Raw genomic sequence first — 70,933 nt, 5'->3', positions numbered from 1 at the left:
TTATGGAATAGCCATTCGCTTGGCATAATGGTGCACGAATACACATTCGGAGAATGTTAAGATAACTCTCAATCTGCCTCATGAACCTAGGCAGAGAGGGGAGCATCCAGGATTTGGGCAGGTAGGCAAGTTGGGTGGGTCAAGGCCCACACCTGATCACAGGGCGGGGCGGGGGCGGGGGGATGCCAGGTGGTGGGGGCATGCCAAGCATGCAAAAGGGAAGTAGCAGAAAGATGGCCTAAGCTGGCCGATCCCCCAGGTCATCTGCAGGCCTCGCTAAGCCAGGCGGTGAGGGCTCAGGCTAGAGCCCGGCTCAGGCAGGCAGGGTAGAGGCCTGGCCCCGGGGCCCTTGGAGGGCTCCACTAGGGGCTGCCAATCACTTGGGGCCTCCCTGAGCAGCTGCTGGGTCTCAAGATGTGTCTGCCAGCTAGATTCAAGCACTCCCGGAGGCGGCCAGGGAGGTGGTCCTTCCTCTCCTCCAGGTGGTCCAGACAGGCGTTGACCTGGTCCAACATGCAGTTGATGGCGGCATACGCTGCCTGTCCGGCTATGTCGCCGTCCTGGTCTTCGGCACACATATCCACAGCCCTGTTCCACGTGGCAGCAGACAGGGCGGCCTCGTGCACACGCAGGACTCACGTGATGTTGGAGTGAGGCCGCGAGGGGTGCTCAGTCTGCCTTTTTCTGCTGACCCTCTGTTTTGGTCTCTCCTGCACACTGACACCAAAATGGTAGATTAGAAAAGCAGATTGGATCTTAATGGAGTTTACCACGTCCAACCCAAGTGTCCTTGCTATGGGCCACTTAACTTTTTCTCTTTATCTTTTGCAGTTTATATCATTAACTCTCTTCTCCCATGAGGCCAGAATGTGCGTTCTTCCCTGAGAAGGCCATATTCTTTCACATTCCTGCTCCTGTGCACTTGCTCCTCCTTAATCCTTTAAACTGCCTCCTCTCTTGCCCATGTTCCGCGTCAACTCTCTTGCAACACACATTTCAGCCTGGTGCATCTTTTCTTCACAGACGGGCCTGATACGGTCAACCAAATCTTCAGCACATTTTTGCCAATTCCTCTTATCAGGGCACCACCCGCATTGTGCCTTCTGGTAAAACCAATGAGTGGACAAGGGAGTTTATGACCTTCTCATGGGGAATATCGAATATCACGGGGGCTCTCCTAATGAAAGGTGCTATTTCAGTGTCCCCTTATGTGCTATAGAATCTTCATATGTGTTGCGCTCTATATTGAGCTATATGATACCAGGAGAAAATGAGCAACTAAGCTGATGAATTGGAAACTGGTGGTAAAAGTTTTAAGAACAAGACATATAGATGAAGACATGCGCAAGTTAATAAGTCAACAAAGACATTAGCATAGATGAAGGTAATAATTGCGGAACAAAACAGCCGGCAAACTGGCCAATACGTTGTAAGATGTGGATTAGGCTACATGAAGGTAAGTCGAGAAAAAATCAGAGAAAGTAGATCAGTGTCGGCAGAGCTAGCATGGGAAAGTCTCCGGAAAGGACGTTGTATTTGACAAGAGACACGCACGGTGATAAGGTAACAAACAGTCCTAGTTGTCGTTTCATGAAAGCTTAGTGCGTGTTAAGTCACTGGTCTAAATGCTTTTCATGAACTCACTGAGGGTCATGGCAGCCTGAAGACACAGTTCTTATTAGGATCCTCACTCTACTGATTAGGAAACTGAGGCACAAAACAGTGAAGGATGTTCAGCTGGTAGGAGGAATAATTGTGATAGGAATGCCAAGAGCATACCTCAAGCCCATGGACTGTACACAGTAGGTAAGAAGATATGGTTTTCTTCAGACAGACCATGAATGTGGAGTGAAGTATAACTGAGACAAGAATGAAAGGCAGGACTTTCCTGGTGGTCCAGTGGTTAAAACTCAGTGCTTTCGCTGCTGTGGGCCCAGCATCGGTCCCTGGTCAGAAAACTAAGAACCCATAAACTGTGCGAGACACGAGAAAAATAAAATAAAAAGAATGAATGGTGACCACAGATCGAGGAGACACTGGTGATCGGAAAGATAGGACCTGTGTGGTAGTGGTCATTGTGTGCCAGGGATTGAAAGGGTGCAGCATGTATCCATCTGCTGACGCCAGTCAGAGGGACAAGCCTAGTAACACATGGGAAAGACTCGGCAGATCCTGGGGCAGGATTCACATCAACGGCCCCAGTCCTGCTTGTCTTCCCTCCCCACGTGGATTAATCATCCTTTACTGGTTCCTGGACAAGGCCTGCAACAGCTCTCCTGCCCTCTGGATCTTTGTCAGAGTCTCACCTAACAAGCCCAGTTCAAGAAGAGCTCACCTGTAGGCTTTCTCGGGGCTTGCAAAGGAGCAGCTAACCTACTGGAAAAGAAACCCCTCTGGGCCAATGTCTGGCTGTTTGTTTCTGGTATCTTAGTTTCCTCACTCATAGTTTGGAACTAATTTTCATGTATTTGATTTTGCTGTTTCTTCTGAGTTCTAGTTGAGGACTATGAAGCCAAGTGTAACAGCTGCAGCTGGCTGTGATATTCCAGGTTTATTAGTCAGAGGTATTCATGGAAACAGAACCAATAAGAGGCATTTTACATCTATATCTATCTATCTATCTATATCTATATCTATCTATCTATTTATCTATATGTTGGCTGTTGGTTTAGTCACTAACTCGTGTCTGACTCTTGTGACCCCACAGACTGTAGCCCGCCAGGCTCCTCTGCCTATGGGATTCTCCAGGCAAGGACACTGGAGTGGGTTGCCATTTCCTTCTCCAGGGGCTCTTCCTGACCCAGGAATCAGACCTGGGTCTCCTGCATTGCAGGCAGATTCTTTACCAACTGAGCTAAAAGGGAAGCCTATATATATACATATATACATACATATATACATATATACATATACATATGCATATGTATATATATATACATGTATGTATATATCTTGAGGTTTATCTTGAGTTTAGTTCCCTATTTCTGGAGGCTGAGAAATTCCACAATCTCCTGCCTACAAGGTATAAAGCCAGGAAAGCCAGTGGTATAATTCAGTCCAAGTCTGAAGGCCTGTGAACCAGGGGGGCTGGTGGTGTGAATCCTAGTTGAAGAGAAGGAGAAAACTAGGAGAAATGTTCTATCTCAAGCAGCGAGATAGGGAAAAAAGGGAAGAATTCTTCCTTTCTCTGCTTTGGTTCCATTTGGGCCCTCAACGGATTGGACGATGCCTACCCACATCGGGGAAGGCCTTCTATTTTGCTAAGTCACCGATTCAAATACTCATCTCATCCAGAAACACCCTCACAGATACAACCAGAAATAATGTTTAATTCGGACGCCCCATGACCAGTCAAGTTGGCACCTAAAATCAGCCGTCACAGTGGGCAGGGCAGCATCATGGACTGCTGCATAACACGGCACACCACGAAGCCTCAAGTGAGCTTTCCCATGGGAGGGACAGTGCTAGCATTAGATCATCTTTCCTAGGAGCACTGTGCACTGTGACCATGCAGTCCAGCTAAGGGACCCCGTGGCTATGTGGTCCACACACCATGTAGAGGGTAGATGAGTTAAACACTCGAGGTAGTCAGGCCTAGGGGAACTGTGCCCTCTTGTTTGTACAGTTCACAAGTTGCGAGCAGGTGCAGAAACCTCGCAGCAAGGGGCCTCCTGGAAGGAAGTGGGCTTCCAGTCTCACCTTGGATAACTGTGAAGCTTAGGGACATTTGCAGCAGAGATATGAACTCCTCATATCTTTCTTCCTCTAGCAATAGGAGGAATAACTCTTGTGGTTGGGGTGGGAACATGAATTCAGGAAAAGAGTTAGGGAAGTGATCTATGCCTGGGCCTTGTAGGAAGGACAAGATTTTCACAGATAGAAAAGCAGGAAAGGATATGAGATTCCTGAAAAGGGTCGTACCAATCCTAGCAAGCTTCTAAGAGTTAGCCTGTTGTCAGTGTTCCCTGGTCTTCCCCAAATGTCTGCAACCTGAACTCACTTGCAAAATATCCAGGTGCCAACCTTGGGTCCCTCACACCGTGCACAGCCCAGTACTATCTGACCCCAGAGCTCAGAGACAAGTCCTCTGCATCTCTGCTCTGATACATCTCCATGTCCGTATCTAATATGAAGAACTCACATTTTGCCTGGAAGGAGTAAAACTTGGAAGGCTTCCTGGAGGGGGAGGTAATTGATCTAGGCCCGGGTAAATTGAATGTGCATGCTTTCCAAAGTCTAAGATGACAAGAAACAAAGCACAAGGTATGTGCAGAGGCCTAAGAAGTCGAGCTAGGCCTTGAGGGATGGACACGGCTATAGAAAGACGTAGGAATACGACCAGAGATTTCCTGACGTCAGCTTGGGCCTTGGGAAATGGCCAGTTTCCCGCCAGTAGACCTGCCTGAGAGGAATGGCCGTTCTCCCCGTCAATCATCGCAGGCCCACCAATGACGATGTTGGGAGGCGGGGGCGTGAGAGCGGGAGGAAGCCCTAGCGCGTGCCTAAGCGCGTGCCTAAGCGCGTGCCTGTCTGGATTGTGCTTCCGTAGACCGTTTTCCTCGGTTAGGATTTAACGTGGCGGCTCCCTTTCCGGAGATCGTAAAAGTGTAAGTTTTACTAACCTTACTCGTATTTGGCTGTCTGCGGTGTGAGTTGGAGAGTCGGGTAGATGGCGTGTCCTGATGGACACTTTGACAGACGTGTCTGCGGGCTCCTGGGTGGATGGCGGAGAAGACCTCTCAGGCACTTCCGGGGGGGTTGGTGTGGGGCATTATTGTAACGGCATGCTGAAACTTGAAGAAGATTTTCTTTGTTTAAATGTGGGTCTCGAAGCTTCCATCCCAGTTATGGTCTTAATGCTTTGTAGTGTTTGCGGCTTAAAGTGAGGGAAGGGCGGGTGCGTTTGGCTGGGTGGGTGGGGGCGCCGGACGGTCTGCCTGGTTGACTGGCGGCCGCCATGGAGCTGATTCTGCTTTCTGTTGTAGGGCGTTTGGGGTGGATATATCGCTGCCGGGGATTGGTCCAAATGTTGACCTTGGCCATTTTTGTGACCTCTCTTAACCATTGAGGGTATTTCTGTTATTTTCCACGTGAAACGAGACAGTAAGGCTCTGAGGGATCGCGTGCGGTGTTAGGACAGCTGACGGCCCTTGGCTGCCTTGGTGTTTTGTGGATAAGGGAAAGGGGAAGTTTGCCCCAGCCAGTCATGTTACGAGCTTCCAAGTTACCTAATTTTCCTGCAACTGTGTTCGGCTGTCCATCTGTAAGCAAGTCTCCTTGTAGATCTGTATAATCACTGTTTCCTTCAGGACCTGTGATGGAAAAATCTAGTACTGGCCAGCCTATGGGCCTGTAATGAGAAGAGAGTGGACCCGGAATTAGCTGTCCAGACCTGCCAGATGAGTAAGTGCTACCTTATGCTGTGTGGGGCCACAGATGCTGGGAGGAGGGTAGCATCCATCCCATCAGCTGTACCATTATTTAACATGGTGTTGAAATGTCTTCCCTGAGTCTCTAAGACAGGAACTTCCAACAATGTCAGGATCACTCCCTGAGCGCTGCTCAGACACTAGGTTTATAATCGATGCCTTTAACTAGTCAGTGGCATCTTTTTCCAGTTCACCCTGAGTGCCGTTCTTACAGACAGACTGAATTTATTAGAATGTCACATGTCCAGAAAGCCTCATCTTGCCATCCTCACATCAGAGCTCTGATCTGTCTTTTTATCCTTTTGGAAAACACTTGTAATACCAGGCAGAAGCAGGCTGGACTGGATGGGATTGTGAAAAACAAACTTCAGGAATCCAGAGACTGTGGGAGTGCTGTTTTCTTTCAGGTAGGGGAACATGGATTTGAATGTAATATAAAGCCAGCTCTGTTTAGGAAAGGGGAGAAAGATGAGGCCTGTACACCAAGTGAGTGGCAGAGAATGATAGTCTGCCAGTCTATCCCCTCTGTAAGCGGGTGGGCGTTTACTTTGCAGGGGTTCTGGAGGTGTAGGCTAACAAGTCAAGTAATATGCAGGTCAATACTTGACTAAATATTTACCCTTCCACAGTTTGTCGGGGTTTTTTGTTTGTTTGTTTGTTTGTTTTTTTTGCTTTGCAGATGTTGCTGAGACAATACATCGTGTTTCATTCAAAATAAATTTTAGTGTCTGAGTCTGACCCTTTCTTACTGTCATCTTTGAGCCTCAGTTTCCACATTTGCAAAATGGGAATGACACCTTGCTCTCGGGGATATCTCTTGTGTGGTTTTTGTAAAGTGCTCAGCACGCAGGAGGTATGGAGGGAATTAGTACACCATTTCCAGAAAGTGGGAAGGGAACATTGTGGCTTCATTTAGCTCGTCTCCCTACCTGTCCAGACCCCCATTTCAGCCAAACGTTTGTTTCCTTTCACAGGGCCAGCAGATTTCCTCAGATATTACTGGGCTGCTCTTTGGAAACCAGCCTCATTAATCCTGCTATGATGCCAAGAGGTAGCCCAGCAGCTCACACCTTGCCTTGCCCTGAGCCACTTTCTGTTCTGGCCATCTCTGACGCCTTATGCTGAAGCTGATGTGGCTCAGCACCAAGTTCAGGCACCAAGAAGGTGCTTGTTAACTGGCAGTGTGGGAAAGGTCTCCTCTCTTTCATTGTCTGTATAACGTTACTTCTTTCCTGGGCAGGGGTTAATTTGTTGAAAATGTGCGGAAGAGTTTTCACAGTTGGGGTGGGGGAAACGCGCCAAATAGAAATATGAACTCTTCTAAGGTGCATTCAGAGACACTTCTAACCTCCAGTTTCATAGAAACCTCGGGCTCCTCTGTTGCTTTATTAGCACGGGTTTTATCCGGAAGGAGGCATCACAGAACCTGAATTTCATTCACCGAAGGTTAAAAGGAAATCCACATTTCTTTGTGATTGGAAACTAAAGTGTGTAGTCTTTAGAGGGCATGTTTAAAGGCTCTTTGGTTATCCCTGTAATTGGTGAAATTACTTTAAAGCTGTGAAAGAGGGGGGTGGTGATAGTTTCCTACTCAGTGAAAACCTGAAGCCTGAGATACTTAGAGAAACCTGTCCTAGGCGCATGTGCCTTCACCAAGTGGCATGACGATGATCAAAACTGGCTTATTTCCTAGTCAAAACAGTTGTGAAACTTGAGGATAACCGTGAGGCCTTCTTCCCCTTCCATACACACTTGTTCCCACTGCCCATCAAAGTGAACCTGGCTGACTTCGCTGGAGGCAGGGGTCAAGAACACCTAAATGGATGGTTGAATAGGTAAATCTGCTGTGTATTGGCACTTAAAAATAAGTCACAAGGTTGAGGATTCCAAAAAGGTGACTCTCCAGCTGGTGACAGTCTCACAGATCAGGGCTCTCATGGAAAGAGAAGGTAATCCTCTTCTGAATTTGAGGTGGAATCTGGCTTGCTGGTTCCTTCCCAGGAATTCATTCCTAGGCCAGCCATGTCACTTAGGCTCATGAGACAGCACCTCAGTGAGTGTCTACTCACTCGTGGGAATGTTGATGTTCTGTAAATTCTTGGTGGGAGGTATTCCTTTGGATACATACCACAAGTGGGATTGCTGGACTAGATGGTAGTTCTGTTTTTAATTTTTTGAGGGACGTTCATACTGTTTTCCATAGTAGCTGTACCAATTTAACCTTGAACTAAATGAGTTTCGTGAGCGGTGGTTAGGCCACTCTTGATTGTCGGTTCTTTTCAGGAGAAGTACTGTAGAGATTAGAGGCTCAGAGGGGAACGCACTTCCCTGATCAGGAAAGGTGGAGTGACTGACTACATAAGGACCTTGGTTGGGGTGCCTAAAGCCTAGAGGTGGGGAAGGGGCTGGGAAGAGTGACCCTCTATGGAGCTGCTCTCAGAGCACAAGGAGAAAGCTGGACAGGAGGACATAGGCCCTCAGTGTGAAAGGTGCATCGGGCTTTCTGTGGTCCAAGATGTCTGCTACCTATTTCTCAAGCCCTGGTACTGCCCGGGATCACTGCAGCACGGGGACTGAAGGTAATAGTGCACATCGCTGAGTGTGACATGAGAGTGGATTACTTCCTGGCCAAGGGGAGACTTTGATGATGAAGGCTTTACCCTATGCTACAGCCTTCCTCAGAATTTTGGACTTCGCTGTTAGAGATGTTCTTGTGTTCCTGCTCCCGTCTGTGCACTGCCTTAGGCTGTCGAAAGCGGCTCAGGAAAGGTGACCTTTCCCCCTCCTATACTGTGGCCTAGGGCAGTAATCTGGGGGCGTCTCCTGGGAGGCGCCCACTGATGTTGACTGCACTTGTTTGCGTAGACCGCTCAACTCTTCTGTTGGGACTACCTGTGGCCATGAAGAGGCACGTGAAAGTGAGCTGCTGTTGCTGCTGTGTTCTCCTGATATGGCAGCCAGACACTTCTTCCTTCAACACCCACACAGCTCAGGTGCCTTGCTAAAGTCCTAAGGAAGGCGCATATTGGCAATGGCAGCATGTGGGGCATGGGAAATGTTGAGTCTGGGGCAGAAGTTGGCCGTAGCCCGATGTCAGAATTCTGTGCCATTGTGCAGAGCGAGGGCACATTGGGATTCCCGAGGAGTCCCAAGTCTGTAGGAATGTGGTTGGAACTTTCCACGTTCGCTTTCTGCACTCTCCCACTGAGCACGCTCTGCACGTTGGTTGGAAGAAAGAGGTCCGATGGGTCTTGTCAATGAACTGTGCATGAATCGGGGGCCATTTGCTTCTTCCGGGGCATATGCCGATGAGCCTGGATGTCCAGGAACCTCCCGAGTCAGGTGCCCCAGCTGGAGGATGAAGCCCTTGTATTCCTCTTGCTGGAGAGGGCTACCCCCAGAGGCTGTACTGTCTCTCCCCACTGTGTATCTGCTGGAAAGGCTTTCTAGCAGAAAGGCTGGCTACTGGTGGCTCCTCTTCCATTTGGGTCTTCCTGGTGGTGGTGGGGGTGACATTACCTCAAGGGGACCTTCCCTGCATCTCGAGGAAGAAGGTGGTGTTGGTAAACAGTGGAGAGACAGTTCTGCATTGTTTGTGGTGGTGTGCTACTGGAGTGGGGGAGGGGAAAGGGGAGCTCAATTTGGGGAGGGAAAAGGTCCCATGGTGTCCCCGTTTCAGGCTTTTGCTTTCTCTTGATGAGGGAAGTTTGGGCCCAGCAGGGCTGTGAGCAGGAGGCTCTGAGAGTATACGGAAAGACTGACAGTGGCGAGGACAAGGGTTTTGGTGTGAAAATTGTGGTGGACATTGTGGGTTCAGGGCTCTTTCTCCTGTCTCCTGGCCCTGTTCCCTCACACTACCATTGGGTGGCCACAACTGTGGTATAGAAGATAGTAAAGCACACGGATATGTGTGAAGTGTGTGGAAGTGGGCCTCTATTCAAGATGAGGCATTAATATTCGGATCAAGTCTTCACATTTCATCTTCCCAGTGAATTGTGGGCCTCTCTCCCAGGAGACCATTTTGCCACCGCTGCTCTTTCTGTGCACCATTTAATGTTGTTTATAATGTTTTATACCGTTGCACAATAACATAACCTGAGGGAGTTCTGAGAAGGAACACCTCTTGCTTCTGAGGATGCTGTAATCCTCCTGAGATGCTGCCTGCCCTCACCTTTTCATGATCTTCTCCTGCAGCTCTATTGACTCTGGTGCGTTGCTTTGATAGTCATTTCTTTCTCTGATTGTCCAGAAGGTCTAGCAGTTTCTGGTTTCAACTGCTTAAGTTGTTCCCTCTTTACCTAGTTCTCCCCCTTTGCAAGGATTTTTGCTTCCAGGTCCTTAAAGAAGCGTTCCTGGGTTGTCAGATTGGCAAGAGGCTTATTGAGCTTTCTAAAACGATTTCCACATATTGCAAAGAGACAGAGAAAGAACTGACAAGTTTTCCAAAGTAAACCTTCTAAAGCAAAGGGAGGGGAGAAAGCCTGCTCTCACGTGTCAATGGGGATAGTTAAACCTTTGTTTCTTATGTCACTTTGTATTTGCCCTCCAATATCCTAACATGAGATACCACGTCCCCCCCCCCCCCAGGTATCTGTCCCCCGCAAATTGTGATTGTGACACCCTGGCCAAACTGAGGCCACAGGGAACTTCGTTCAGTGGAACTTGTGCCAAAGGTACTGCAAGGAAAAGGAATAAGTAGGAGCCGTTGTTCACCCTCCAGCTCGCTTATAGTTTACCAATACCTGTGCCCTTATGGCGAGTTCTCTGTGGTCATTTGCAGTAGGCAATATAACCAGAGGCCTTGTTTACAGATGGTTTCAGTTGCTATGCTGATCTCACCAGTCTTGGCAAGTGGAAGATACACTGTTCCACTCTGTCAGAAGGGAACAGAAGATTGTGTAAAATATTTTGAATCTGTAGAATTGTGTTTTTCAATAAAATGTGTATGATGGAAAAGCTCCGACTTGTGAATGTTATTATTTGTGACGACTCCAAGCGTGACCAATGAAGATGTGGCTCTGCGTGTGCATCACATCAGGTACCGAGTGGGACTCTGGGCTCAGTAATCTGGGGTGTTGATGACAGGGGCGTGGGGTGGCAGGGTGAGGGGTCTCCGGGCCGTAATTGAAGTTCTCCCCTTCTTAAGGTAAGAAGGATGGTAGGTAATCTGACATCTTTCTAGGTGAAGTGATCCTTCTGGCCACTTCATGAGGATGACAGATACTTGCCTGGATATTGAGGGGGTGATGGGGATATCCCCCGTTCCTGCTCTGGGTGAGGATGTGAGGAGTGGCCCAGCATGGTTCTGAAGAACATGAGAAGTCCTGGGAACAAAAATCTGGAAGCACACAATAAGCTCCTGGTCCGTTTTGTATTAGAATGCAGTCCCTTGATTATTAGGGATTTTTCCCTATGTAACACTCATTACCAGAGTATGAATGGGCAGAATCCAAAAGGTAACTGAATGGCAGAATTGGTTTGTGCTTAAAAAAGAAAAAACTCTACATACATTGCATAACATTTCTAATAGTAAATTTAGAACCCCTTTGTAGAGCAGCTTGCAGACAACATTTTATGGAATAGCCATTCGCTTGGCATAATGGTGCACGAATACACATTCGGAGAATGTTAAGATAACTCTCAATCTGCCTCATGAACCTAGGCAGAGAGGGGAGCATCCAGGATTTGGGCAGGTAGGCAAGTTGGGTGGGTCAAGGCCCACACCTGATCACAGGGCGGGGCGGGGGCGGGGGGATGCCAGGTGGTGGGGGCATGCCAAGCATGCAAAAGGGAAGTAGCAGAAAGATGGCCTAAGCTGGCCGATCCCCCAGGTCATCTGCAGGCCTCGCTAAGCCAGGCGGTGAGGGCTCAGGCTAGAGCCCGGCTCAGGCAGGCAGGGTAGAGGCCTGGCCCCGGGGCCCTTGGAGGGCTCCACTAGGGGCTGCCAATCACTTGGGGCCTCCCTGAGCAGCTGCTGGGTCTCAAGATGTGTCTGCCAGCTAGATTCAAGCACTCCCGGAGGCGGCCAGGGAGGTGGTCCTTCCTCTCCTCCAGGTGGTCCAGACAGGCGTTGACCTGGTCCAACATGCAGTTGATGGCGGCATACGCTGCCTGTCCGGCTATGTCGCCGTCCTGGTCTTCGGCACACATATCCACAGCCCTGTTCCACGTGGCAGCAGACAGGGCGGCCTCGTGCACACGCAGGACTCACGTGATGTTGGAGTGAGGCCGCGAGGGGTGCTCAGTCTGCCTTTTTCTGCTGACCCTCTGTTTTGGTCTCTCCTGCACACTGACACCAAAATGGTAGATTAGAAAAGCAGATTGGATCTTAATGGAGTTTACCACGTCCAACCCAAGTGTCCTTGCTATGGGCCACTTAACTTTTTCTCTTTATCTTTTGCAGTTTATATCATTAACTCTCTTCTCCCATGAGGCCAGAATGTGCGTTCTTCCCTGAGAAGGCCATATTCTTTCACATTCCTGCTCCTGTGCACTTGCTCCTCCTTAATCCTTTAAACTGCCTCCTCTCTTGCCCATGTTCCGCGTCAACTCTCTTGCAACACACATTTCAGCCTGGTGCATCTTTTCTTCACAGACGGGCCTGATACGGTCAACCAAATCTTCAGCACATTTTTGCCAATTCCTCTTATCAGGGCACCACCCGCATTGTGCCTTCTGGTAAAACCAATGAGTGGACAAGGGAGTTTATGACCTTCTCATGGGGAATATCGAATATCACGGGGGCTCTCCTAATGAAAGGTGCTATTTCAGTGTCCCCTTATGTGCTATAGAATCTTCATATGTGTTGCGCTCTATATTGAGCTATATGATACCAGGAGAAAATGAGCAACTAAGCTGATGAATTGGAAACTGGTGGTAAAAGTTTTAAGAACAAGACATATAGATGAAGACATGCGCAAGTTAATAAGTCAACAAAGACATTAGCATAGATGAAGGTAATAATTGCGGAACAAAACAGCCGGCAAACTGGCCAATACGTTGTAAGATGTGGATTAGGCTACATGAAGGTAAGTCGAGAAAAAATCAGAGAAAGTAGATCAGTGTCGGCAGAGCTAGCATGGGAAAGTCTCCGGAAAGGACGTTGTATTTGACAAGAGACACGCACGGTGATAAGGTAACAAACAGTCCTAGTTGTCGTTTCATGAAAGCTTAGTGCGTGTTAAGTCACTGGTCTAAATGCTTTTCATGAACTCACTGAGGGTCATGGCAGCCTGAAGACACAGTTCTTATTAGGATCCTCACTCTACTGATTAGGAAACTGAGGCACAAAACAGTGAAGGATGTTCAGCTGGTAGGAGGAATAATTGTGATAGGAATGCCAAGAGCATACCTCAAGCCCATGGACTGTACACAGTAGGTAAGAAGATATGGTTTTCTTCAGACAGACCATGAATGTGGAGTGAAGTATAACTGAGACAAGAATGAAAGGCAGGACTTTCCTGGTGGTCCAGTGGTTAAAACTCAGTGCTTTCGCTGCTGTGGGCCCAGCATCGGTCCCTGGTCAGAAAACTAAGAACCCATAAACTGTGCGAGACACGAGAAAAATAAAATAAAAAGAACGAATGGTGACCACAGATCGAGGAGACACTGGTGATCGGAAAGATAGGACCTGTGTGGTAGTGGTCATTGTGTGCCAGGGATTGAAAGGGTGCAGCATGTATCCATCTGCTGACGCCAGTCAGAGGGACAAGCCTAGTAACACATGGGAAAGACTCGGCAGATCCTGGGGCAGGATTCACATCAACGGCCCCAGTCCTGCTTGTCTTCCCTCCCCACGTGGATTAATCATCCTTTACTGGTTCCTGGACAAGGCCTGCAACAGCTCTCCTGCCCTCTGGATCTTTGTCAGAGTCTCACCTAACAAGCCCAGTTCTAGAAGAGCTCACCTGTAGGCTTTCTCGGGGCTTGCAAAGGAGCAGCTAACCTACTGGAAAAGAAACCCCTCTGGGCCAATGTCTGGCTGTTTGTTTCTGGTATCTTAGTTTCCTCACTCATAGTTTGGAACTAATTTTCATGTATTTGATTTTGCTGTTTCTTCTGAGTTCTAGTTGAGGACTATGAAGCCAAGTGTAACAGCTGCAGCTGGCTGTGATATTCCAGGTTTATTAGTCAGAGGTATTCATGGAAACAGAACCAATAAGAGGCATTTTACATCTATATCTATCTATCTATCTATATCTATATCTATCTATCTATTTATCTATATGTTGGCTGTTGGTTTAGTCACTAACTCGTGTCTGACTCTTGTGACCCCACAGACTGTAGCCCGCCAGGCTCCTCTGCCTATGGGATTCTCCAGGCAAGGACACTGGAGTGAGTTGCCATTTCCTTCTCCAGGGGATCTTCCTGACCCAGGAATCAGACCTGGGTCTCCTGCATTGCAGGCAGATTCTTTACCAACTGAGCTAAAAGGGAAGCCTATATATATACATATATACATACATATATACATATATACATATACATATGCATATGTATATATATACATATATGTATATATCTTGAGGTTTATCTTGAGTTTAGTTCCCTATTTCTGGAGGCTGAGAAATTCCACAATCTCCTGCCTACAAGGTATAAAGCCAGGAAAGCCAGTGGTATAATTCAGTCCAAGTCTGAAGGCCTGTGAACCAGGGGGGCTGGTGGTGTGAATCCTAGTTGAAGAGAAGGAGAAAACTAGGAGAAATGTTCTATCTCAAGCAGCGAGATAGGGAAAAAAGGGAAGAATTCTTCCTTTCTCTGCTTTGGTTCCATTTGGGCCCTCAACGGATTGGATGATGCCTACCCACATCGGGGAAGGCCTTCTATTTTGCTAAGTCACCGATTCAAATACTCATCTCATCCAGAAACACCCTCACAGATACAACCAGAAATAATGTTTAATTCGGACGCCCCATGACCAGTCAAGTTGGCACCTAAAATCAGCCGTCACAGTGGGCAGGGCAGCATCATGGACTGCTGCATAACACGGCACACCACGAAGCCTCAAGTGAGCTTTCCCATGGGAGGGACAGTGCTAGCATTAGATCATCTTTCCTAGGAGCACTGTGCACTGTGACCATGCAGTCCAGCTAAGGGACCCCGTGGCTATGTGGTCCACACACCATGTAGAGGGTAGATGAGTTAAACACTCGAGGTAGTCAGGCCTAGGGGAACTGTGCCCTCTTGTTTGTACAGTTCACAAGTTGCGAGCAGGTGCAGAAACCTCGCAGCAAGGGGCCTCCTGGAAGGAAGTGGGCTTCCAGTCTCACCTTGGATAACTGTGAAGCTTAGGGACATTTGCAGCAGAGATATGAACTCCTCATATCTTTCTTCCTCTAGCAATAGGAGGAATAACTCTTGTGGTTGGGGTGGGAACATGAATTCAGGAAAAGAGTTAGGGAAGTGATCTATGCCTGGGCCTTGTAGGAAGGACAAGATTTTCACAGATAGAAAAGCAGGAAAGGATATGAGATTCCTGAAAAGGGTCGTACCAATCCTAGCAAGCTTCTAAGAGTTAGCCTGTTGTCAGTGTTCCCTGGTCTTCCCCAAATGTCTGCAACCTGAACTCACTTGCAAAATATCCAGGTGCCAACCTTGGGTCCCTCACACCATGCACAGCCCAGTACTATCTGACCCCAGAGCTCAGAGACAAGTCCTCTGCATCTCTGCTCTGATACATCTCCATGTCCGTATCTAATATGAAGAACTCACATTTTGCCTGGAAGGAGTAAAACTTGGAAGGCTTCCTGGAGGGGGAGGTAATTGATCTAGGCCCGGGTAAATTGAATGTGCATGCTTTCCAAAGTCTAAGATGACAAGAAACAAAGCACAAGGTATGTGCAGAGGCCTAAGAAGTCGAGCTAGGCCTTGAGGGATGGACACGGCTATAGAAAGACGTAGGAATACGACCAGAGATTTCCTGACGTCAGCTTGGGCCTTGGGAAATGGCCAGTTTCCCGCCAGTAGACCTGCCTGAGAGGAATGGCCGTTCTCCCCGTCAATCATCGCAGGCCCACCAATGACGATGTTGGGAGGCGGGGGCGTGAGAGCGGGAGGAAGCCCTAGCGCGTGCCTAAGCGCGTGCCTAAGCGCGTGCCTGTCTGGATTGTGCTTCCGTAGACCGTTTTCCTCGGTTAGGATTTAACGTGGCGGCTCCCTTTCCGGAGATCGTAAAAGTGTAAGTTTTACTAACCTTACTCGTATTTGGCTGTCTGCGGTGTGAGTTGGAGAGTCGGGTAGATGGCGTGTCCTGATGGACACTTTGACAGACGTGTCTGCGGGCTCCTGGGTGGATGGCGGAGAAGACCTCTCAGGCACTTCCGGGGGGGTTGGTGTGGGGCATTATTGTAACGGCATGCTGAAACTTGAAGAAGATTTTCTTTGTTTAAATGTGGGTCTCGAAGCTTCCATCCCAGTTATGGTCTTAATGCTTTGTAGTGTTTGCGGCTTAAAGTGAGGGAAGGGCGGGTGCGTTTGGCTGGGTGGGTGGGGGCGCCGGACGGTCTGCCTGGTTGACTGGCGGCCGCCATGGAGCTGATTCTGCTTTCTGTTGTAGGGCGTTTGGGGTGGATATATCGCTGCCGGGGATTGGTCCAAATGTTGACCTTGGCCATTTTTGTGACCTCTCTTAACCATTGAGGGTATTTCTGTTATTTTCCACGTGAAACGAGACAGTAAGGCTCTGAGGGATCGCGTGCGGTGTTAGGACAGCTGACGGCCCTTGGCTGCCTTGGTGTTTTGTGGATAAGGGAAAGGGGAAGTTTGCCCCAGCCAGTCATGTTACGAGCTTCCAAGTTACCTAATTTTCCTGCAACTGTGTTCGGCTGTCCATCTGTAAGCAAGTCTCCTTGTAGATCTGTATAATCACTGTTTCCTTCAGGACCTGTGATGGAAAAATCTAGTACTGGCCAGCCTATGGGCCTGTAATGAGAAGAGAGTGGACCCGGAATTAGCTGTCCAGACCTGCCAGATGAGTAAGTGCTACCTTATGCTGTGTGGGGCCACAGATGCTGGGAGGAGGGTAGCATCCATCCCATCAGCTGTACCATTATTTAACATGGTGTTGAAATGTCTTCCCTGAGTCTCTAAGACAGGAACTTCCAACAATGTCAGGATCACTCCCTGAGCGCTGCTCAGACACTAGGTTTATAATCGATGCCTTTAACTAGTCAGTGGCATCTTTTTCCAGTTCACCCTGAGTGCCGTTCTTACAGACAGACTGAATTTATTAGAATGTCACATGTCCAGAAAGCCTGATCTTGCCATCCTCACATCAGAGCTCTGATCTGTCTTTTTATCCTTTTGGAAAACACTTGTAATACCAGGCAGAAGCAGGCTGGACTGGATGGGATTGTGAAAAACAAACTTCAGGAATCCAGAGACTGTGGGAGTGCTGTTTTCTTTCAGGTAGGGGAACATGGATTTGAATGTAATATAAAGCCAGCTCTGTTTAGGAAAGGGGAGAAAGATGAGGCCTGTACACCAAGTGAGCGGCAGAGAATGATAGTCTGCCAGTCTATCCCCTCTGTAAGCGGGTGGGCGTTTACTTTGCAGGGGTTCTGGAGGTGTAGGCTAACAAGTCAAGTAATATGCAGGTCAATACTTGACTAAATATTTACCCTTCCACAGTTTGTCGGGGTTTTTTTTTTTTTTTTGCTTTGCAGATGTTGCTGAGACAATACATCGTGTTTCATTCAAAATAAATTTTAGTGTCTGAGTCTGACCCTTTCTTACTGTCATCTTTGAGCCTCAGTTTCCACATTTGCAAAATGGGAATGACACCTTGCTCTCGGGGATATCTCTTGTGTGGTTTTTGTAAAGTGCTCAGCACGCAGGAGGTATGGAGGGAATTAGTACACCATTTCCAGAAAGTGGGAAGGGAACATTGTGGCTTCGTTTAGCTCGTCTCCCTACCTGTCCAGACCCCCATTTCAACCAAACGTTTGTTTCCTTTCACAGGGCCAGCAGATTTCCTCAGATATTACTGGGCTGCTCTTTGGAAACCAGCCTCATTAATCCTGCTATGATGCCAAGAGGTAGCCCAGCAGCTCACACCTTGCCTTGCCCTGAGCCACTTTCTGTTCTGGCCATCTCTGACGCCTTATGCTGAAGCTGATGTGGCTCAGCACCAAGTTCAGGCACCAAGAAGGTGCTTGTTAACTGGCAGTGTGGGAAAGGTCTCCTCTCTTTCATTGTCTGTATAACGTTACTTCTTTCCTGGGCAGGGGTTAATTTGTTGAAAATGTGCGGAAGAGTTTTCACAGTTGGGGTGGGGGAAACGCGCCAAATAGAAATATGAACTCTTCTAAGGTGCATTCAGAGACACTTCTAACCTCCAGTTTCATAGAAACCTCGGGCTCCTCTGTTGCTTTATTAGCACGGGTTTTATCCGGAAGGAGGCATCACAGAACCTGAATTTCATTCACCGAAGGTTAAAAGGAAATCCACATTTCTTTGTGATTGGAAACTAAAGTGTGTAGTCTTTAGAGGGCATGTTTAAAGGCTCTTTGGTTATCCCTGTAATTGGTGAAATTACTTTAAAGCTGTGAAAGAGGGGGGTGGTGATAGTTTCCTACTCAGTGAAAACCTGAAGCCTGAGATACTTAGAGAAACCTGTCCTAGGCGCATGTGCCTTCACCAAGTGGCATGACGATGATCAAAACTGGCTTATTTCCTAGTCAAAACAGTTGTGAAACTTGAGGATAACCGTGAGGCCTTCTTCCCCTTCCATACACACTTGTTCCCACTGCCCATCAAAGTGAACCTGGCTGACTTCGCTGGAGGCAGGGGTCAAGAACACCTAAATGGATGGTTGAATAGGTAAATCTGCTGTGTATTGGCACTTAAAAATAAGTCACAAGGTTGAGGATTCCAAAAAGGTGACTCTCCAGCTGGTGACAGTCTCACAGATCAGGGCTCTCATGGAAAGAGAAGGTAATCCTCTTCTGAATTTGAGGTGGAATCTGGCTTGCTGGTTCCTTCCCAGGAATTCATTCCTAGGCCAGCCATGTCACTTAGGCTCATGAGACAGCACCTCAGTGAGTGTCTACTCACTCGTGGGAATGTTGATGTTCTGTAAATTCTTGGTGGGAGGTATTCCTTTGGATACATACCACAAGTGGGATTGCTGGACTAGATGGTAGTTCTGTTTTTAATTTTTTGAGGGACGTTCATACTGTTTTCCATAGTAGCTGTACCAATTTAACCTTGAACTAAATGAGTTTCGTGAGCGGTGGTTAGGCCACTCTTGATTGTCGGTTCTTTTCAGGAGAAGTACTGTAGAGATTAGAGGCTCAGAGGGGAACGCACTTCCCTGATCAGGAAAGGTGGAGTGACTGACTACATAAGGACCTTGGTTGGGGTGCCTAAAGCCTAGAGGTGGGGAAGGGGCTGGGAAGAGTGACCCTCTATGGAGCTGCTCTCAGAGCACAAGGAGAAAGCTGGACAGGAGGACATAGGCCCTCAGTGTGAAAGGTGCATCGGGCTTTCTGTGGTCCAAGATGTCTGCTACCTATTTCTCAAGCCCTGGTACTGCCCGGGATCACTGCAGCACGGGGACTGAAGGTAATAGTGCACATCGCTGAGTGTGACATGAGAGTGGATTACTTCCTGGCCAAGGGGAGACTTTGATGATGAAGGCTTTACCCTATGCTACAGCCTTCCTCAGAATTTTGGACTTCGCTGTTAGAGATGTTCTTGTGTTCCTGCTCCCGTCTGTGCACTGCCTTAGGCTGTCGAAAGCGGCTCAGGAAAGGTGACCTTTCCCCCTCCTATACTGTGGCCTAGGGCAGTAATCTGGGGGCGTCTCCTGGGAGGCGCCCACTGATGTTGACTGCACTTGTTTGCGTAGACCGCTCAACTCTTCTGTTGGGACTACCTGTGGCCATGAAGAGGCACGTGAAAGTGAGCTGCTGTTGCTGCTGTGTTCTCCTGATATGGCAGCCAGACACTTCTTCCTTCAACACCCACACAGCTCAGGTGCCTTGCTAAAGTCCTAAGGAAGGCGCATATTGGCAATGGCAGCATGTGGGGCATGGGAAATGTTGAGTCTGGGGCAGAAGTTGGCCGTAGCCCGATGTCAGAATTCTGTGCCATTGTGCAGAGCGAGGGCACATTGGGATTCCCGAGGAGTCCCAAGTCTGTAGGAATGTGGTTGGAACTTTCCACGTTCGCTTTCTGCACTCTCCCACTGAGCACGCTCTGCACGTTGGTTGGAAGAAAGAGGTCCGTTGGGTCTTGTCAATGAACTGTGCATGAATCGGGGGCCATTTGCTTCTTCCGGGGCATATGCCGATGAGCCTGGATGTCCAGGAACCTCCCGAGTCAGGTGCCCCAGCTGGAGGATGAAGCCCTTGTATTCCTCTTGCTGGAGAGGGCTACCCCCAGAGGCTGTACTGTCTCTCCCCACTGTGTATCTGCTGGAAAGGCTTTCTAGCAGAAAGGCTGGCTACTGGTGGCTCCTCTTCCATTTGGGTCTTCCTGGTGGTGGTGGGGGTGACATTACCTCAAGGGGACCTTCCCTGCATCTCGAGGAAGAAGGTGGTGTTGGTAAACAGTGGAGAGACAGTTCTGCATTGTTTGTGGTGGTGTGCTACTGGAGTGGGGGAGGGGAAAGGGGAGCTCAATTTGGGGAGGGAAAAGGTCCCATGGTGTCCCCGTTTCAGGCTTTTGCTTTCTCTTGATGAGGGAAGTTTGGGCCCAGCAGGGCTGTGAGCAGGAGGCTCTGAGAGTATACGGAAAGACTGACAGTGGCGAGGACAAGGGTTTTGGTGTGAAAATTGTGGTGGACATTGTGGGTTCAGGGCTCTTTCTCCTGTCTCCTGGCCCTGTTCCCTCACACTACCATTGGGTGGCCACAACTGTGGTATAGAAGATAGTAAAGCACACGGATATGTGTGAAGTGTGTGGAAGTGGGCCTCTATTCAAGATGAGGCATTAATATTCGGATCAAGTCTTCACATTTCATCTTCCCAGTGAATTGTGGGCCTCTCTCCCAGGAGACCATTTTGCCACCGCTGCTCTTTCTGTGCACCATTTAATGTTGTTTATAATGTTTTATACCGTTGCACAATAACATAACCTGAGGGAGTTCTGAGAAGGAACACCTCTTGCTTCTGAGGATGCTGTAATCCTCCTGAGATGCTACCTGCCCTCACCTTTTCATGATCTTCTCCTGCAGCTCTATTGACTCTGGTGCGTTGCTTTGATAGTCATTTCTTTCTCTGATTGTCCAGAAGGTCTAGCAGTTTCTGGTTTCAACTGCTTAAGTTGTTCCCTCTTTACCTAGTTCTCCCCCTTTGCAAGGATTTTTGCTTCCAGGTCCTTAAAGAAGCGTTCCTGGGTTGTCAGATTGGCAAGAGGCTTATTGAGCTTTCTAAAACGATTTCCACATATTGCAAAGAGACAGAGAAAGAACTGACAAGTTTTCCAAAGTAAACCTTCTAAAGCAAAGGGAGGGGAGAAAGCCTGCTCTCACGTGTCAATGGGGATAGTTAAACCTTTGTTTCTTATGTCACTTTGTATTTGCCCTCCAATATCCTAACATGAGATACCACGTCCCCCCCCCCCCCAGGTATCTGTCCCCCGCAAATTGTGATTGTGACACCCTGGCCAAACTGAGGCCACAGGGAACTTCGTTCAGTGGAACTTGTGCCAAAGGTACTGCAAGGAAAAGGAATAAGTAGGAGCCGTTGTTCACCCTCCAGCTCGCTTATAGTTTACCAATACCTGTGCCCTTATGGCGAGTTCTCTGTGGTCATTTGCAGTAGGCAATATAACCAGAGGCCTTGTTTACAGATGGTTTCAGTTGCTATGCTGATCTCACCAGTCTTGGCAAGTGGAAGATACACTGTTCCACTCTGTCAGAAGGGAACAGAAGATTGTGTAAAATATTTTGAATCTGTAGAATTGTGTTTTTCAATAAAATGTGTATGATGGAAAAGCTCCGACTTGTGAATGTTATTATTTGTGACGACTCCAAGCGTGACCAATGAAGATGTGGCTCTGCGTGTGCATCACATCAGGTACCGAGTGGGACTCTGGGCTCAGTAATCTGGGGTGTTGATGACAGGGGCGTGGGGTGGCAGGGTGAGGGGTCTCCGGGCCGTAATTGAAGTTCTCCCCTTCTTAAGGTAAGAAGGATGGTAGGTAATCTGACATCTTTCTAGGTGAAGTGATCCTTCTGGCCACTTCATGAGGATGACAGATACTTGCCTGGATATTGAGGGGGTGATGGGGATATCCCCCGTTCCTGCTCTGGGTGAGGATGTGAGGAGTGGCCCAGCATGGTTCTGAAGAACATGAGAAGTCCTGGGAACAAAAATCTGGAAGCACACAATAAGCTCCTGGTCCGTTTTGTATTAGAATGCAGTCCCTTGATTATTAGGGATTTTTCCCTATGTAACACTCATTACCAGAGTATGAATGGGCAGAATCCAAAAGGTAACTGAATGGCAGAATTGGTTTGTGCTTAAAAAAGAAAAAACTCTACATACATTGCATAACATTTCTAATAGTAAATTTAGAACCCCTTTGTAGAGCAGCTTGCAGACAACATTTTATGGAATAGCCATTCGCTTGGCATAATGGTGCACGAATACACATTCGGAGAATGTTAAGATAACTCTCAATCTGCCTCATGAACCTAGGCAGAGAGGGGAGCATCCAGGATTTGGGCAGGTAGGCAAGTTGGGTGGGTCAAGGCCCACACCTGATCACAGGGCGGGGCGGGGGCGGGGGGATGCCAGGTGGTGGGGGCATGCCAAGCATGCAAAAGGGAAGTAGCAGAAAGATGGCCTAAGCTGGCCGATCCCCCAGGTCATCTGCAGGCCTCGCTAAGCCAGGCGGTGAGGGCTCAGGCTAGAGCCCGGCTCAGGCAGGCAGGGTAGAGGCCTGGCCCCGGGGCCCTTGGAGGGCTCCACTAGGGGCTGCCAATCACTTGGGGCCTCCCTGAGCAGCTGCTGGGTCTCAAGATGTGTCTGCCAGCTAGATTCAAGCACTCCCGGAGGCGGCCAGGGAGGTGGTCCTTCCTCTCCTCCAGGTGGTCCAGACAGGCGTTGACCTGGTCCAACATGCAGTTGATGGCGGCATACGCTGCCTGTCCGGCTATGTCGCCGTCCTGGTCTTCGGCACACATATCCACAGCCCTGTTCCACGTGGCAGCAGACAGGGCGGCCTCGTGCACACGCAGGACTCACGTGATGTTGGAGTGAGGCCGCGAGGGGTGCTCAGTCTGCCTTTTTCTGCTGACCCTCTGTTTTGGTCTCTCCTGCACACTGACACCAAAATGGTAGATTAGAAAAGCAGATTGGATCTTAATGGAGTTTACCACGTCCAACCCAAGTGTCCTTGCTATGGGCCACTTAACTTTTTCTCTTTATCTTTTGCAGTTTATATCATTAACTCTCTTCTCCCATGAGGCCAGAATGTGCGTTCTTCCCTGAGAAGGCCATATTCTTTCACATTCCTGCTCCTGTGCACTTGCTCCTCCTTAATCCTTTAAACTGCCTCCTCTCTTGCCCATGTTCCGCGTCAACTCTCTTGCAACACACATTTCAGCCTGGTGCATCTTTTCTTCACAGACGGGCCTGATACGGTCAACCAAATCTTCAGCACATTTTTGCCAATTCCTCTTATCAGGGCACCACCCGCATTGTGCCTTCTGGTAAAACCAATGAGTGGACAAGGGAGTTTATGACCTTCTCATGGGGAATATCGAATATCACGGGGGCTCTCCTAATGAAAGGTGCTATTTCAGTGTCCCCTTATGTGCTATAGAATCTTCATATGTGTTGCGCTCTATATTGAGCTATATGATACCAGGAGAAAATGAGCAACTAAGCTGATGAATTGGAAACTGGTGGTAAAAGTTTTAAGAACAAGACATATAGATGAAGACATGCGCAAGTTAATAAGTCAACAAAGACATTAGCATAGATGAAGGTAATAATTGCGGAACAAAACAGCCAGCAAACTGGCCAATACGTTGTAAGATGTGGATTAGGCTACATGAAGGTAAGTCGAGAAAAAATCAGAGAAAGTAGATCAGTGTCGGCAGAGCTAGCATGGGAAAGTCTCCGGAAAGGACGTTGTATTTGACAAGAGACACGCACGGTGATAAGGTAACAAACAGTCCTAGTTGTCGTTTCATGAAAGCTTAGTGCGTGTTAAGTCACTGGTCTAAATGCTTTTCATGAACTCACTGAGGGTCATGGCAGCCTGAAGACACAGTTCTTATTAGGATCCTCACTCTACTGATTAGGAAACTGAGGCACAAAACAGTGAAGGATGTTCAGCTGGTAGGAGGAATAATTGTGATAGGAATGCCAAGAGCATACCTCAAGCCCATGGACTGTACACAGTAGGTAAGAAGATATGGTTTTCTTCAGACAGACCATGAATGTGGAGTGAAGTATAACTGAGACAAGAATGAAAGGCAGGACTTTCCTGGTGGTCCAGTGGTTAAAACTCAGTGCTTTCGCTGCTGTGGGCCCAGCATCGGTCCCTGGTCAGAAAACTAAGAACCCATAAACTGTGCGAGACACGAGAAAAATAAAATAAAAAGAATGAATGGTGACCACAGATCGAGGAGACACTGGTGATCGGAAAGATAGGACCTGTGTGGTAGTGGTCATTGTGTGCCAGGGATTGAAAGGGTGCAGCATGTATCCATCTGCTGACGCCAGTCAGAGGGACAAGCCTAGTAACACATGGGAAAGACTCGGCAGATCCTGGGGCAGGATTCACATCAACGGCCCCAGTCCTGCTTGTCTTCCCTCCCCACGTGGATTAATCATCCTTTACTGGTTCCTGGACAAGGCCTGCAACAGCTCTCCTGCCCTCTGGATCTTTGTCAGAGTCTCACCTAACAAGCCCAGTTCTAGAAGAGCTCACCTGTAGGCTTTCTCGGGGCTTGCAAAGGAGCAGCTAACCTACTGGAAAAGAAACCCCTCTGGGCCAATGTCTGGCTGTTTGTTTCTGGTATCTTAGTTTCCTCACTCATAGTTTGGAACTAATTTTCATGTATTTGATTTTGCTGTTTCTTCTGAGTTCTAGTTGAGGACTATGAAGCCAAGTGTAACAGCTGCAGCTGGCTGTGATATTCCAGGTTTATTAGTCAGAGGTATTCATGGAAACAGAACCAATAAGAGGCATTTTACATCTATATCTATCTATCTATCTATATCTATATCTATCTATCTATTTATCTATATGTTGGCTGTTGGTTTAGTCACTAACTCGTGTCTGACTCTTGTGACCCCACAGACTGTAGCCCGCCAGGCTCCTCTGCCTATGGGATTCTCCAGGCAAGGACACTGGAGTGAGTTGCCATTTCCTTCTCCAGGGGATCTTCCTGACCCAGGAATCAGACCTGGGTCTCCTGCATTGCAGGCAGATTCTTTACCAACTGAGCTAAAAGGGAAGCCTATATATATACATATATACATACATATATACATATATACATATACATATGCATATGTATATATATACATATATGTATATATCTTGAGGTTTATCTTGAGTTTAGTTCCCTATTTCTGGAGGCTGAGAAATTCCACAATCTCCTGCCTACAAGGTATAAAGCCAGGAAAGCCAGTGGTATAATTCAGTCCAAGTCTGAAGGCCTGTGAACCAGGGGGGCTGGTGGTGTGAATCCTAGTTGAAGAGAAGGAGAAAACTAGGAGAAATGTTCTATCTCAAGCAGCGAGATAGGGAAAAAAGGGAAGAATTCTTCCTTTCTCTGCTTTGGTTCCATTTGGGCCCTCAACGGATTGGATGATGCCTACCCACATCGGGGAAGGCCTTCTATTTTGCTAAGTCACCGATTCAAATACTCATCTCATCCAGAAACACCCTCACAGATACAACCAGAAATAATGTTTAATTCGGACGCCCCATGACCAGTCAAGTTGGCACCTAAAATCAGCCGTCACAGTGGGCAGGGCAGCATCATGGACTGCTGCATAACACGGCACACCACGAAGCCTCAAGTGAGCTTTCCCATGGGAGGGACAGTGCTAGCATTAGATCATCTTTCCTAGGAGCACTGTGCACTGTGACCATGCAGTCCAGCTAAGGGACCCCGTGGCTATGTGGTCCACACACCATGTAGAGGGTAGATGAGTTAAACACTCGAGGTAGTCAGGCCTAGGGGAACTGTGCCCTCTTGTTTGTACAGTTCACAAGTTGCGAGCAGGTGCAGAAACCTCGCAGCAAGGGGCCTCCTGGAAGGAAGTGGGCTTCCAGTCTCACCTTGGATAACTGTGAAGCTTAGGGACATTTGCAGCAGAGATATGAACTCCTCATATCTTTCTTCCTCTAGCAATAGGAGGAATAACTCTTGTGGTTGGGGTGGGAACATGAATTCAGGAAAAGAGTTAGGGAAGTGATCTATGCCTGGGCCTTGTAGGAAGGACAAGATTTTCACAGATAGAAAAGCAGGAAAGGATATGAGATTCCTGAAAAGGGTCGTACCAATCCTAGCAAGCTTCTAAGAGTTAGCCTGTTGTCAGTGTTCCCTGGTCTTCCCCAAATGTCTGCAACCTGAACTCACTTGCAAAATATCCAGGTGCCAACCTTGGGTCCCTCACACCGTGCACAGCCCAGTACTATCTGACCCCAGAGCTCAGAGACAAGTCCTCTGCATCTCTGCTCTGATACATCTCCATGTCCGTATCTAATATGAAGAACTCACATTTTGCCTGGAAGGAGTAAAACTTGGAAGGCTTCCTGGAGGGGGAGGTAATTGATCTAGGCCCGGGTAAATTGAATGTGCATGCTTTCCAAAGTCTAAGATGACAAGAAACAAAGCACAAGGTATGTGCAGAGGCCTAAGAAGTCGAGCTAGGCCTTGAGGGATGGACACGGCTATAGAAAGACGTAGGAATACGACCAGAGATTTCCTTTCCTGACGTCAGCTTGGGCCTTGGGAAATGGCCAGTTTCCCGCCAGTAGACCTGCCTGAGAGGAATGGCCGTTCTCCCCGTCAATCATCGCAGGCCCACCAATGACGATGTTGGGAGGCGGGGGCGTGAGAGCGGGAGGAAGCCCTAGCGCGTGCCTAAGCGCGTGCCTGTCTGGATTGTGCTTCCGTAGACCGTTTTCCTCGGTTAGGATTTAACGTGGCGGCTCCCTTTCCGGAGATCGTAAAAGTGTAAGTTTTACTAACCTTACTCGTATTTGGCTGTCTGCGGTGTGAGTTGGAGAGTCGGGTAGATGGCGTGTCCTGATGGACACTTTGACAGACGTGTCTGCGGGCTCCTGGGTGGATGGCGGAGAAGACCTCTCAGGCACTTCCGGGGGGGTTGGTGTGGGGCATTATTGTAACGGCATGCTGAAACTTGAAGAAGATTTTCTTTGTTTAAATGTGGGTCTCGAAGCTTCCATCCCAGTTATGGTCTTAATGCTTTGTAGTGTTTGCGGCTTAAAGTGAGGGAAGGGCGGGTGCGTTTGGCTGGGTGGGTGGGGGCGCCGGACGGTCTGCCTGGTTGACTGGCGGCCGCCATGGAGCTGATTCTGCTTTCTGTTGTAGGGCGTTTGGGGTGGATATATCGCTGCCGGGGATTGGTCCAAATGTTGACCTTGGCCATTTTTGTGACCTCTCTTAACCATTGAGGGTATTTCTGTTATTTTCCACGTGAAACGAGACAGTAAGGCTCTGAGGGATCGCGTGCGGTGTTAGGACAGCTGACGGCCCTTGGCTGCCTTGGTGTTTTGTGGATAAGGGAAAGGGGAAGTTTGCCCCAGCCAGTCATGTTACGAGCTTCCAAGTTACCTAATTTTCCTGCAACTGTGTTCGGCTGTCCATCTGTAAGCAAGTCTCCTTGTAGATCTGTATAATCACTGTTTCCTTCAGGACCTGTGATGGAAAAATCTAGTACTGGCCAGCCTATGGGCCTGTAATGAGAAGAGAGTGGACCCGGAATTAGCTGTCCAGACCTGCCAGATGAGTAAGTGCTACCTTATGCTGTGTGGGGCCACAGATGCTGGGAGGAGGGTAGCATCCATCCCATCAGCTGTACCATTATTTAACATGGTGTTGAAATGTCTTCCCTGAGTCTCTAAGACAGGAACTTCCAACAATGTCAGGATCACTCCCTGAGCGCTGCTCAGACACTAGGTTTATAATCGATGCCTTTAACTAGTCAGTGGCATCTTTTTCCAGTTCACCCTGAGTGCCGTTCTTACAGACAGACTGAATTTATTAGAATGTCACATGTCCAGAAAGCCTGATCTTGCCATCCTCACATCAGAGCTCTGATCTGTCTTTTTATCCTTTTGGAAAACACTTGTAATACCAGGCAGAAGCAGGCTGGACTGGATGGGATTGTGAAAAACAAACTTCAGGAATCCAGAGACTGTGGGAGTGCTGTTTTCTTTCAGGTAGGGGAACATGGATTTGAATGTAATATAAAGCCAGCTCTGTTTAGGAAAGGGGAGAAAGATGAGGCCTGTACACCAAGTGAGCGGCAGAGAATGATAGTCTGCCAGTCTATCCCCTCTGTAAGCGGGTGGGCGTTTACTTTGCAGGGGTTCTGGAGGTGTAGGCTAACAAGTCAAGTAATATGCAGGTCAATACTTGACTAAATATTTACCCTTCCACAGTTTGTCGGGGTTTTTTGTTTGTTTTTTTTTTTTTTTGCTTTGCAGATGTTGCTGAGACAATACATCGTGTTTCATTCAAAATAAATTTTAGTGTCTGAGTCTGACCCTTTCTTACTGTCATCTTTGAGCCTCAGTTTCCACATTTGCAAAATGGGAATGACACCTTGCTCTCGGGGATATCTCTTGTGTGGTTTTTGTAAAGTGCTCAGCACGCAGGAGGTATGGAGGGAATTAGTACACCATTTCCAGAAAGTGGGAAGGGAACATTGTGGCTTCATTTAGCTCGTCTCCCTACCTGTCCAGGCCCCCATTTCAACCAAACGTTTGTTTCCTTTCACAGGGCCAGCAGATTTCCTCAGATATTACTGGGCTGCTCTTTGGAAACCAGCCTCATTAATCCTGCTATGATGCCAAGAGGTAGCCCAGCAGCTCACACCTTGCCTTGCCCTGAGCCACTTTCTGTTCTGGCCATCTCTGACGCCTTATGCTGAAGCTGATGTGGCTCAGCACCAAGTTCAGGCACCAAGAAGGTGCTTGTTAACTGGCAGTGTGGGAAAGGTCTCCTCTCTTTCATTGTCTGTATAACGTTACTTCTTTCCTGGGCAGGGGTTAATTTGTTGAAAATGTGCGGAAGAGTTTTCACAGTTGGGGTGGGGGAAACGCGCCAAATAGAAATATGAACTCTTCTAAGGTGCATTCAGAGACACTTCTAACCTCCAGTTTCATAGAAACCTCGGGCTCCTCTGTTGCTTTATTAGCACGGGTTTTATCCGGAAGGAGGCATCACAGAACCTGAATTTCATTCACCGAAGGTTAAAAGGAAATCCACATTTCTTTGTGATTGGAAACTAAAGTGTGTAGTCTTTAGAGGGCATGTTTAAAGGCTCTTTGGTTATCCCTGTAATTGGTGAAATTACTTTAAAGCTGTGAAAGAGGGGGGTGGTGATAGTTTCCTACTCAGTGAAAACCTGAAGCCTGAGATACTTAGAGAAACCTGTCCTAGGCGCATGTGCCTTCACCAAGTGGCATGACGATGATCAAAACTGGCTTATTTCCTAGTCAAAACAGTTGTGAAACTTGAGGATAACCGTGAGGCCTTCTTCCCCTTCCATACACACTTGTTCCCACTGCCCATCAAAGTGAACCTGGCTGACTTCGTTGGAGGCAGGGGTCAAGAACACCTAAATGGATGGTTGAATAGGTAAATCTGCTGTGTATTGGCACTTAAAAATAAGTCACAAGGTTGAGGATTCCAAAAAGGTGACTCTCCAGCTGGTGACAGTCTCACAGATCAGGGCTCTCATGGAAAGAGAAGGTAATCCTCTTCTGAATTTGAGGTGGAATCTGGCTTGCTGGTTCCTTCCCAGGAATTCATTCCTAGGCCAGCCATGTCACTTAGGCTCATGAGACAGCACCTCAGTGAGTGTCTACTCACTCGTGGGAATGTTGATGTTCTGTAAATTCTTGGTGGGAGGTATTCCTTTGGATACATACCACAAGTGGGATTGCTGGACTAGATGGTAGTTCTGTTTTTAATTTTTTGAGGGACGTTCATACTGTTTTCCATAGTAGCTGTACCAATTTAACCTTGAACTAAATGAGTTTCGTGAGCGGTGGTTAGGCCACTCTTGATTGTCGGTTCTTTTCAGGAGAAGTACTGTAGAGATTAGAGGCTCAGAGGGGAACGCACTTCCCTGATCAGGAAAGGTGGAGTGACTGACTACATAAGGACCTTGGTTGGGGTGCCTAAAGCCTAGAGGTGGGGAAGGGGCTGGGAAGAGTGACCCTCTATGGAGCTGCTCTCAGAGCACAAGGAGAAAGCTGGACAGGAGGACATAGGCCCTCAGTGTGAAAGGTGCATCGGGCTTTCTGTGGTCCAAGATGTCTGCTACCTATTTCTCAAGCCCTGGTACTGCCCGGGATCACTGCAGCACGGGGACTGAAGGTAATAGTGCACATCGCTGAGTGTGACATGAGAGTGGATTACTTCCTGGCCAAGGGGAGACTTTGATGATGAAGGCTTTACCCTATGCTACAGCCTTCCTCAGAATTTTGGACTTCGCTGTTAGAGATGTTCTTGTGTTCCTGCTCCCGTCTGTGCACTGCCTTAGGCTGTCGAAAGCGGCTCAGGAAAGGTGACCTTTCCCCCTCCTATACTGTGGCCTAGGGCAGTAATCTGGGGGCGTCTCCTGGGAGGCGCCCACTGATGTTGACTGCACTTGTTTGCGTAGACCGCTCAACTCTTCTGTTGGGACTACCTGTGGCCATGAAGAGGCACGTGAAAGTGAGCTGCTGTTGCTGCTGTGTTCTCCTGATATGGCAGCCAGACACTTCTTCCTTCAACACCCACACAGCTCAGGTGCCTTGCTAAAGTCCTAAGGAAGGCGCATATTGGCAATGGCAGCATGTGGGGCATGGGAAATGTTGAGTCTGGGGCAGAAGTTGGCCGTAGCCCGATGTCAGAATTCTGTGCCATTGTGCAGAGCGAGGGCACATTGGGATTCCCGAGGAGTCCCAAGTCTGTAGGAATGTGGTTGGAACTTTCCACGTTCGCTTTCTGCACTCTCCCACTGAGCACGCTCTGCACGTTGGTTGGAAGAAAGAGGTCCGATGGGTCTTGTCAATGAACTGTGCATGAATCGGGGGCCATTTGCTTCTTCCGGGGCATATGCCGATGAGCCTGGATGTCCAGGAACCTCCCGAGTCAGGTGCCCCAGCTGGAGGATGAAGCCCTTGTATTCCTCTTGCTGGAGAGGGCTACCCCCGGAGGCTGTACTGTCTCTCCCCACTGTGTATCTGCTGGAAAGGCTTTCTAGCAGAAAGGCTGGCTACTGGTGGCTCCTCTTCCATTTGGGTCTTCCTGGTGGTGGTGGGGGTGACATTACCTCAAGGGGACCTTCCCTGCATCTCGAGGAAGAAGGTGGTGTTGGTAAACAGTGGAGAGACAGTTCTGCATTGTTTGTGGTGGTGTGCTACTGGAGTGGGGGAGGGGAAAGGGGAGCTCAATTTGGGGAGGGAAAAGGTCCCATGGTGTCCCCGTTTCAGGCTTTTGCTTTCTCTTGATGAGGGAAGTTTGGGCCCAGCAGGGCTGTGAGCAGGAGGCTCTGAGAGTATACGGAAAGACTGACAGTGGCGAGGACAAGGGTTTTGGTGTGAAAATTGTGGTGGACATTGTGGGTTCAGGGCTCTTTCTCCTGTCTCCTGGCCCTGTTCCCTCACACTACCATTGGGTGGCCACAACTGTGGTATAGAAGATAGTAAAGCACACGGATATGTGTGAAGTGTGTGGAAGTGGGCCTCTATTCAAGATGAGGCATTAATATTCGGATCAAGTCTTCACATTTCATCTTCCCAGTGAATTGTGGGCCTCTCTCCCAGGAGACCATTTTGCCACCGCTGCTCTTTCTGTGCACCATTTAATGTTGTTTATAATGTTTTATACCGTTGCACAATAACATAACCTGAGGGAGTTCTGAGAAGGAACACCTCTTGCTTCTGAGGATGCTGTAATCCTCCTGAGATGCTGCCTGCCCTCACCTTTTCATGATCTTCTCCTGCAGCTCTATTGACTCTGGTGCGTTGCTTTGATAGTCATTTCTTTCTCTGATTGTCCAGAAGGTCTAGCAGTTTCTGGTTTCAACTGCTTAAGTTGTTCCCTCTTTACCTAGTTCTCCCCCTTTGCAAGGATTTTTGCTTCCAGGTCCTTAAAGAAGCGTTCCTGGGTTGTCAGATTGGCAAGAGGCTTATTGAGCTTTCTAAAACGATTTCCACATATTGCAAAGAGACAGAGAAAGAACTGACAAGTTTTCCAAAGTAAACCTTCTAAAGCAAAGGGAGGGGAGAAAGCCTGCTCTCACGTGTCAATGGGGATAGTTAAACCTTTGTTTCTTATGTCACTTTGTATTTGCCCTCCAATATCCTAACATGAGATACCACGTCCCCCCCCCCCCAGGTATCTGTCCCCCGCAAATTGTGATTGTGACACCCTGGCCAAACTGAGGCCACAGGGAACTTCGTTCAGTGGAACTTGTGCCAAAGGTACTGCAAGGAAAAGGAATAAGTAGGAGCCGTTGTTCACCCTCCAGCTCGCTTATAGTTTACCAATACCTGTGCCCTTATGGCGAGTTCTCTGTGGTCATTTGCAGTAGGCAATATAACCAGAGGCCTTGTTTACAGATGGTTTCAGTTGCTATGCTGATCTCACCAGTCTTGGCAAGTGGAAGATACACTGTTCCACTCTGTCAGAAGGGAACAGAAGATTGTGTAAAATATTTTGAATCTGTAGAATTGTGTTTTTCAATAAAATGTGTATGATGGAAAAGCTCCGACTTGTGAATGTTATTATTTGTGACGACTCCAAGCGTGACCAATGAAGATGTGGCTCTGCGTGTGCATCACATCAGGTACCGAGTGGGACTCTGGGCTCAGTAATCTGGGGTGTTGATGACAGGGGCGTGGGGTGGCAGGGTGAGGGGTCTCCGGGCCGTAATTGAAGTTCTCCCCTTCTTAAGGTAAGAAGGATGGTAGGTAATCTGACATCTTTCTAGGTGAAGTGATCCTTCTGGCCACTTCATGAGGATGACAGATACTTGCCTGGATATTGAGGGGGTGATGGGGATATCCCCCGTTCCTGCTCTGGGTGAGGATGTGAGGAGTGGCCCAGCATGGTTCTGAAGAACATGAGAAGTCCTGGGAACAAAAATCTGGAAGCACACAATAAGCTCCTGGTCCGTTTTGTATTAGAATGCAGTCCCTTGATTATTAGGGATTTTTCCCTATGTAACACTCATTACCAGAGTATGAATGGGCAGAATCCAAAAGGTAACTGAATGGCAGAATTGGTTTGTGCTTAAAAAAGAAAAAACTCTACATACATTGCATAACATTTCTAATAGTAAATTTAGAACCCCTTTGTAGAGCAGCTTGCAGACAACATTTTATGGAATAGCCATTCGCTTGGCATAATGGTGCACGAATACACATTCGGAGAATGTTAAGATAACTCTCAATCTGCCTCATGAACCTAGGCAGAGAGGGGAGCATCCAGGATTTGGGCAGGTAGGCAAGTTGGGTGGGTCAAGGCCCACACCTGATCACAGGGCGGGGCGGGGGCGGGGGGATGCCAGGTGGTGGGGGCATGCCAAGCATGCAAAAGGGAAGTAGCAGAAAGATGGCCTAAGCTGGCCGATCCCCCAGGTCATCTGCAGGCCTCGCTAAGCCAGGCGGTGAGGGCTCAGGCTAGAGCCCGGCTCAGGCAGGCAGGGTAGAGGCCTGGCCCCGGGGCCCTTGGAGGGCTCCACTAGGGGCTGCCAATCACTTGGGGCCTCCCTGAGCAGCTGCTGGGTCTCAAGATGTGTCTGCCAGCTAGATTCAAGCACTCCCGGAGGCGGCCAGGGAGGTGGTCCTTCCTCTCCTCCAGGTGGTCCAGACAGGCGTTGACCTGGTCCAACATGCAGTTGATGGCGGCATACGCTGCCTGTCCGGCTATGTCGCCGTCCTGGTCTTCGGCACACATATCCACAGCCCTGTTCCACGTGGCAGCAGACAGGGCGGCCTCGTGCACACGCAGGACTCACGTGATGTTGGAGTGAGGCCGCGAGGGGTGCTCAGTCTGCCTTTTTCTGCTGACCCTCTGTTTTGGTCTCTCCTGCACACTGACACCAAAATGGTAGATTAGAAAAGCAGATTGGATCTTAATGGAGTTTACCACGTCCAACCCAAGTGTCCTTGCTATGGGCCACTTAACTTTTTCTCTTTATCTTTTGCAGTTTATATCATTAACTCTCTTCTCCCATGAGGCCAGAATGTGCGTTCTTCCCTGAGAAGGCCATATTCTTTCACATTCCTGCTCCTGTGCACTTGCTCCTCCTTAATCCTTTAAACTGCCTCCTCTCTTGCCCATGTTCCGCGTCAACTCTCTTGCAACACACATTTCAGCCTGGTGCATCTTTTCTTCACAGACGGGCCTGATACGGTCAACCAAATCTTCAGCACATTTTTGCCAATTCCTCTTATCAGGGCACCACCCGCATTGTGCCTTCTGGTAAAACCAATGAGTGGACAAGGGAGTTTATGACCTTCTCATGGGGAATATCGAATATCACGGGGGCTCTCCTAATGAAAGGTGCTATTTCAGTGTCCCCTTATGTGCTATAGAATCTTCATATGTGTTGCGCTCTATATTGAGCTATATGATACCAGGAGAAAATGAGCAACTAAGCTGATGAATTGGAAACTGGTGGTAAAAGTTTTAAGAACAAGACATATAGATGAAGACATGCGCAAGTTAATAAGTCAACAAAGACATTAGCATAGATGAAGGTAATAATTGCGGAACAAAACAGCCGGCAAACTGGCCAATACGTTGTAAGATGTGGATTAGGCTACATGAAGGTAAGTCGAGAAAAAATCAGAGAAAGTAGATCAGTGTCGGCAGAGCTAGCATGGGAAAGTCTCCGGAAAGGACGTTGTATTTGACAAGAGACACGCACGGTGATAAGGTAACAAACAGTCCTAGTTGTCGTTTCATGAAAGCTTAGTGCGTGTTAAGTCACTGGTCTAAATGCTTTTCATGAACTCACTGAGGGTCATGGCAGCCTGAAGACACAGTTCTTATTAGGATCCTCACTCTACTGATTAGGAAACTGAGGCACAAAACAGTGAAGGATGTTCAGCTGGTAGGAGGAATAATTGTGATAGGAATGCCAAGAGCATACCTCAAGCCCATGGACTGTACACAGTAGGTAAGAAGATATGGTTTTCTTCAGACAGACCATGAATGTGGAGTGAAGTATAACTGAGACAAGAATGAAAGGCAGGACTTTCCTGGTGGTCCAGTGGTTAAAACTCAGTGCTTTCGCTGCTGTGGGCCCAGCATCGGTCCCTGGTCAGAAAACTAAGAACCCATAAACTGTGCGAGACACGAGAAAAATAAAATAAAAAGAATGAATGGTGACCACAGATCGAGGAGACACTGGTGATCGGAAAGATAGGACCTGTGTGGTAGTGGTCATTGTGTGCCAGGGATTGAAAGGGTGCAGCATGTATCCATCTGCTGACGCCAGTCAGAGGGACAAGCCTAGTAACACATGGGAAAGACTCGGCAGATCCTGGGGCAGGATTCACATCAACGGCCCCAGTCCTGCTTGTCTTCCCTCCCCACGTGGATTAATCATCCTTTACTGGTTCCTGGACAAGGCCTGCAACAGCTCTCCTGCCCTCTGGATCTTTGTCAGAGTCTCACCTAACAAGCCCAGTTCTAGAAGAGCTCACCTGTAGGCTTTCTCGGGGCTTGCAAAGGAGCAGCTAACCTACTGGAAAAGAAACCCCTCTGGGCCAATGTCTGGCTGTTTGTTTCTGGTATCTTAGTTTCCTCACTCATAGTTTGGAACTAATTTTCATGTATTTGATTTTGCTGTTTCTTCTGAGTTCTAGTTGAGGACTATGAAGCCAAGTGTAACAGCTGCAGCTGGCTGTGATATTCCAGGTTTATTAGTCAGAGGTATTCATGGAAACAGAACCAATAAGAGGCATTTTACATCTATATCTATCTATCTATATCTATATCTATCTATCTATTTATCTATATGTTGGCTGTTGGTTTAGTCACTAACTCGTGTCTGACTCTTGTGACCCCACAGACTGTAGCCCGCCAGGCTCCTCTGCCTATGGGATTCTCCAGGCAAGGACACTGGAGTGGGTTGCCATTTCCTTCTCCAGGGGCTCTTCCTGACCCAGGAATCAGACCTGGGTCTCCTGCATTGCAGGCAGATTCTTTACCAACTGAGCTAAAAGGGAAGCCTATATATATACATATATACATACATATATACATATATACATATACATATGCATATGTATATATATATACATATATGTATATATCTTGAGGTTTATCTTGAGTTTAGTTCCCTATTTCTGGAGGCTGAGAAATTCCACAATCTCCTGCCTACAAGGTATAAAGCCAGGAAAGCCAGTGGTATAATTCAGTCCAAGTCTGAAGGCCTGTGAACCAGGGGGGCTGGTGGTGTGAATCCTAGTTGAAGAGAAGGAGAAAACTAGGAGAAATGTTCTATCTCAAGCAGCGAGATAGGGAAAAAAGGGAAGAATTCTTCCTTTCTCTGCTTTGGTTCCATTTGGGCCCTCAACGGATTGGACGATGCCTACCCACATCGGGGAAGGCCTTCTATTTTGCTAAGTCACCGATTCAAATACTCATCTCATCCAGAAACACCCTCACAGATACAACCAGAAATAATGTTTAATTCGGACGCCCCATGACCAGGCAAGTTGGCACCTAAAATCAGCCGTCACAGTGGGCAGGGCAGCATCATGGACTGCTGCATAACACGGCACACCACGAAGCCTCAAGTGAGCTTTCCCATGGGAGGGACAGTGCTAGCATTAGATCATCTTTCCTAGGAGCACTGTGCACTGTGACCATGCAGTCCAGCTAAGGGACCCCGTGGCTATGTGGTCCACACACCATGTAGAGGGTAGATGAGTTAAACACTCGAGGTAGTCAGGCCTAGGGGAACTGTGCCCTCTTGTTTGTACAGTTCACAAGTTGCGAGCAGGTGCAGAAACCTCGCAGCAAGGGGCCTCCTGGAAGGAAGTGGGCTTCCAGTCTCACCTTGGATAACTGTGAAGCTTAGGGACATTTGCAGCAGAGATATGAACTCCTCATATCTTTCTTCCTCTAGCAATAGGAGGAATAACTCTTGTGGTTGGGGTGGGAACATGAATTCAGGAAAAGAGTTAGGGAAGTGATCTATGCCTGGGCCTTGTAGGAAGGACAAGATTTTCACAGATAGAAAAGCAGGAAAGGATATGAGATTCCTGAAAAGGGTCGTACCAATCCTAGCAAGCTTCTAAGAGTTAGCCTGTTGTCAGTGTTCCCTGGTCTTCCCCAAATGTCTGCAACCTGAACTCACTTGCAAAATATCCAGGTGCAAACCTTGGGTCCCTCACACCATGCACAGCCCAGTACTATCTGACCCCAGAGCTCAGAGACAAGTCCTCTGCATCTCTGCTCTGATACATCTCCATGTCCGTATCTAATATGAAGAACTCACATTTTGCCTGGAAGGAGTAAAACTTGGAAGGCTTCCTGGAGGGGGAGGTAATTGATCTAGGCCCGGGTAAATTGAATGTGCATGCTTTCCAAAGTCTAAGATGACAAGAAACAAAGCACAAGGTATGTGCAGAGGCCTAAGAAGTCGAGCTAGGCCTTGAGGGATGGACACGGCTATAGAAAGACGTAGGAATACGACCAGAGATTTCCTTTCCTGACGTCAGCTTGGGCCTTGGGAAATGGCCAGTTTCCCGCCAGTAGACCTGCCTGAGAGGAATGGCCGTTCTCCCCGTCAATCATCGCAGGCCCACCAATGACGATGTTGGGAGGCGGGGGCGTGAGAGCGGGAGGAAGCCCTAGCGCGTGCCTAAGCGCGTGCCTAAGCGCGTGCCTGTCTGGATTGTGCTTCCGTAGACCGTTTTCCTCGGTTAGGATTTAACGTGGCGGCTCCCTTTCCGGAGATCGTAAAAGTGTAAGTTTTACTAACCTTACTCGTATTTGGCTGTCTGCGGTGTGAGTTGGAGAGTCGGGTAGATGGCGTGTCCTGATGGACACTTTGACAGACGTGTCTGCGGGCTCCTGGGTGGATGGCGGAGAAGACCTCTCAGGCACTTCCGGGGGGGTTGGTGTGGGGCATTATTGTAACGGCATGCTGAAACTTGAAGAAGATTTTCTTTGTTTAAATGTGGGTCTCGAAGCTTCCATCCCAGTTATGGTCTTAATGCTTTGTAGTGTTTGCGGCTTAAAGTGAGGGAAGGGCGGGTGCGTTTGGCTGGGTGGGTGGGGGCGCCGGACGGTCTGCCTGGTTGACTGGCGGCCGCCATGGAGCTGATTCTGCTTTCTGTTGTAGGGCGTTTGGGGTGGATATATCGCTGCCGGGGATTGGTCCAAATGTTGACCTTGGCCATTTTTGTGACCTCTCTTAACCATTGAGGGTATTTCTGTTATTTTCCACGTGAAACGAGACAGTAAGGCTCTGAGGGATCGCGTGCGGTGTTAGGACAGCTGACGGCCCTTGGCTGCCTTGGTGTTTTGTGGATAAGGGAAAGGGGAAGTTTGCCCCAGCCAGTCATGTTACGAGCTTCCAAGTTACCTAATTTTCCTGCAACTGTGTTCGGCTGTCCATCTGTAAGCAAGTCTCCTTGTAGATCTGTATAATCACTGTTTCCTTCAGGACCTGTGATGGAAAAATCTAGTACTGGCCAGCCTATGGGCCTGTAATGAGAAGAGAGTGGACCCGGAATTAGCTGTCCAGACCTGCCAGATGAGTAAGTGCTACCTTATGCTGTGTGGGGCCACAGATGCTGGGAGGAGGGTAGCATCCATCCCATCAGCTGTACCATTATTTAACATGGTGTTGAAATGTCTTCCCTGAGTCTCTAAGACAGGAACTTCCAACAATGTCAGGATCACTCCCTGAGCGCTGCTCAGACACTAGGTTTATAATCGATGCCTTTAACTAGTCAGTGGCATCTTTTTCCAGTTCACCCTGAGTGCCGTTCTTACAGACAGACTGAATTTATTAGAATGTCACATGTCCAGAAAGCCTGATCTTGCCATCCTCACATCAGAGCTCTGATCTGTCTTTTTATCCTTTTGGAAAACACTTGTAATACCAGGCAGAAGCAGGCTGGACTGGATGGGATTGTGAAAAACAAACTTCAGGAATCCAGAGACTGTGGGAGTGCTGTTTTCTTTCAGGTAGGGGAACATGGATTTGAATGTAATATAAAGCCAGCTCTGTTTAGGAAAGGGGAGAAAGATGAGGCCTGTACACCAAGTGAGCGGCAGAGAATGATAGTCTGCCAGTCTATCCCCTCTGTAAGCGGGTGGGCGTTTACTTTGCAGGGGTTCTGGAGGTGTAGGCTAACAAGTCAAGTAATATGCAGGTCAATACTTGACTAAATATTTACCCTTCCACAGTTTGTCGGGGTTTTTTGTTTGTTTGTTTGTTTGTTTTTTTTTGCTTTGCAGATGTTGCTGAGACAATACATCGTGTTTCATTCAAAATAAATTTTAGTGTCTGAGTCTGACCCTTTCTTACTGTCATCTTTGAGCCTCAGTTTCCACATTTGCAAAATGGGAATGACACCTTGCTCTCGGGGATATCTCTTGTGTGGTTTTTGTAAAGTGCTCAGCACGCAGGAGGTATGGAGGGAATTAGTACACCATTTCCAGAAAGTGGGAAGGGAACATTGTGGCTTCATTTAGCTCGTCTCCCTACCTGTCCAGGCCCCCATTTCAACCAAACGTTTGTTTCCTTTCACAGGGCCAGCAGATTTCCTCAGATATTACTGGGCTGCTCTTTGGAAACCAGCCTCATTAATCCTGCTATGATGCCAAGAGGTAGCCCAGCAGCTCACACCTTGCCTTGCCCTGAGCCACTTTCTGTTCTGGCCATCTCTGACGCCTTATGCTGAAGCTGATGTGGCTCAGCACCAAGTTCAGGCACCAAGAAGGTGCTTGTTAACTGGCAGTGTGGGAAAGGTCTCCTCTCTTTCATTGTCTGTATAACGTTACTTCTTTCCTGGGCAGGGGTTAATTTGTTGAAAATGTGCGGAAGAGTTTTCACAGTTGGGGTGGGGGAAACGCGCCAAATAGAAATATGAACTCTTCTAAGGTGCATTCAGAGACACTTCTAACCTCCAGTTTCATAGAAACCTCGGGCTCCTCTGTTGCTTTATTAGCACGGGTTTTATCCGGAAGGAGGCATCACAGAACCTGAATTTCATTCACCGAAGGTTAAAAGGAAATCCACATTTCTTTGTGATTGGAAACTAAAGTGTGTAGTCTTTAGAGGGCATGTTTAAAGGCTCTTTGGTTATCCCTGTAATTGGTGAAATTACTTTAAAGCTGTGAAAGAGGGGGGTGGTGATAGTTTCCTACTCAGTGAAAACCTGAAGCCTGAGATACTTAGAGAAACCTGTCCTAGGCGCATGTGCCTTCACCAAGTGGCATGACGATGATCAAAACTGGCTTATTTCCTAGTCAAAACAGTTGTGAAACTTGAGGATAACCGTGAGGCCTTCTTCCCCTTCCATACACACTTGTTCCCACTGCCCATCAAAGTGAACCTGGCTGACTTCGTTGGAGGCAGGGGTCAAGAACACCTAAATGGATGGTTGAATAGGTAAATCTGCTGTGTATTGGCACTTAAAAATAAGTCACAAGGTTGAGGATTCCAAAAAGGTGACTCTCCAGCTGGTGACAGTCTCACAGATCAGGGCTCTCATGGAAAGAGAAGGTAATCCTCTTCTGAATTTGAGGTGGAATCTGGCTTGCTGGTTCCTTCCCAGGAATTCATTCCTAGGCCAGCCATGTCACTTAGGCTCATGAGACAGCACCTCAGTGAGTGTCTACTCACTCGTGGGAATGTTGATGTTCTGTAAATTCTTGGTGGGAGGTATTCCTTTGGATACATACCACAAGTGGGATTGCTGGACTAGATGGTAGTTCTGTTTTTAATTTTTTGAGGGACGTTCATACTGTTTTCCATAGTAGCTGTACCAATTTAACCTTGAACTAAATGAGTTTCGTGAGCGGTGGTTAGGCCACTCTTGATTGTCGGTTCTTTTCAGGAGAAGTACTGTAGAGATTAGAGGCTCAGAGGGGAACGCACTTCCCTGATCAGGAAAGGTGGAGTGACTGACTACATAAGGACCTTGGTTGGGGTGCCTAAAGCCTAGAGGTGGGGAAGGGGCTGGGAAGAGTGACCCTCTATGGAGCTGCTCTCAGAGCACAAGGAGAAAGCTGGACAGGAGGACATAGGCCCTCAGTGTGAAAGGTGCATCGGGCTTTCTGTGGTCCAAGATGTCTGCTACCTATTTCTCAAGCCCTGGTACTGCCCGGGATCACTGCAGCACGGGGACTGAAGGTAATAGTGCACATCGCTGAGTGTGACATGAGAGTGGATTACTTCCTGGCCAAGGGGAGACTTTGATGATGAAGGCTTTACCCTATGCTACAGCCTTCCTCAGAATTTTGGACTTCGCTGTTAGAGATGTTCTTGTGTTCCTGCTCCCGTCTGTGCACTGCCTTAGGCTGTCGAAAGCGGCTCAGGAAAGGTGACCTTTCCCCCTCCTATACTGTGGCCTAGGGCAGTAATCTGGGGGCGTCTCCTGGGAGGCGCCCACTGATGTTGACTGCACTTGTTTGCGTAGACCGCTCAACTCTTCTGTTGGGACTACCTGTGGCCATGAAGAGGCACGTGAAAGTGAGCTGCTGTTGCTGCTGTGTTCTCCTGATATGGCAGCCAGACACTTCTTCCTTCAACACCCACACAGCTCAGGTGCCTTGCTAAAGTCCTAAGGAAGGCGCATATTGGCAATGGCAGCATGTGGGGCATGGGAAATGTTGAGTCTGGGGCAGAAGTTGGCCGTAGCCCGATGTCAGAATTCTGTGCCATTGTGCAGAGCGAGGGCACATTGGGATTCCCGAGGAGTCCCAAGTCTGTAGGAATGTGGTTGGAACTTTCCACGTTCGCTTTCTGCACTCTCCCACTGAGCACGCTCTGCACGTTGGTTGGAAGAAAGAGGTCCGATGGGTCTTGTCAATGAACTGTGCATGAATCGGGGGCCATTTGCTTCTTCCGGGGCATATGCCGATGAGCCTGGATGTCCAGGAACCTCCCGAGTCAGGTGCCCCAGCTGGAGGATGAAGCCCTTGTATTCCTCTTGCTGGAGAGGGCTACCCCCGGAGGCTGTACTGTCTCTCCCCACTGTGTATCTGCTGGAAAGGCTTTCTAGCAGAAAGGCTGGCTACTGGTGGCTCCTCTTCCATTTGGGTCTTCCTGGTGGTGGTGGGGGTGACATTACCTCAAGGGGACCTTCCCTGCATCTCGAGGAAGAAGGTGGTGTTGGTAAACAGTGGAGAGACAGTTCTGCATTGTTTGTGGTGGTGTGCTACTGGAGTGGGGGAGGGGAAAGGGGAGCTCAATTTGGGGAGGGAAAAGGTCCCATGGTGTCCCCGTTTCAGGCTTTTGCTTTCTCTTGATGAGGGAAGTTTGGGCCCAGCAGGGCTGTGAGCAGGAGGCTCTGAGAGTATACGGAAAGACTGACAGTGGCGAGGACAAGGGTTTTGGTGTGAAAATTGTGGTGGACATTGTGGGTTCAGGGCTCTTTCTCCTGTCTCCTGGCCCTGTTCCCTCACACTACCATTGGGTGGCCACAACTGTGGTATAGAAGATAGTAAAGCACACGGATATGTGTGAAGTGTGTGGAAGTGGGCCTCTATTCAAGATGAGGCATTAATATTCGGATCAAGTCTTCACATTTCATCTTCCCAGTGAATTGTGGGCCTCTCTCCCAGGAGACCATTTTGCCACCGCTGCTCTTTCTGTGCACCATTTAATGTTGTTTATAATGTTTTATACCGTTGCACAATAACATAACCTGAGGGAGTTCTGAGAAGGAACACCTCTTGCTTCTGAGGATGCTGTAATCCTCCTGAGATGCTGCCTGCCCTCACCTTTTCATGATCTTCTCCTGCAGCTCTATTGACTCTGGTGCGTTGCTTTGATAGTCATTTCTTTCTCTGATTGTCCAGAAGGTCTAGCAGTTTCTGGTTTCAACTGCTTAAGTTGTTCCCTCTTTACCTAGTTCTCCCCCTTTGCAAGGATTTTTGCTTCCAGGTCCTTAAAGAAGCGTTCCTGGGTTGTCAGATTGGCAAGAGGCTTATTGAGCTTTCTAAAACGATTTCCACATATTGCAAAGAGACAGAGAAAGAACTGACAAGTTTTCCAAAGTAAACCTTCTAAAGCAAAGGGAGGGGAGAAAGCCTGCTCTCACGTGTCAATGGGGATAGTTAAACCTTTGTTTCTTATGTCACTTTGTATTTGCCCTCCAATATCCTAACATGAGATACCACGTCCCCCCCCCCCCCCCAGGTATCTGTCCCCCGCAAATTGTGATTGTGACACCCTGGCCAAACTGAGGCCACAGGGAACTTCGTTCAGTGGAACTTGTGCCAAAGGTACTGCAAGGAAAAGGAATAAGTAGGAGCCGTTGTTCACCCTCCAGCTCGCTTATAGTTTACCAATACCTGTGCCCTTATGGCGAGTTCTCTGTGGTCATTTGCAGTAGGCAATATAACCAGAGGCCTTGTTTACAGATGGTTTCAGTTGCTATGCTGATCTCACCAGTCTTGGCAAGTGGAAGATACACTGTTCCACTCTGTCAGAAGGGAACAGAAGATTGTGTAAAATATTTTGAATCTGTAGAATTGTGTTTTTCAATAAAATGTGTATGATGGAAAAGCTCCGACTTGTGAATGTTATTATTTGTGACGACTCCAAGCGTGACCAATGAAGATGTGGCTCTGCGTGTGCATCACATCAGGTACCGAGTGGGACTCTGGGCTCAGTAATCTGGGGTGTTGATGACAGGGGCGTGGGGTGGCAGGGTGAGGGGTCTCCGGGCCGTAATTGAAGTTCTCCCCTTCTTAAGGTAAGAAGGATGGTAGGTAATCTGACATCTTTCTAGGTGAAGTGATCCTTCTGGCCACTTCATGAGGATGACAGATACTTGCCTGGATATTGAGGGGGTGATGGGGATATCCCCCGTTCCTGCTCTGGGTGAGGATGTGAGGAGTGGCCCAGCATGGTTCTGAAGAACATGAGAAGTCCTGGGAACAAAAATCTGGAAGCACACAATAAGCTCCTGGTCCGTTTTGTATTAGAATGCAGTCCCTTGATTATTAGGGATTTTTCCCTATGTAACACTCATTACCAGAGTATGAATGGGCAGAATCCAAAAGGTAACTGAATGGCAGAATTGGTTTGTGCTTAAAAAAGAAAAAACTCTACATACATTGCATAACATTTCTAATAGTAAATTTAGAACCCCTTTGTAGAGCAGCTTGCAGACAACATTTTATGGAATAGCCATTCGCTTGGCATAATGGTGCACGAATACACATTCGGAGAATGTTAAGATAACTCTCAATCTGCCTCATGAACCTAGGCAGAGAGGGGAGCATCCAGGATTTGGGCAGGTAGGCAAGTTGGGTGGGTCAAGGCCCACACCTGATCACAGGGCGGGGCGGGGGCGGGGGGATGCCAGGTGGTGGGGGCATGCCAAGCATGCAAAAGGGAAGTAGCAGAAAGATGGCCTAAGCTGGCCGATCCCCCAGGTCATCTGCAGGCCTCGCTAAGCCAGGCGGTGAGGGCTCAGGCTAGAGCCCGGCTCAGGCAGGCAGGGTAGAGGCCTGGCCCCGGGGCCCTTGGAGGGCTCCACTAGGGGCTGCCAATCACTTGGGGCCTCCCTGAGCAGCTGCTGGGTCTCAAGATGTGTCTGCCAGCTAGATTCAAGCACTCCCGGAGGCGGCCAGGGAGGTGGTCCTTCCTCTCCTCCAGGTGGTCCAGACAGGCGTTGACCTGGTCCAACATGCAGTTGATGGCGGCATACGCTGCCTGTCCGGCTATGTCGCCGTCCTGGTCTTCGGCACACATATCCACAGCCCTGTTCCACGTGGCAGCAGACAGGGCGGCCTCGTGCACACGCAGGACTCACGTGATGTTGGAGTGAGGCCGCGAGGGGTGCTCAGTCTGCCTTTTTCTGCTGACCCTCTGTTTTGGTCTCTCCTGCACACTGACACCAAAATGGTAGATTAGAAAAGCAGATTGGATCTTAATGGAGTTTACCACGTCCAACCCAAGTGTCCTTGCTATGGGCCACTTAACTTTTTCTCTTTATCTTTTGCAGTTTATATCATTAACTCTCTTCTCCCATGAGGCCAGAATGTGCGTTCTTCCCTGAGAAGGCCATATTCTTTCACATTCCTGCTCCTGTGCACTTGCTCCTCCTTAATCCTTTAAACTGCCTCCTCTCTTGCCCATGTTCCGCGTCAACTCTCTTGCAACACACATTTCAGCCTGGTGCATCTTTTCTTCACAGACGGGCCTGATACGGTCAACCAAATCTTCAGCACATTTTTGCCAATTCCTCTTATCAGGGCACCACCCGCATTGTGCCTTCTGGTAAAACCAATGAGTGGACAAGGGAGTTTATGACCTTCTCATGGGGAATATCGAATATCACGGGGGCTCTCCTAATGAAAGGTGCTATTTCAGTGTCCCCTTATGTGCTATAGAATCTTCATATGTGTTGCGCTCTATATTGAGCTATATGATACCAGGAGAAAATGAGCAACTAAGCTGATGAATTGGAAACTGGTGGTAAAAGTTTTAAGAACAAGACATATAGATGAAGACATGCGCAAGTTAATAAGTCAACAAAGACATTAGCATAGATGAAGGTAATAATTGCGGAACAAAACAGCCGGCAAACTGGCCAATACGTTGTAAGATGTGGATTAGGCTACATGAAGGTAAGTCGAGAAAAAATCAGAGAAAGTAGATCAGTGTCGGCAGAGCTAGCATGGGAAAGTCTCCGGAAAGGACGTTGTATTTGACAAGAGACACGCACGGTGATAAGGTAACAAACAGTCCTAGTTGTCGTTTCATGAAAGCTTAGTGCGTGTTAAGTCACTGGTCTAAATGCTTTTCATGAACTCACTGAGGGTCATGGCAGCCTGAAGACACAGTTCTTATTAGGATCCTCACTCTACTGATTAGGAAACTGAGGCACAAAACAGTGAAGGATGTTCAGCTGGTAGGAGGAATAATTGTGATAGGAATGCCAAGAGCATACCTCAAGCCCATGGACTGTACACAGTAGGTAAGAAGATATGGTTTTCTTCAGACAGACCATGAATGTGGAGTGAAGTATAACTGAGACAAGAATGAAAGGCAGGACTTTCCTGGTGGTCCAGTGGTTAAAACTCAGTGCTTTCGCTGCTGTGGGCCCAGCATCGGTCCCTGGTCAGAAAACTAAGAACCCATAAACTGTGCGAGACACGAGAAAAATAAAATAAAAAGAATGAATGGTGACCACAGATCGAGGAGACACTGGTGATCGGAAAGATAGGACCTGTGTGGTAGTGGTCATTGTGTGCCAGGGATTGAAAGGGTGCAGCATGTATCCATCTGCTGACGCCAGTCAGAGGGACAAGCCTAGTAACACATGGGAAAGACTCGGCAGATCCTGGGGCAGGATTCACATCAACGGCCCCAGTCCTGCTTGTCTTCCCTCCCCACGTGGATTAATCATCCTTTACTGGTTCCTGGACAAGGCCTGCAACAGCTCTCCTGCCCTCTGGATCTTTGTCAGAGTCTCACCTAACAAGCCCAGTTCAAGAAGAGCTCACCTGTAGGCTTTCTCGGGGCTTGCAAAGGAGCAGCTAACCTACTGGAAAAGAAACCCCTCTGGGCCAATGTCTGGCTGTTTGTTTCTGGTATCTTAGTTTCCTCACTCATAGTTTGGAACTAATTTTCATGTATTTGATTTTGCTGTTTCTTCTGAGTTCTAGTTGAGGACTATGAAGCCAAGTGTAACAGCTGCAGCTGGCTGTGATATTCCAGGTTTATTAGTCAGAGGTATTCATGGAAACAGAACCAATAAGAGGCATTTTACATCTATATCTATCTATCTATATCTATATCTATCTATCTATTTATCTATATGTTGGCTGTTGGTTTAGTCACTAACTCGTGTCTGACTCTTGTGACCCCACAGACTGTAGCCCGCCAGGCTCCTCTGCCTATGGGATTCTCCAGGCAAGGACACTGGAGTGGGTTGCCATTTCCTTCTCCAGGGGCTCTTCCTGACCCAGGAATCAGACCTGGGTCTCCTGCATTGCAGGCAGATTCTTTACCAACTGAGCTAAAAGGGAAGCCTATATATATACATATATACATACATATATACATATATACATATACATATGCATATGTATATATATATACATATATGTATATATCTTGAGGTTTATCTTGAGTTTAGTTCCCTATTTCTGGAGGCTGAGAAATTCCACAATCTCCTGCCTACAAGGTATAAAGCCAGGAAAGCCAGTGGTATAATTCAGTCCAAGTCTGAAGGCCTGTGAACCAGGGGGGCTGGTGGTGTGAATCCTAGTTGAAGAGAAGGAGAAAACTAGGAGAAATGTTCTATCTCAAGCAGCGAGATAGGGAAAAAAGGGAAGAATTCTTCCTTTCTCTGCTTTGGTTCCATTTGGGCCCTCAACGGATTGGACGATGCCTACCCACATCGGGGAAGGCCTTCTATTTTGCTAAGTCACCGATTCAAATACTCATCTCATCCAGAAACACCCTCACAGATACAACCAGAAATAATGTTTAATTCGGACGCCCCATGACCAGGCAAGTTGGCACCTAAAATCAGCCGTCACAGTGGGCAGGGCAGCATCATGGACTGCTGCATAACACGGCACACCACGAAGCCTCAAGTGAGCTTTCCCATGGGAGGGACAGTGCTAGCATTAGATCATCTTTCCTAGGAGCACTGTGCACTGTGACCATGCAGTCCAGCTAAGGGACCCCGTGGCTATGTGGTCCACACACCATGTAGAGGGTAGATGAGTTAAACACTCGAGGTAGTCAGGCCTAGGGGAACTGTGCCCTCTTGTTTGTACAGTTCACAAGTTGCGAGCAGGTGCAGAAACCTCGCAGCAAGGGGCCTCCTGGAAGGAAGTGGGCTTCCAGTCTCACCTTGGATAACTGTGAAGCTTAGGGACATTTGCAGCAGAGATATGAACTCCTCATATCTTTCTTCCTCTAGCAATAGGAGGAATAACTCTTGTGGTTGGGGTGGGAACATGAATTCAGGAAAAGAGTTAGGGAAGTGATCTATGCCTGGGCCTTGTAGGAAGGACAAGATTTTCACAGATAGAAAAGCAGGAAAGGATATGAGATTCCTGAAAAGGGTCGTACCAATCCTAGCAAGCTTCTAAGAGTTAGCCTGTTGTCAGTGTTCCCTGGTCTTCCCCAAATGTCTGCAACCTGAACTCACTTGCAAAATATCCAGGTGCAAACCTTGGGTCCCTCACACCATGCACAGCCCAGTACTATCTGACCCCAGAGCTCAGAGACAAGTCCTCTGCATCTCTGCTCTGATACATCTCCATGTCCGTATCTAATATGAAGAACTCACATTTTGCCTGGAAGGAGTAAAACTTGGAAGGCTTCCTGGAGGGGGAGGTAATTGATCTAGGCCCGGGTAAATTGAATGTGCATGCTTTCCAAAGTCTAAGATGACAAGAAACAAAGCACAAGGTATGTGCAGAGGCCTAAGAAGTCGAGCTAGGCCTTGAGGGATGGACACGGCTATAGAAAGACGTAGGAATACGACCAGAGATTTCCTTTCCTGACGTCAGCTTGGGCCTTGGGAAATGGCCAGTTTCCCGCCAGTAGACCTGCCTGAGAGGAATGGCCGTTCTCCCCGTCAATCATCGCAGGCCCACCAATGACGATGTTGGGAGGCGGGGGCGTGAGAGCGGGAGGAAGCCCTAGCGCGTGCCTAAGCGCGTGCCTAAGCGCATGCCTGTCTGGATTGTGCTTCCGTAGACCGTTTTCCTCGGTTAGGATTTAACGTGGCGGCTCCCTTTCCGGAGATCGTAAAAGTGTAAGTTTTACTAACCTTACTCGTATTTGGCTGTCTGCGGTGTGAGTTGGAGAGTCGGGTAGATGGCGTGTCCTGATGGACACTTTGACAGACGTGTCTGCGGGCTCCTGGGTGGATGGCGGAGAAGACCTCTCAGGCACTTCCGGGGGGGTTGGTGTGGGGCATTATTGTAACGGCATGCTGAAACTTGAAGAAGATTTTCTTTGTTTAAATGTGGGTCTCGAAGCTTCCATCCCAGTTATGGTCTTAATGCTTTGTAGTGTTTGCGGCTTAAAGTGAGGGAAGGGCGGGTGCATTTGGCTGGGTGGGTGGGGGCGCCGGACGGTCTGCCTGGTTGACTGGCGGCCGCCATGGAGCTGATTCTGCTTTCTGTTGTAGGGCGTTTGGGGTGGCTATATCGCTGCCGGGGATTGGTCCAAATGTTGACCTTGGCCATTTTTGTGACCTCTCTTAACCATTGAGGGTATTTCTGTTATTTTCCACGTGAAACGAGACAGTAAGGCTCTGAGGGATCGCGTGCGGTGTTAGGACAGCTGACGGCCCTTGGCTGCCTTGGTGTTTTGTGGATAAGGGAAAGGGGAAGTTTGCCCCAGCCAGTCATGTTACGAGCTTCCAAGTTACCTAATTTTCCTGCAACTGTGTTCGGCTGTCCATCTGTAAGCAAGTCTCCTTGTAGATCTGTATAATCACTGTTTCCTTCAGGACCTGTGATGGAAAAATCTAGTACTGGCCAGCCTATGGGCCTGTAATGAGAAGAGAGTGGACCCGGAATTAGCTGTCCAGACCTGCCAGATGAGTAAGTGCTACCTTATGCTGTGTGGGGCCACAGATGCTGGGAGGAGGGTAGCATCCATCCCATCAGCTGTACCATTATTTAACATGGTGTTGAAATGTCTTCCCTGAGTCTCTAAGACAGGAACTTCCAACAATGTCAGGATCACTCCCTGAGCGCTGCTCAGACACTAGGTTTATAATCGATGCCTTTAACTAGTCAGTGGCATCTTTTTCCAGTTCACCCTGAGTGCCGTTCTTACAGACAGACTGAATTTATTAGAATGTCACATGTCCAGAAAGCCTGATCTTGCCATCCTCACATCAGAGCTCTGATCTGTCTTTTTATCCTTTTGGAAAACACTTGTAATACCAGGCAGAAGCAGGCTGGACTGGATGGGATTGTGAAAAACAAACTTCAGGAATCCAGAGACTGTGGGAGTGCTGTTTTCTTTCAGGTAGGGGAACATGGATTTGAATGTAATATAAAGCCAGCTCTGTTTAGGAAAGGGGAGAAAGATGAGGCCTGTACACCAAGTGAGCGGCAGAGAATGATAGTCTGCCAGTCTATCCCCTCTGTAAGCGGGTGGGCGTTTACTTTGCAGGGGTTCTGGAGGTGTAGGCTAACAAGTCAAGTAATATGCAGGTCAATACTTGACTAAATATTTACCCTTCCACAGTTTGTCGGGGTTTTTTGTTTGTTTGTTTGTTTGTTTTTTTTTGCTTTGCAGATGTTGCTGAGACAATACATCGTGTTTCATTCAAAATAAATTTTAGTGTCTGAGTCTGACCCTTTCTTACTGTCATCTTTGAGCCTCAGTTTCCACATTTGCAAAATGGGAATGACACCTTGCTCTCGGGGATATCTCTTGTGTGGTTTTTGTAAAGTGCTCAGCACGCAGGAGGTATGGAGGGAATTAGTACACCATTTCCAGAAAGTGGGAAGGGAACATTGTGGCTTCATTTAGCTCGTCTCCCTACCTGTCCAGACCCCCATTTCAACCAAACGTTTGTTTCCTTTCACAGGGCCAGCAGATTTCCTCAGATATTACTGGGCTGCTCTTTGGAAACCAGCCTCATTAATCCTGCTATGATGCCAAGAGGTAGCCCAGCAGCTCACACCTTGCCTTGCCCTGAGCCACTTTCTGTTCTGGCCATCTCTGACGCCTTATGCTGAAGCTGATGTGGCTCAGCACCAAGTTCAGGCACCAAGAAGGTGCTTGTTAACTGGCAGTGTGGGAAAGGTCTCCTCTCTTTCATTGTCTGTATAACGTTACTTCTTTCCTGGGCAGGGGTTAATTTGTTGAAAATGTGCGGAAGAGTTTTCACAGTTGGGGTGGGGGAAACGCGCCAAATAGAAATATGAACTCTTCTAAGGTGCATTCAGAGACACTTCTAACCTCCAGTTTCATAGAAACCTCGGGCTCCTCTGTTGCTTTATTAGCACGGGTTTTATCCGGAAGAAGGCATCACAGAACCTGAATTTCATTCACCGAAGGTTAAAAGGAAATCCACATTTCTTTGTGATTGGAAACTAAAGTGTGTAGTCTTTAGAGGGCATGTTTAAAGGCTCTTTGGTTATCCCTGTAATTGGTGAAATTACTTTAAAGCTGTGAAAGAGGGGGGTGGTGATAGTTTCCTACTCAGTGAAAACCTGAAGCCTGAGATACTTAGAGAAACCTGTCCTAGGCGCATGTGCCTTCACCAAGTGGCATGACGATGATCAAAACTGGCTTATTTCCTAGTCAAAACAGTTGTGAAACTTGAGGATAACCGTGAGGCCTTCTTCCCCTTCCATACACACTTGTTCCCACTGCCCATCAAAGTGAACCTGGCTGACTTCGTTGGAGGCAGGGGTCAAGAACACCTAAATGGATGGTTGAATAGGTAAATCTGCTGTGTATTGGCACTTAAAAATAAGTCACAAGGTTGAGGATTCCAAAAAGGTGACTCTCCAGCTGGTGACAGTCTCACAGATCAGGGCTCTCATGGAAAGAGAAGGTAATCCTCTTCTGAATTTGAGGTGGAATCTGGCTTGCTGGTTCCTTCCCAGGAATTCATTCCTAGGCCAGCCATGTCACTTAGGCTCATGAGACAGCACCTCAGTGAGTGTCTACTCACTCGTGGGAATGTTGATGTTCTGTAAATTCTTGGTGGGAGGTATTCCTTTGGATACATACCACAAGTGGGATTGCTGGACTAGATGGTAGTTCTGTTTTTAATTTTTTGAGGGACGTTCATACTGTTTTCCATAGTAGCTGTACCAATTTAACCTTGAACTAAATGAGTTTCGTGAGCGGTGGTTAGGCCACTCTTGATTGTCGGTTCTTTTCAGGAGAAGTACTGTAGAGATTAGAGGCTCAGAGGGGAACACACTTCCCTGATCAGGAAAGGTGGAGTGACTGACTACATAAGGACCTTGGTTGGGGTGCCTAAAGCCTAGAGGTGGGGAAGGGGCTGGGAAGAGTGACCCTCTATGGAGCTGCTCTCAGAGCACAAGGAGAAAGCTGGACAGGAGGACATAGGCCCTCAGTGTGAAAGGTGCATCGGGCTTTCTGTGGTCCAAGATGTCTGCTACCTATTTCTCAAGCCCTGGTACTGCCCGGGATCACTGCAGCACGGGGACTGAAGGTAATAGTGCACATCGCTGAGTGTGACATGAGAGTGGATTACTTCCTGGCCAAGGGGAGACTTTGATGATGAAGGCTTTACCCTATGCTACAGCCTTCCTCAGAATTTTGGACTTCGCTGTTAGAGATGTTCTTGTGTTCCTGCTCCCGTCTGTGCACTGCCTTAGGCTGTCGAAAGCGGCTCAGGAAAGGTGACCTTTCCCCCTCCTATACTGTGGCCTAGGGCAGTAATCTGGGGGCGTCTCCTGGGAGGCGCCCACTGATGTTGACTGCACTTGTTTGCGTAGACCGCTCAACTCTTCTGTTGGGACTACCTGTGGCCATGAAGAGGCACGTGAAAGTGAGCTGCTGTTGCTGCTGTGTTCTCCTGATATGGCAGCCAGACACTTCTTCCTTCAACACCCACACAGCTCAGGTGCCTTGTTAAAGTCCTAAGGAAGGCGCATATTGGCAATGGCAGCATGTGGGGCATGGGAAATGTTGAGTCTGGGGCAGAAGTTGGCCGTAGCCCGATGTCAGAATTCTGTGCCATTGTGCAGAGCGAGGGCACATTGGGATTCCCGAGGAGTCCCAAGTCTGTAGGAATGTGGTTGGAACTTTCCACGTTCGCTTTCTGCACTCTCCCACTGAGCACGCTCTGCACGTTGGTTGGAAGAAAGAGGTCCGATGGATCTTGTCAATGAGCTGTGCATGAATCGGGGGCCATTTGCTTCTTCCGGGGCATATGCCGATGAGCCTGGATGTCCAGGAACCTCCCGAGTCAGGTGCCCCAGCTGGAGGATGAAGCCCTTGTATTCCTCTTGCTGGAGAGGGCTACCCCCGGAGGCTGTACTGTCTCTCCCCACTGTGTATCTGCTGGAAAGGCTTTCTAGCAGAAAGGCTGGCTACTGGTGGCTCCTCTTCCATTTGGGTCTTCCTGGTGGTGGTGGGGGTGACATTACCTCAAGGGGACCTTCCCTGCATCTCGAGGAAGAAGGTGGTGTTGGTAAACAGTGGAGAGACAGTTCTGCATTGTTTGTGGTGGTGTGCTACTGGAGTGGGGGAGGGGAAAGGGGAGCTCAATTTGGGGAGGGAAAAGGTCCCATGGTGTCCCCGTTTCAGGCTTTTGCTTTCTCTTGATGAGGGAAGTTTGGGCCCAGCAGGGCTGTGAGCAGGAGGCTCTGAGAGTATACGGAAAGACTGACAGTGGTGAGGACAAGGGTTTTGGTGTGAAAATTGTGGTGGACATTGTGGGTTCAGGGCTCTTTCTCCTGTCTCTTTTCTCCATTCTTGTGCCCTTCCTTTGGGTTAACACAGTGAGGGACAGAAGATAACAGTGGACCCTGACGGATATACTATAAGAAAATAGGGCTTTCTTATAAACTAGGACATTTATCATGGGAACAGGATTATTGTCCGTTTCCCCAAGCGAATTGTGATTTTGCCTGCAAGTGAAGGCTTTGCTGTCTCTTCCTTCTTCTGTGTTGCCTAGATCCGTGAAAAATGGCTATTGTGGAAGGGAACTCTCTGTCCTGCTGTACTGTTGCACAGTATACAATCTAAGGGAGTTCTGAGAAGGAACTGCTGTTGCTTACACAATTTATTGTTTTTCTCCAGAGGTATTTTCTGCCCTTTTCTTGTAGCTTTATGGGCTCTTGGTCACTGCTTTTGCTGCCAGGTCCGTGAAGGAACACTCTTGGTTTGTCAAATTGCCAAGAGGCTTATTTCACTTACGGAAAAATTTTGCATAAATTGCAGAGAGTCAGAAATGGCAACCCATTGCCTGGAAAATCCCAGGGACAGAGGAGCCTGGTGGGCTGCCGTCTGCAGGATCGCACAGAGTCGGACACAGCTGAAGTGATTTAGCAGCAGCAGAGTCAGACAAAGAACTGACCCACATTCCACAGTTTTTTAGGAAAGGCGAGAAAGAAGGCCTTGTCCCTTTTCAGCATGAGCAATTTAATTTTCCTTATTTTAGTTTCCCTTACAATGTGCTCCCCGTGAGATATCAGGTCCCCTGGGTATCTTCAGCCTCCCTCCAAGTGCTGATTCTCAAGTCCTGGCCGTAGTCAGACCTGTGCAGAGCACTTCCTCAAGAGGACCTTGTGGAAACAGCACCTGAAGGACAAGTAAAAGGGATGAGTGACTGGTTATCCTCTAGGAGGTTTGTACCCATACATATGTCCTCAGGGGGAATTCTCTGTGATCAATAGGATCACTTGGGATGAGGATGAAAACTACAAACCTTGTTTAGAGATGGTTTAAATTGCTCTGCTGATATCAGCAGTCTGCTGGCAAGTGGAGCTGAACTTCATCTCTCACCGTCCCCTTCTCAAGTGCTCTGAAGGAGCAGAGATATGATCTCCAATTGGCAGAGGTCCGATTTCTGTGTCTTGTGGTGCACAGGACCTGCTAGAATACTTGGTAGGAGGCAAGGACTCAGATCCTGCAGAGTTTTAAGTATGGAATTTAGTGTGCAGCTCTGTCAAAAAGGGTGGACAGAATGAGCAAAATATGTGCATTCCTGTACAATTTGAATGGTCTCTTCATCCCTCTGGACATGAATTTGCCCTCCCAGTCCACTATGCTGACTCCAGCATGCACACAAAATGAGTTACCAGGCCATCTCACAGTTTAGATTTGGATTGGCTTTCTGAGCGTCCTTCGCTTCTCCTTATTCATGTGCAAGCCTACTGTACTACTTCTTAGCAGCTTTGGGAAAGAACAGCAGTGGGCTCACTTCAGTGAATCCTAAGGAGATTCACTGGTTTACTCAGCCTCTCCCTATCAGTCAGACAAAGCACCTTCCAGAATGCTGAAAGGCCTGTTGTAGATTTTCCTCTAGTAGACTGTCAGAGTACTGAGCCACAGGATATAGGAGATAGTTAAAGCTGGGAACCAAGCACCTGTGCATCTCCTCTGGACCCCAGAACTGATGTGTACTGAAAAGGCTAAGAGGGTAGATCTTACTGTTATGTTTTTATTACCAGATAATAATAAATCATGAAGGTGGGATGAAACTTCAGAGCGGATGGGTGTGTTTACGATATAGATTATGGAGATGCTTTATGGATGTATACTTATCTCCAGACTCATTAGATTGTATACATTAAATGTGTACATTTTTTTGGATGTCAGTCATTCCTCATTCCTCAATAAAGGGGTTTAAAAAAATAATAAAAAAGACCCTTCCATGATCACAAATGAGTGCCCTCCCTCCAAGTGTTTTTAGATTTTAGAACTGAGAGGGAAGAATATTTCTCCTTGGGGAAATGGGTAATGCCATTTACAGCTTCTGTATTATGGGTTTGCCTTGGTTTTTCTGTGGATACCTAGTATTTGCATTAGTGGTGTATAAGGTTAACCTTTAGTCCGTAGGATTTTGAATTTCATAGAATCACAGCAGTTCTACAGAAGTCGCCAACTTCATGTGGAGGACTTCGGCTCAAGGAGTGACCCTGTGACATCAGCGAGTTGTCATTTGACCAGAAATTGACTTTGGGGTATTGTGCCTTTGGGAATGGCTTGGACTTTGGGTTGTTTTCATTTTCTATAATGTATGCTTTTGTGCTTACTCAAGAAATCTTTAAAAATTTTATACCCATGGGGGCATGTCAAAGTGCGTGTGTGCTGTACGTCTGTTCCACAGGGAGGAAGGCACTGTCTCAGGCTCATTGGTCTCTCTAGCAGGCCTCTTTTCTCTGAGACCTTCCCACAGCCTTCTATTTGCTGTGTCACTGAGTTTCCTGGCCAGAGCTACTTGATTTGGTATACTTCTCATCTTATCCTAGTTGAGCCAGTAATACTTTTGTTATAGTTTGGGACTAGACCCGCAAGAATGAGTGAGAGCCTGCAAAGGTTCACTAGTAACCTTCTACTGCAGAGAATATAAAAAGACATACTGTTGGGACGTCCCCAGCAGTCCAGTGGTTAAGACTCTGTGCTTCCAATATAGTGGAGAGGGGTTCAATCCCTGGTGGGGGAGGTAAGATCCCACATGCTGCACTGCACGGCCAAAAAAAAAAAAAAAAAAAGACATACTGCTGAGTTTCCCTGAGCTAGCCTCATTTCTGTGTCTTTAAAATGTATTTGTTGCTTAAGTTTCTTGTATTTTGTTAAATACTTGTGTTCTTGCAATAAAATTCATTTGCTTCAGAAGCTCTCACTTGTATGTTTTTCTTATTCTCAGTGAACACCAGCATGATCAAGAAAGCTGCGGCTCTGTCATGTGCATTGTCACCTGAACCGGGGCGGAGCTCTAAGCTCTGGAGTCTGATGCATTAAGAACAGGAGCGGGTGGCAAGGGGATAGGGTCTCCAGGCCATGCTACAAGTTCCCCGCTTTGTAAAGCTCGCCCCTTTGTTTAGGGAAGTATTCCCCATAATGTTAGTCACTCAGTCGTGTCCGACTCTGTGCGACCCCATGGACTGTAGCCCGCCAGGCTCCTCTGTCCTTGGGATTCTCCAGGCAAGAATACTGGAGTGGGTTGCCATTCCCTTCTCCAGGGGATCTTCCCAACCCAGGGATCGAACCCTGGTCTCCTGCATTACAAGCAGATTGTTTACCATCCAAGCCACCTGGGAAGCCCGATCCCCTAAAGGTAGCAGGTTATCTAATACCTCCCTATGAGAAGTGATACTTTTAGCCACTTCATGAAGGCCATGAATGCATGTTTGGGGATCGTGGAGAAATCTGATACTCCCGAGGGCAAGCAGAGGTAGGGTGACCAGCATGGTTTTATAGAAGATTAGTTCAGAATTCAGTAGGACCAAACTAGAAGCAGCAAGCACACAATTAATTCCTGCTGAAGTCTGCATTAGCATCTCGGTCCTTTGTGCCTGAGACATCTTTTATTACGCCACACCACTAGGTCTTACAAAGACTTTGTAATAGCAGAATTAAATCAGCCAAGTGGGTAGAATTTTTTGGCATTGTTTATTCTTTAAACATAACAACACACTTTCCAGTTCTAACTGGAATTAGACATGCAATTAACTAAAATTGCAGGTCTTACGTATAACTTACCATGGTTTAAACATTTCAGCAGGGACTTCCCCGGTGGTCCAGTGGCTGAGACTCCATGCTTCCAATGCAGGGTGCCCATGTTCGATCCGAGGTTGGGAAAATAGATTCCACATGCCACAACTAAGACCCAGTGCAGCCAAATTAATAAATATTAAAAAAAAAAACACTTTCCCCCCAAATCGCCTTACTGTGGTCAGTAACCCCCCTCTCCACCCCCACAGGAAAGGAGAAGTCTGTTCTGCCTGTAGATCTTCAGGGTGCCTGGGTGTCATAAAGATCTTGGGCTGAAGGTGGCAGCAATTCTGTTCTTGCCACTCAGTCTAGAGGGCCCCAAGCTTCCATGTCTCATTTCCTGCCCGAGAGGTTCATCAGGATGCAGAGCTCAGATTACTTCTCCTTTGCTCTAATTGCAGCTGGAACTTTATATCCCTTTTATTATTCTCTCCTGCTACAGAACAAGTCTCACAAAAGACTGTAAGCCATCTCCCACTGGCCCTATTTCAGGTCAGTGGGTATGATTTTACCTGAGGTAGACTGCCAAACACCGGAGAAGGCAATGGCACCCCACTCCAGTACTCTTGCCTGGAAAATCCCATGGACGGAGGAGCCTGGAAGGCTGCAGTCCATAGGGTCGCGAAGAGTCGGACACGACTGAGCAACTTCAATTTCACTTTTCACTTTCATGCATTGGAGAAGGAAATGGCAACCCACTCCAGTGTTCTTGCCTGGAGAATCCCAGGGACAGGGGAGCCTGGTGGGCTGCCATCTATGGGGTCGCACAGAGTCGGACACAACTGAAGCGACTTAGCAGCTGCCAAACACCGTGAAATCCCACTACCATTCTGATCTTAATTGACACGCCAAGCCTCACCAGCGCTTTCCTGGAGGCGGGCCCAGGGCAGAGGTGGGCGGGGCCGTGAGCCATACTGGCGCCTGTACAGGCACCGCCCTCCTGAGCAGATGGTTGCTAGTGCACAGGCGCAGTATGGAGGCGGAGCTAGGGCTGAAGGGGCGGAAGAAGAGGGTTGGGGAGGGGTGGAGCTAGTGGGCGTAAGGAGGCGGGATCAGAAACGAGGGGCGGGGCCTAGGTTTCCCCAGGCGGGCGGGGGGTGTAGGGCAGGGGCCAGGGCCCAGGGGAGGAGCCCAGAACTCTGCGTCTTACAGGATGGCGGCGAGGCCCGCTGCACCTGGAGCAGAGGAGTCAGCCAGGTGCCCACCCTCCTTGCCGAGCCCGCCCCTCACTTGTCCTTCTGAGTTCCTTGGCTTGCATGAGGTTCTGTGAACACATTTCCCTGCTTATTCATGCATCTCTCAGACAGATTATTGGCACCTACGCTGCCGATGTTGCCTGCAACATTAATGGGAAAGTCCCAAATACTAGTCAGCATAATCCAGAGCAGCATGTTCAAAGAGTGCACCGTGACCAGGGAATGTAAGGAAGATTGAATGCTAAGAAATCTCTTAATTTTCTGTATTAAAAGACTAAAAGAAAATAATCATCTGGTCATCTGCATCAGCTTTGAAAAGATAAAAATGAAGGGTTATCTGATGTTACCAGAGGCATTTGCTTTTAGTCTATTACCAATACCAGAAAATCAAATTACCACTCAGATCATTAAGTTACTTTCTCTGACATCATCATCACATATATGTACATAATTCACTGTTTACTTAGGGCAATGGCACACCAATTTCTTTCACAAATCATGTGTTTTTTATGAGACAGTGCTACAGGTCAACCTCTCTGGATACCCACGACAGCTCAACCCGAAGAGGATGTGACTCTTGTTCCAAAGGAAAATATGTAATTAACTAACCTGTTTGGAGTTGGGATTTCAGTTGAACTCTTACTTAATATATTGCACATATGTTGGAACATTTAAGGAAATCTTAGTTTTACAGATTTTATAAGTTTACTTTAAAAAAATAGGTTTGGTATTCATGAAGGTTTTACTCACTGCCTGCTTTATTGCCCCTCCCAAATCTGTTCTTCCTCTGTCTTCTTCCCCTATGTAAATGAAAGTTCTTTTCTTCATATTGCTTAGGCCAAGCACCTTGGCATCCTCCTTGACGCCTCTGTTTCTTTCACGTCCCACACTAACTGCATCAGCAAATCCTCAGCTCTGCTTTCAACGTATAAGCAAAGGGCTGCACATCCAGGAACAGGAGGAATTGCTGTGGCCTTTTTTTTTTTTCAGTCAGTTTACCACAGTCTGTATGGGTAAATATGAGCCAATACCTAGAAGCAGAGTCCCATAAGCAGAATACGGACTCATAAAAAGACATGAGCTAATATATAGAAACAAAGTCAGTAGGTAAGGTGTGTGCTTACTGAAGGTGTATGAATCCCTTCTAATCCACTAGGGTAGACACAGAATCAAAAATGGCTGTAAAGGAAACATCTGTGGATTTGCAAGGGGTTAGAATTTCAGCTCAGTGTGCTCTCTCCATATCCTAAGAGGAGCAGAAAATAAAAGGAATCTCCTTTCTACCTCCAGGAGAGTAGAGGAGAAAATAAGCATATAGCCCACAACTTGAATGTTGTGCAAAGTTCAGATGCAGGGGTAGAGTTTTAGACCACTGTTTGGGATCAGTACAAGTTTGTGATTGATGGAAGAAATTTTCACAATTGAGGTATGGGGAAATCATTCTGGCTTATATGTGATTTAGCTTGAACTTTATGCTAACCAGAACAGCCTGTCTTATGACCTGATTATCATGCAGTGTACATCTGCTTTAGCCATTAAGAAAAGAATTCATTATCCAGAAGTAAAGTATGTCCACTTTGAAGGTAGGGATAAATGCTACCCTCTCCTATGATGCTTATGCAAGTATTCCTTTAAAGATAAGTTTTTCTTCCCAGATACCAAGGTCCTGCTGATTCACTCTTGTACGTGCTAATCTATCCCTTTTGAAATCTTGAAGGAATGTACCCCTGCATGTTTCTCTTTGATGGTTCTTTGTTCTGAAAAGACACAAAACTGTGATGAAAACCAGGCTTCTCCAGCACAGCTTCTGAGAGTTACTGATAAGCTGTTCCCTAGGCTATAGTCCTCGGTTTGGTTCAAAGAAAACTCTTTTCTATTTCTATCCCTGTTACAGATCGTTTTATCGGTTATTTGTGTTGACATGATGATAAATAAGGCATGGCTTGGCACCATCTGAGTTAGAAGTGGTAACGTGATATGGACTAGCGTTCTGAGCAGGTTCAGAATATTGGTTCCTGTTTTGGTTCCAGTATTCATAGAAAGGACAACCTCCCCTCCCCCACCCAAAAGGACTGGTCATCACGGTAGTGCTTTGTTCTTTGGCAATCTCTTTCATTGGAGGCACTAAGAACACTTTGAAAATACACCTCTGTGAGGTTATCTACAAGACCTTCTAGAAATAACACCCCCCAAAGATGTCCTTTTCATTATAGGGGACTAGAATGCCAAAGTAGGAAGTCAAGAAACACTTGGAGTAACAGGCAAATTTGGCCTTGGAGTACAGAATGAAGCAGGGCAAAGGCTAATAGAGTTCTGCCAAGAGAACGCACTGGTCATAGCAAACACCCTCTCCCAACAACGCGAGAGGAGACTCTACACATGGTCCTCACCAGATGGTCAATCCCAAAATCAGATTGATTCTATTCTTTGCAGCCAAAGATGGAGAAGCTCTATACAGTCAGCAAAAACAAGACCAGGAGCTGACTGTGGCTCAGATCATGAACTCCTTATTGCCAAATTCAGACTGAAATTGAAGAAAGTTGGGAAGACCACTAGACCATTCAGCAATGACCTAAATCAAATCCCTTATGACTATACAGTGGAAGTGAGAAATAGATTTAAGGGACTAGATCTGATACATAGAGTGCCAGATGAAGTATGGACAGAGGTTTGTGACATTGTACAGGAGAGAGGAATCAAGACCATCCCCAAGAAAAAGAAATGCACAAAAGCAAAATGGCTGTCTGAAGAGTCCTTACAAATAGCTGTGAAAAGAAGAGAAGCGAAAAGCAAAGGAGAAAAGGAAATATAAACCCATTTGAATGCCGAGTTCCAAAGAACAGCAAGGAGAGCTAAGAAAGCCTTCCTCAGTGATCAATGCAAAGAAATAGAGGAAAACAATAGAATGGGAAAGACTAGAGATCTCTTCAAGAAAATTAGAGATACCAAGGGAACATTTCATGCAAAGATGGGCTTGATAAAGAAGGGGATGACAGAGGATGAGATGGTTGGATGGCATCACCGACTCAATGGACATGGGCTTGGGTGGACTCCGGCAGTCTACCAGTGGACAGGGAGGCTTGGTATGCTGTGGTTCATGGGGTCCCAAAGAGTCGGACACGACTGAGTGACTGAACTGAGCTGAACTCACGTTATCTATACTATTTTCTCATGGGAAATTCCTTCATATTGTGAACAATGGATCATGAGAACAAAATGGTTCACTGAGAATCTTAGGATATAGACTCAGAGTGGCCTTGGATATCTTCTAGTGCTATAGCCTGACTTGTGTAACCACTCCTCACCCCAATTAGTCTTTTCAAGACTTAACTCTAACGTGATTATATTTGAGTATAGAAAGTTTTGGAGATGGATTTAAAAGACGTCATGAGGGGGGAGTCTTAATCCAACAGGATTGATGGCCTTAGAAGAAGAGGAAAAGAGAGAGCGAGAGATCTCTTTCTGCCTACACACACTGAGGAAAGGCCGTGTGAGGACATAGGGAGAAGGCAATCATATGCTGGCGCCTTAATCTTGGAGTTAACAGCCTCCAAATTTGTGAGAAATAGATTTCTGTAGTTTCAGCTACCTAGTCTATGATTCTTTGTTTTGACAATCTGAGCTAAGACACCTAATCTAGGGTTTTCTTAACTGTGATCTGGAAAATGCTGTTGTGCCTGGACTGTTAGTAGGTCTTGGTTCTATGGTCAAACGCCTTTGAGAATGTTGCATAATATTAACATCTATTGCTAGTTCACAACTTGCATTAGTCTATTAAAGGCTTTCAGAGCCCGAGAGTGAGGAAACCTGGTTACGTTGTTGGAGGAGCACCTTTTAACATGTACATCACAGATTTCTTACATGGGGCCTGTGGAAGCCCTGGGGGATTGTTTTTGTTCTTGTTTCACACCTGTGCAGGCCTTGACTTTGCTAACTCCACACCTACTGAACCAGAATCCCTAGGGGCAGAGTGCCCCCGATTATGAATGACTAAAAGCATACAGAGTTTTGTGGAGCTGAGTTTGGGAACTACTATTCCAGGACAACCCTCTCATGTTATAGGCGACGAAATTAAGATCCTTGTAGGGAAATTGCTTGCCCAAGCGTGAGCACAGAGCAAATATTTGGACCATCTCCCCCTCCACCATAAATAACACCTGAGGTTTTTGATATTTCTCCCAGAAATCATGATTCCAGCTTGTGTTTCATCCGGCCCGGCATTTCGCATGACGTACCCTGCCTATAAGTTAAATAAGCAGGTTGACAATACACAGCCTTGACGTACTCCTTTCCCAATCTTGAACCAGTCTGTCGTTCCATGTCCGGTTCTAACTGTTGCTTCTTGACCTGCATACAGATTTCTCAGGAGGCAGGTAAGGTGGTCTGGTATTCCCATCTCTTTCAGAATTTTCCACATTTTGTTGTGATCCACACAGTGAAAGGTGTTGGAATAGTCAATAAAGCAGAAGTAGATGTTTTCATGGAACTCTCTTGCTTTTTTGATGATCCAACAGATGTTGGCAATTTGATCTCTAGTCCCTCTGCCTTTTCTATATCCAGCTTGAACTTCTGGAAGTTCATAGTTCACGTACTGTTGAAGCCTGGCTTGGAGAATCTTGAGCATTACTTTGCTAGTGTGTGAGATGAGTGCAACTGTGCAGTACTTTGGACATTGTTTGGCATTACCTTTCTTTGGGATTGGAATGAAACTGACCTTTTCCAGTCCTGTAGCCACTGCTGAGTTTTCCAAATTTGCTGGCATATTGAGTGCAGCACTTTCACACCATCATCTTTTAGGATTTGAAACAGCTCAGCTGGAATCCCATCACCTCCACTAGCTTTGTTCATAATGATGCTTCCTAAGGCCCACTTGACATCACATTCCAGCATGTCTGGCTCTAGATGAGTGGTCACACCATCGTGGTTATCTGGGTCATTAAGCTCTCTTTGTATAATTCTTTTGTGTATTCTTGAAACCTCTTCTTAATATCTTCTGCTTCTGTTAGGTCCATAGCATTTCTGTCCTTTATTGAGCCCATCTTTGCATGGTTCCCTTGGTATCTCTAATTTTCTTGAAGAGATCTCTACTCTTTCCCATTCAGTTGTTTTCTATTGTAACTGAAGCCGATTCCTTATAATCATCTCTTTCTGACTCTCTTTCAGCCTCTTTCTCTCTTTATACACACACACACACACACACCACACTTAGTACATCCTATTAGTTCTCTTGCTATGGAGGACCCTGACTAATACAAATGCTGTATTATATATTTCTTTTGAAATAGACAAGTGCCTTTTATTTTGGCCTTAAATATTTAGCTGAATATAATGTTGTATCAATTATCTGATTAAAGTTCATTCCTAGTCTTCATTTATAAGATATTTACAAATCTTTCCTCATATTTTTATTGTTCCTCATCCCCTCATGAATGATGTGCAAGTGACTGTTTTCATGCATTCTGAATGTTAGATTTTCCAACCTTCAATCAGAAATCTTATCAAGAAAAATAATGTTTTAATTTATCTTGTCAGTGTGTTTGAATAAAATTTAGATGAATATTTTATTAAATGATGAATGGTCATTTGTAATGTATTTTATGGATTGCCTGATGAGGTCTTTTCTTATTTGGCAGTTGAGAAGTCTCCTTCCAGTGAACAGGCAGTACTTGATAAAGTGGATCTCAGCCTTAAAAGAAGACTGAATGGTACGAAAATGTTGATGGAACTCAAATTTTTAGTATTGTGTCATCTCAGCCTATAGATTTTAATTCTCACTTCACAAGCTGATGTTCCAAACTCAGTGAAAACCATTAAAATCACGTTCATCTTCATGTGAATTTGTTAACTAATGTCATAAAACTTGTTTTTATTAAAAAATGGTGTGCAACAAACAAGATTTTCAAGTTGTACAATCTTAAAAAGGTATTCTGGATGAGTCAAAAACTTATAGGATTAAAAATTTAAAGAAAATCTGTAAGAGACGATTGGGGTGTTTCCTTTGTCTTGGTTCAGTGTCAGATTAAATATAATAATCACAGAAATCCATTTGGTTAATTAAAATGTCAACAATTACATTTGTCCAGAAATGATAATTCAAGGCAGTAAAAAATATTTTATATTATTATGGATTATATTATTACAGCCATGAAATTAAAAGATGCTTGCTCCTTGAAAGAAAAGCTATGACAGACAGCATCTTAAAAAGCAGAGACATTACTTTGCCAATGAAGGTTGTATAGTAAAAAATTTGGTTTTTCCAATTCGGTGTGAGAATTGGACCATAAAGAAGGCTGAGCACAGAAGAATTGATGCTTTTGAAATGTGGTGTTGGAGAAGACTCTTGAGAGTCTCTTAGACAGCAAGGCCATCCAACCAGTCCATCCTAAAGGAAATCAGTCCCGGATATTCACTGGAAGGACTGATGCTGAAGCTGAAGCTCCAATCCTTTGGCCACCTGATTCGAAGAACTGACTCATTAGAAAAGACCCTGATCCTGGGAAATACTGAAGGCAGGAGAAGGGAATGACAGAGGGTGAGATGGTTGGATGGTATCTCTGATTCGATGGACATGAGTTTGAGCAAGCTCCGGGAGATGGTGAAGGACAGGGAAGTGTGGCATGCTGCAGTCCATGGGGTTGCAAAGAGTCGGACATGACTGAGCAACTGAACAACAACAACAATTATTACAGATGCATAATATATACACTAATACTTAATACAAACAGGTAAGCAAAACTTAGACCAAAAAATGTGCATCATATAAACAGATTCACCTGAGAAGATAAAAGACAACTGAAATATAAAGATACAAAAATATTTCCACGTTAGTGGTAATGAAATATTGTCAATTAATGCACTTATAGACCCACCATGTAATCCATCATGTTTAATTGCTATTAAAAGAAAATCACTGCTGGCTGAGTTGTTACATGATGGGAAGGACATACACTGTTTAAAGGAGCTTAAAATCTGCACAATCCTTTTGAAAATGAATTTGATCAAACTTTAAAAATGGGATTTCTTTATCTGAATCTTCCCTGTACTTTGATACTCTTGGTTCTCTTGCTGTTGGCAAAACCTTCCCTCAAACAGTTTAAGTCCTCTTCATACTTAGCCTTTCTTTCAACCCAGAGAACTCCTGAACAAACCTCCTCGCCTCAACTGCCACATGGGCCCTTGTCTTTTTATTTTCCAGTCTGAGAAAAGAATGTGTCTCAGTAAATGAGCTTGTGTATTTAAGAAACAGGAGGGTGGAATGGCTGGAGCAGTAAGGAGAGGTGTCTGAGTTTGGGAGGAGGTGGGTTGGGAGAAAGTAGGCAGGATAAGATTCTCATAGAACCTTGTTACCTCCAGCACAGTTGAGACTTTCTTCAAAGTGTGATATTGTAGCTCCCTGAAAAATTCCTATTCTCGGGACAGTGTTTATTTCATCTAAGTGGGAGTTAGCTATGGGAAAGCCCTATCCTCAGGGCATTTACTTAAATAAAATCAGAGGCAATTTTTTCACATCATGGCTACCTAAGGTTACCAACATCTTATATTTTATTCAGGAGAAAAAGACAAAGAAAATATACCAATAAATAATCATGTATTTGTGATTATCTGTTGAAGCAAGCCATCCTTCATAACCCTATGTTTCAAAATTTTTCATACCACTTTTCATTGTTTACTCTTCCATATGAATCTTAAAATCAGTTCATCTAATCAAAACAAAATCTTCTTGGTGTTTTGGTAGGATGATGCTGGGGGGAAAAATAGTGCCTGTACTTGATTAAACACAATATTGCCTCAGGACAAGATCCCATGACTAGTCATGTGTTGGAAATATAATTTAACTCAGGGAAATTTAACAACTTTATGACACTGAGTCAACCTGTCTCTGGGGCTATCATTCCATCTTTTTGAGTATTCTTTGCACCCCTCTTTAGCGTTTAAAACATTTTTCATGTGGTTTTTACACTTTAAAAATACATTCCTAGGCACTATTTGCTTTGAATTGCTTTACTGAATAGTCTTTTACCATTATGTATCTTAACTGAATATTTTATTTATATATGGAAGCTGGTGATAAATTTATATTAATTTTATACTCAGTCACAACATGGAATTCAGATATAATAGGTAATGGTTAAATTCCTCTCCTCCTTTCCTACTTGGTAAAACTCCTAGTTTTTCATTTCCTTTATTCTTACATTGAACATGTATAAAATTGATTTTGGAAAGCATCCCTCTCACATTTGCCTTTCTTTACTGATTAGTCTCTTTTGGTCTTTTAATAAAGCAAATTAGGAGATTTCTTAATGTTAAAACTTCCTTACATTCCCTGGTCATGGTACATCATTCTATGAATATGCTGCTTTAATTTGCATTAGCTAATATTTGGGGCTTTCACATTAATACGGCAGGCAACCACATCCGCAGCATGCTGCTGCGAAGTCGCTTCAGTCGTGTCCGACTCTGTGCGACCCCATAGATGGCAGCCCATCAGGCTCCCCCGTCCCTGGGATTCTCCAGACAAGAATACTGGACTGGGTTGCCATTTCCTTCTCCAATGCATGAAAATGAAATGTGAAAGTGAAGTCGCTCAGTCGTGTCCGACTCTTAGCGACCCCACGGACTGCAGCCTACGAGGATCCTCCGTCCATGGGATTTTCCAGGCAAGAGTACTGGAGTGGGTTGCCATTGCCTTCTCCGCATCCACAGCATGGGTGCCAATAATCTCTGGCTGAGATGTACGAATAAAAAAGAAAATGTGTTCACAACAGAATCTTAGGCAAGGGGCGTCCAAAGGCCGAGGGTCTTAAAACAAACTCAGAAAGACAAGTGAGGAGCCCACAGAGAGAGTGGGCACCAGGCCTACTTCTCTACTCCAGAGAGGCCATCCCTGGCATCTCCAAGTACTCCGAGCTCCGCCTGGACTACTCCTGTGGCTCCCGCCCCTCACTTGAGTACCGCCTTAGGAAAATTTAGCCCAGCCCCTTATAATTTGACCCCGCCTCCTCGAGCTTTTATTAGCCTCGCTTCCTTCCGCTACTCCCGACCCACCCAACTCGGCCCCAGTGTTGCGCCTGCGCCATAGCAAGAACCAGGCCTTGTGGGCGGAGCCCCGCGGCGCCAGGCACCGCCCATGCCCCAACCCACTCCGGGCCCGCCTCGACACATACGCACTTCCCGCCGACCCTAGCTGAACCTTGCCAAAGCCAGCAAAGCGAGCCAGGTGCGATGGATGGCCGAGTGCAGCTGATCAAGGCCCTCCTGGCCCTGCCCATTAGGCCTCAGACACGTCGGTGGAGGAACCCGATCCCCTTCCCCGAGACGTTTGACGGCGACACCGACCGGCTCCCGGAGTTTATCGTGCAGACGGGCGCCTACATGCTAGTGGACGAGAACCTGTTCACCAACGATGCCCTGAAGGTGACGTTCCTCATCACCCGCATGACCGGGCCAGCCCTGCAGTGGGTGATCCCCTACATCAGGAAGCAGAGCCCCCTCCTCAACGATTACCGGGGCTTCCTGGCCGAGATGAAGCGGGTGTTTGGATGGGTGGAAGACGAGGACTTCTAGGCCGGGAGCGCCTCTGGTCTGGGGGCGGGTGCTCGGGGGAGGGCCCGCCGCGCCAGTCGCCGCCTCCCAGATCGCCACAGGCGTCCTCCCGCCGTGTCCTCCCTCACCTTCGGGTGGTCGCGATCTCCCCCGTGCTCGTGTCCCCTCCCGCGTAGTGCTTGCCTTTGTTCCAGGAATAGCGCTCCAGGTTCCCGCTGCTGCAGCCACCAGGCCCAGCCCTGAAGCGGCCGCCTCCTTCGCGCCAGCCAGGCCTCTCCCCTGCACACTTGGACTCGGTCCGGCTCTCCAGCTGGAAGCTGGGCTCCTGTTACCCACTGGGCAGACCACCCACACCGGGCCGCTGCCAACCGCCCCCCCCCCCCCGCCCGACTCCCAGGCCCGCCTCCGGGTGGCCAGAGACCTGCGCTGCGGCGGCCATCACCGTGCACCGCATTCCACCCACAGCCTGCAGCCTTCGGCGATCTGGACTCACCGGGGAGGTGTCTGAGCTGGCCACAGCCTCTGGACAAACAAGGATTCCAACAGCTTGCCACCATCCTGGAGGAGTCGGCCAGGCTTTCACCTGTGATGGGACCCAGGCCTTCCCTACCCAAGAGACATCTTCTGTTCCTGCTGGATGTGACCGCCAGGTCCCAGGGCTGCCTGGCAGTCAAACCGAATCACTCATTGTCTCCTGTGGACCCTTAGTTTCACCCAGAATCCAGTTCTCTTCTGAATGTGCAGCATTTTCTTAGTTATGTGTTTGTTGGTCAACAATATAACTCATATCTCCCCAACTCAGCACTACTTGGAGAAAAGTCTTTCTTATTTTCAATAAATGTCAGACACTATTTAAAAAGAAATTGAGTCTCAATGAATATAACATTTCTCCTTCCCTATTCATGTAAAAGTGGTTCAGAAGATGTATCTCTTTTCCATGGGTGATGTTAGAGACACTCTCCTTTCTGCTGAGTCTTGCATATAAAATATCAAAGTCAGTATCCTGAGGTGTTCTGAGGATGGAGACCCCACTGGCAACTGTTCAGTCACAGATGGATGATGAATCCTTTAAACCAGTTAGGATTGTTTCATGCCTTTTTAATTGATCTTTACTTTGGCCATGGTGATGTAAGAAGTCAGTCTGGAGGCTTCTCAGAAAAGCTTTCCTCATTTCCAAAAAGCCACTGGAAAGCACCCAAATTGTTACAAACCGTTAATCCCACAAAGATGGTGAACAATGTCATCATTTTACTTATCCCAATATTCAGGGAGCCAGCAGAATGATACAGGTGCTTTTGAAAAACATAGAACCTTCATTATGTAGTTAGTGGGATGGGAAAAGGTGTGCAAAAATGATATTGTTTACACATAAACCTAGTTGATGCCCTGTGGGACAGTAAAAATATAAACTTCCTTAATGAGCAGAAAAAAAGTCCTCCTTCCTTACTTATCTACAGTTTAAACTCTTATAGTACTGTAGAAAGCCTGTGCTCCCTTACAAATTGTTGGTCAACAAAGTTAAATATCCTGTGTCAAATGATACAGGGGTGAGCTAAAATAGACAAATCTCTGATGTGATGTTCAAAGTTTGTACAATCTAACATTTTGTCTCATTTCTAAATTTTGGTGATTTATCCAGAACATAGGATAGAGAAATAAATCACACCAGTGTTTTTATTCACTTTTTTCCCCTGTATCCATCTCTTTCTTCATTTGGACAGGTAAGCTTTTGCCATTCATGTGTTGTAGTTCACAAGACAACACTGAGATGGAGGTATGTTACTTGCATTATGTGTCTTGATTTTTTTCTCTCCAAATAATGAAACCACCATTAACTTGCAATTTGGTATGTATTAGGTCAAAGTCTTAAAGTCAGAAGCAAAATTTGAATCACTTAATGAAATAAAGTTTTATGATTCATAGGTTCTTAAAAATAATTGACAGCTGGCTAATTTTGAGGTTCCAATTCAAGTTGCTGGCAGTCAACTGAGACCTGGATGGGTACGAAAGATGATTGTGTTAAGCATATTCACTGTTTGGTTTTAAACATAGATTCTGCTAAAGTAGTTTGAGAAGTGCTTGGAAGCAGTTTATGGTGTAGATCCAGCATGTTCCCTACAGTCTGTGTCCATCTGGCTCTTAAGGTGGGTAGAATGACCTGGGACAACTGGCTATCCTTTGAACAGTGTTGGTATCCCCTTGCCTCCCTCAACAAAAACGCCCCTGCAGTCTTCTTCCTCCTGCCAGAATGGCTCTGTTAGGCATTATTCCTTTGTCTATACCAGTTGTATCATCCCAGGTCCTTTTTTGTGATACAAATGTTTTGGGGGAGGCAATATTTTGCAAGAATTAATCATGATCTTGAAAGCATTTGAAAGATTCCATAAAGGGACAGAAGAAGAAACAGCATTTGTAAGTAGAGAAGGGAGGTTATTTTTCATTAGTGTCTCAGTTCAGTCTGCTATAATAAAATCGCATAGACTTGGTAGCTTAAACAACAAAACATTTCTTTCTCAGAGTTCTAGAGGCTGGGAAATCCAAACTCAAGGTGCAGGTACATTAGGTGTCTCTTGAGGGCTCATATCATGGTTTGGAAGTGGCTGCCTTTTCTCTCTATTCTTACATACATGGTGGAGAGAGGGAGAGAGAGAGAAGTCCTATCTCTTCCTCTTTAAGTACACTAATCTCAGCTGGGCACTGCAGTCTCATGCAACCTAATCTAACCTCATCTAACCTAATCTAAGCCTAATAACCTTCCCAAATGCCCTACCTTCAAACACCATCACTTTGGGGATTAGAGCTACAACATATGGATTTGGGAGGAGGAATACAAACTTTTTCATAGCAATTACTTTGCCATCTCACCTATTACAGTTGTCGTTCATGGTTTGTTTCCCTAACTTCCTTCTCAGCAATTTACTCTGTCCTCCACCATTAAGCCCCACCTCACAAGTGAATATCAAAGGAGAGAAAAACATAAAGACTGACGAAAAGAAGGGGAAATAAAACATAAGATGCATGAGGGAAAATGTAATTAAACTTTTTTTGTGATAGGGCTTGGGGCCAATATTGACTTGAACTCTAAAACTTAAGATATTACACAAATTTTGTGACACATATACAAAAAATTTCATATAGAAAATATAGACACAGAGGGGACAAAGTGGCCTTTGAGTGATGCGTGTCTTGAGAT

General features: G+C 47.1%; 6 long non-coding RNA genes across 6 annotated transcripts; 5 read left to right on the top strand and 1 right to left on the bottom strand.

Annotated features, from left to right (window-relative positions):
* Positions 1-4,965: 4,965 nt before the first annotated feature.
* On the top strand, positions 4,966-6,932 carry LOC138930019 (uncharacterized). The gene is made up of 3 exons (XR_011446077.1): positions 4,966-5,403; positions 5,755-5,836; positions 6,404-6,932. It is a non-coding gene; the product is annotated as an uncharacterized lncRNA (long non-coding RNA).
* Positions 6,933-15,964: 9,032 nt separating this feature from the next.
* Positions 15,965-17,916, top strand: LOC138930018 (uncharacterized). The gene is made up of 3 exons (XR_011446076.1): positions 15,965-16,402; positions 16,754-16,835; positions 17,388-17,916. It is a non-coding gene; the product is annotated as an uncharacterized lncRNA (long non-coding RNA).
* Positions 17,917-27,285: 9,369 nt separating this feature from the next.
* Positions 27,286-32,357, top strand: LOC138930448 (uncharacterized). The gene is made up of 3 exons (XR_011446187.1): positions 27,286-27,379; positions 27,731-27,812; positions 28,375-32,357. It is a non-coding gene; the product is annotated as an uncharacterized lncRNA (long non-coding RNA).
* Positions 32,358-37,438: 5,081 nt separating this feature from the next.
* On the top strand, positions 37,439-43,362 carry LOC138930447 (uncharacterized). Its single transcript, XR_011446186.1, has 4 exons — positions 37,439-37,579; positions 38,282-38,375; positions 38,727-38,808; positions 39,377-43,362. It is a non-coding gene; the product is annotated as an uncharacterized lncRNA (long non-coding RNA).
* A 5,678-nt stretch (positions 43,363-49,040) lies between these two features.
* On the top strand, positions 49,041-50,793 carry LOC138930017 (uncharacterized). The gene is made up of 3 exons (XR_011446075.1): positions 49,041-49,380; positions 49,732-49,813; positions 50,382-50,793. It is a non-coding gene; the product is annotated as an uncharacterized lncRNA (long non-coding RNA).
* Positions 50,794-53,902: 3,109 nt separating this feature from the next.
* Positions 53,903-57,884, bottom strand: LOC138931149 (uncharacterized). The gene is made up of 4 exons (XR_011446422.1): positions 57,514-57,884; positions 56,990-57,109; positions 54,210-54,410; positions 53,903-54,082 (listed from the first exon to the last, which is right to left on the bottom strand). It is a non-coding gene; the product is annotated as an uncharacterized lncRNA (long non-coding RNA).
* Between the last annotated feature and the right edge of the window lie 13,049 nt (positions 57,885-70,933).

Source organism: Ovis canadensis, chromosome X (assembly GCF_042477335.2).
Source record: "Ovis canadensis isolate MfBH-ARS-UI-01 breed Bighorn chromosome X, ARS-UI_OviCan_v2, whole genome shotgun sequence".
NCBI classification, from domain to species: domain Eukaryota; kingdom Metazoa; phylum Chordata; class Mammalia; order Artiodactyla; family Bovidae; genus Ovis; species Ovis canadensis.
Note: the sequence above shows the minus strand (reverse complement) of the source record. Positions and strands in the feature narration are given on the sequence as shown.